The sequence below is a fragment of the Corylus avellana genome, chromosome 4 (genome assembly GCF_965113065.1).
Source record: "Corylus avellana chromosome 4, dhCorAvel1.hap1.2, whole genome shotgun sequence".
Lineage (NCBI taxonomy): Eukaryota > Viridiplantae > Streptophyta > Magnoliopsida > Fagales > Betulaceae > Corylus > Corylus avellana.
This window is the reverse complement of record NC_142493.1, coordinates 19,368,517-19,440,605: the sequence shown is the minus strand read 5'-3', so window position 1 is coordinate 19,440,605 and position 72,089 is coordinate 19,368,517. Positions and strand designations below refer to the sequence as shown.

At 34.6% G+C, this 72,089-nt stretch overlaps 3 protein-coding genes, 2 long non-coding RNA genes and 1 pseudogene across 5 annotated transcripts; 3 read left to right on the top strand and 3 right to left on the bottom strand.

Annotated features, from left to right (window-relative positions):
* Positions 1 to 17,824: 17,824 nt before the first annotated feature.
* LOC132177604 (CDK inhibitor P21 binding protein) lies at positions 17,825 to 21,789 on the bottom strand. The gene is made up of 9 exons (XM_059589993.2): positions 21,513 to 21,789; positions 20,548 to 20,716; positions 20,319 to 20,392; positions 19,951 to 20,175; positions 19,266 to 19,475; positions 19,093 to 19,158; positions 18,867 to 18,956; positions 18,672 to 18,728; positions 17,825 to 18,069 (listed from the first exon to the last, which is right to left on the bottom strand). Exons 2-9 carry the CDS (start codon positions 20,705 to 20,707, stop codon positions 17,971 to 17,973), a joined length of 981 nt encoding a protein of 326 aa, XP_059445976.1. The 5' UTR covers positions 20,708 to 20,716; positions 21,513 to 21,789; the 3' UTR covers positions 17,825 to 17,970.
* Positions 21,790 to 23,709: 1,920 nt separating this feature from the next.
* Positions 23,710 to 25,393, bottom strand: LOC132179713 (uncharacterized). Its single transcript, XR_009439953.2, has 2 exons — positions 25,116 to 25,393; positions 23,710 to 24,243 (listed from the first exon to the last, which is right to left on the bottom strand). It is a non-coding gene; the product is annotated as an uncharacterized LOC132179713 (long non-coding RNA).
* A 3,494-nt stretch (positions 25,394 to 28,887) lies between these two features.
* On the top strand, positions 28,888 to 34,597 carry LOC132176883 (uncharacterized). The gene is made up of 3 exons (XR_009439678.1): positions 28,888 to 29,084; positions 33,554 to 33,629; positions 34,386 to 34,597. It is a non-coding gene; the product is annotated as an uncharacterized LOC132176883 (long non-coding RNA).
* Positions 34,598 to 40,607: 6,010 nt separating this feature from the next.
* Positions 40,608 to 41,650, top strand: LOC132178175 (uncharacterized; annotated as a pseudogene).
* Positions 41,651 to 47,583: 5,933 nt separating this feature from the next.
* Positions 47,584 to 58,935, top strand: LOC132179568 (transmembrane protein (Protein of unknown function DUF2359, transmembrane)). The gene is made up of 10 exons (XM_059592309.1): positions 47,584 to 48,150; positions 48,277 to 48,411; positions 53,625 to 53,813; positions 56,903 to 57,040; positions 57,177 to 57,295; positions 57,387 to 57,519; positions 57,609 to 57,738; positions 57,839 to 57,918; positions 58,068 to 58,202; positions 58,352 to 58,935. Exons 1-10 carry the CDS (start codon positions 47,674 to 47,676, stop codon positions 58,580 to 58,582), a joined length of 1,767 nt encoding a protein of 588 aa, XP_059448292.1. The 5' UTR covers positions 47,584 to 47,673; the 3' UTR covers positions 58,583 to 58,935.
* An 80-nt stretch (positions 58,936 to 59,015) lies between these two features.
* Positions 59,016 to 60,292, bottom strand: NDHL (inorganic carbon transport protein-like protein). Its single transcript, XM_059592310.2, has 5 exons — positions 60,106 to 60,292; positions 59,900 to 59,989; positions 59,674 to 59,781; positions 59,492 to 59,586; positions 59,016 to 59,297 (listed from the first exon to the last, which is right to left on the bottom strand). Exons 1-5 carry the CDS (start codon positions 60,223 to 60,225, stop codon positions 59,150 to 59,152), a joined length of 561 nt encoding a protein of 186 aa, XP_059448293.1. The 5' UTR covers positions 60,226 to 60,292; the 3' UTR covers positions 59,016 to 59,149.
* Positions 60,293 to 72,089: the final 11,797 nt, after the last annotated feature.

Genomic DNA, 72,089 nt, shown 5'->3' with positions numbered 1-72,089 from the left:
AAATACAATTTACTATGAGATGAGTTAGACCCACGAATTTCTTCATGGTATCAAAGTCAAAGGTCTTGGGATTGAAACTTGATTCCGTCAAATCACCCCTATTTAAATTAAATATTCTACGTGTTGAGCATCACCTATTAAAAGGGAGTTTGAGCCCACACGTGAGGGAGAGTGTTAAAGTGTTGATTAAGTGATTAAATTTACCTCATTACAGATCATGGCTCTTTCGAAGTAGCCGATTTATCGTTTCCTATGTTTTGTTACTAGTTGCTTCACATCAACTGGTATCAGAGTCAGGTTGACTGTCTTCCACGACAATCACCAATCCATGACGACCCAACAACAACGTGATGATTGGATCCTTGAGATTATAAACCAGGTACGCACTACCTTGGACCAGATGGACGAGGCATACAACCAATTTGCCCTTAAAACTCAATCTCCAATCAAGAATCTATCATCCCCATCGCCAGCCAAAACCCAAAGAAAAACATTCGTAGAACCACCCCTAAAACCCAACCCCAGCCGGAAATTACTACCATTCAAAAGCCAAAAGAAAACAAAATTCAACCCCATAAACGTTCACAACATAGAAAATCACCACTACAGTGCCACCGCTACCCAAAACCCACAAAAAAATTCCGCCCAAGATCCATAGCCACTAATAACTGCCGATTTTTATCCCATCTAAAAAACAATCCACTAGTTATGTTTGCAACACCATCAAAACCCTCGTCCCAACCTATCAAAATTTTCCTTCCAACTATAACAACAAGTATTCATGTGAGTTTGTACTCACTTGTGTCAAAAGGCTCCTTCATAATAACTTCTTGAGGCTCCACAACCTCGAATACTAAGAAAATATCTATCATTAGTTCTAAAGCCGAGCTAAAACTAGCCCTAGACCTAAACAAGTTCAAAACAGACTTTCTGCAATACCATCTAATGTTCAGACGGAGAAGCTCAAACATTCAGCATCGACATTAAATGTTAGGCTAGAGAGGTGCGAACATTTGGCCAATACATCGAACATTCGGTCAAATGCTTGGAGTTGGGCAGAAAACTCATTTCTAACCAAAAAGCCATTAAACCACCTCTAAGCAATTTCTAAGGCGTTAACATGATTCCTAACAGAATTCTAACCCAAAATAACATCTCTATCCAGAAGAAACTATGTCTAATACCATCAAAATGTTGACACATGCTTAAACCAAAATTAAAGCCAACAACACCAATATAAACTCAAACCTACCAACTAAGCTATGAAAATACTTAAACAACATAACAACAAAGTATGTAACAAGCTACACTTGGAAGATTACCTCCTTGAAGCAAATCCTCTAAGAAATATCTTATTTTCCTTCAAGAACTCTCACACACTCAAACAAAGGTTTGATAGGCCAACAAGGGTGGAATGAGGCATAAGGGTAGAGTGGGGAGGGGTATTTATAAGGTTGGAAAACCCGAAGGCGCTACTGTGACAATCCTGCAGGTCAGCAAACGTTCGGTGTAATATGGATGAACATTTAGTGTACTATCACACAGCAGGTTGAACGTTTGGTTATTATCTAGTGGTTCAAAACTTGGTCAACGAATGTTTAGTGGTCCTCCAACAAACGTTTGGTTAGAAGCAGCAAACATTCGTAGTTGACTTTTTCAACAGTTTGACGGACTGCACAGTGTTCAGCAAAACATTGATAACTTTTGTTAAGGGTCTCGGAATTGCGCGTGTAACCCCATTCCGGAAAGCTTTTTCCTAGACAAACGCCATGATATACATTCCAATATTTTTGAGCATCTTCTTGGGATTCGAAAATTTAATATTTTTCTCTTAAGACAGTGTTTACAATGCTTTCATGTCATTTAGGAATTATTCCTTTACATTCACACCATAATTGATCCCATACTCATTATCCTAATCATTTTATTTGGTGACCATGTATTTACAAAATGGGTTGAGGATAAGGATGAGGTGATTCTTCAGTTCTCCAGGCATTGAACATTCGGTACCTCTAATGAACGTTCGGTGCAACAATAAAATCTTTAAGAAATTCAAGGTCTTACACTTTACCAAGTGAGAACCAACCCTAATATCCTTAAATCATAATTAGAGTATACTTAACCCTAATTTATTTTTGGGTATTACAACTTTAGTGGTAGCTGTGAGCGACCTCTAACGGCAGCGAAGAACGAACTGTGTGCGAGAATGAAAAGTTCAAAAATCAAAAAATAGTTTATAGTTTTAAAAAAAAAAAAGAGAAACCATTTTACCAGGATTAAAGAAGTTTTTTTGGGTCAATCGAAAATGTTTTTGGTTTGACCAGGATTTATGGTCATACCAAACACCGAAAAATGAGAAAAACTTTTTACATGTAATATTTTACATCAAAACAAACAAAACTTAAGTTTCATGAGTCAAATTGACTTTGTTTTGTGGGTCTTTTGTTTTATGTTTTATGTTTTATGTTTTTTTTTTTTCAATGAATGACTTAGTACTTGCTAATCGTGGCATTGCATTGGAATGCTAACATGGACGTTGATGTGTCGAATGAGACACGCATAACATATGACAAATTATTAACTTTGAACTAGTGACAAATAGATTTATTTTAAATTTGGACATAAGCTAAGGACTGCATTCTTGAAATTGGAAACCTAAAGACTAATTCCAAATTAGATAAAACTCTAAGGACTAAATATAATTTTAAACTGTAAGAGATATCTCTTCTTCTATAGTAAGGACTTACTTATTCAATCAACATCATAAATAATACTTTCCAATACCCCTAACCCATAACGACGGGTTGAGTATGTGAGATCATCAAATACTTCAAAATTTTGCCACGGCCAAAGAAAAAGCCGCACGCCTGCGTCTTTGCCTTGACCAAACTCGCTCCTTTCCTTCCATTCGCCGGCTTTTCTTTTATATATATAAGAAATGGATTTCGTGTGTTAGCATTCAATGTATCAGCTTGAAATCAGCTTCATCCCTCAAATATATATATATTGAAAAGTTTATTATGCTATATATTAAGTTAGCATCCTTAATAATCAACTTAGAGTCTGTTTGTGATTGCGTTTGAGAAATAGAATTTTTAAATCAAAAAACGCTTTTAGGCAAAAGCTTCATTTTTTAACTTTTGCCAAAAATGTGTTTTGATCATTTTTAATCTTTTTAGACCATTAAAAGCGTTTTTTATTTTTTTACCAAACGAGTACTTTTTTCTTCAAACAAACTTTTTAAGTGTTAAAAGCATTTTTAGATCCCTCAAACAGATCCTTGATAATTCAAGGTCTTAATTCAATATTTGGTCGGCAATTTCTTCTACGTTTTTTATTTTTCCAATTTTTTTTATTTTCCATTTTACCCCCTCTTCCAACTTTGTGCATACTTTCAAAATATAGTGCCAACTATGAATAAGCATGATGTACGTAAATACTAAATAATTGCCCTACAACCTATTGTTGTATTACAGTCACTTTTATAAGAAAAACAAGTGGAGAATCTTCTCCCGCGTGAAAACTACTCACCTTATCAATCTCCAAATTGCTATTTATGGGTATCAAGGCTACCCTATTGAATTAAGACCTTCTCCTATTAAAAGGGTACACCTCCACCTATGAAATAGGGTCTCCTTTAATTTCCCTAAACTTTCGATCTAGTCTCTTTAAAGGGATTCTACTTATTTAAATATCCGAGATTCCCTCCACCCCTCTTCCGTGGGTGTTACCTCAATAACTTCTTCTCTGTTTTGCAAGAGGTTGTGTCATTCGGTCCAATAGTTTAAAAATCTATATCAAAACATTTTCAAATTAATTGTCCCGTTTTCGCATTGTTGTGATTGAAGATGATAAAAATGACCTTGTTGTATAAATAACTTTCCTTTGTTTTGCAGGAATTTTCTTCTATTTCAAATAAAATTTGGGAAAATTTAACTTTTTTTTCACTTAACCTCTAGATAACACGATTTGGGATTTGCTTTGAATATGAGTTTAACCAAGTAATAAATAGCTGCTAAATTATAAAGCTCGTGATGCCCTACATTACGCTCTTAGAGTATGTTTGAGATTACGTTTGAGAAATAAAGCTTTTAAGTCAAAAATCATTTTTTTGAAAAAATTACATTTTGACCATTTTTAGGTTTTTTGAACACTTTCATTTTTTTTTTTATCAAATGGGTATTTTTTTTTTTCTTTAAACAAAATTTTTAAATGTTAAATACACTTTTAAGCTCTTTAAACGAACACTCAAACATGTTCATATTGTGTAGTAGAACAAACCTAAGAATACAATATATATATATATATATATATATATATATATATATCCTTGTTGTGGAGGTAATAAATAAGTGCAGTACTGTACTAGTGTTCTCCTAGCGTCCTGAAGGTTGGGTTTCTTGAATTCGAAGGCAAGGTGGCAATGTGTAATATTACAGGACAAGCCAAAGAAATAAAAAAGAAAATAGAAACAGGATAAATAAATAATAATAATAAAAATAAAATAAAAACAATTATTAGGAGAACGTGTCGAGAAGTTTCTGATTGAAGATAGCCGTCTCTGAAAGAAGACAAACTATGTACGGCCTAAAATGGGTTCAAAAGAATAATGATTAAATCAACTGAATATATGGATTTAAAGTTGATGATGATATCAAATTGCATGCTATATAATAATATATATTATTAATAAAAATGAGTTCCCCATCTAGATTCGTGATAGTCGTCGTAGATATATATAATTACAATCACGATAATAGATCATGATTAATCAAATCAATCATACTTAATTAATTCAAAACAGTTCCACGAAGACTTGCGCCGCCTGTAATTAAATGATTATAATTATGGACAAACCCAATAATACCATTTAACTTCTTTCCTGTTCGCATATCTACAAACAATCCCCTATATATATATAAAATAAAAAGATTCGGCATAATTTTAAAACAAAGTAACATGGTTTCAAGAGCAACAAGCATGTTAGGTTGGTTGGTAGCATTGCAGCATTTTATTTATTGATTTTCATATAATTTTGCTCGGGATTTTTTTTTTTAATATTTTTAAGTCCGAAGTCCATGGTATACTAAAATTATTCCCCCACTCCACGCTTTCAAAAAGGAAGGAAGAAAGAAAGAATTATTCCCACAAACTTGAGCTTTAACTTTATTTAATTAGTAATAAATGAAATGATCAAAGTTGCTATGTTGGTTTAAAGAATCCATCATGCAATTTTTTTTTTTTTTTTTTTTTTTTGACATGTCTGTACAGGAGGGGGAGAAAAATTCGAACTAGTGACCTCCGCTTCATTAGGTGTAGTCCCTCTTAGGGACATCCATCATGCAATTTGATAGCTGATTTTAGTAAAAATTTCTTAAATTTTCCATATTACGTTATACATGAAACTTTACTTTCGTTGTTTTAGAAACTATTGGGTTAAGAGCAAGCGACATTATTTTAAGTAGAAGCCACCTTTCAGGTGAAATATTGGCTGGAAAGCAATTATGGCTTATGAGAAAGCTGAAATACTAGTATTTCTAGTTCATTTCTTTGATGTTTAGAGTAACCTATGCTACGGTTTCTTTGGTGTTCTCCTAATTCTACGTGGATAACGTTTTCTAAAAAATCAGAAAAAGAAAAATTACTCCATTGGTTCTCATATATATATATATATATATATATATATATATTAGAAAATAATATCCAGTGTGCATGCATAATAAGATAATTACGTACCTTTCAGAAGAGTAATTGTAATCAGATTTGATTTGATTACCATACTTATCTTTTAACCTTGCTTGCAGTTTTCTATTGTAAACGTCATCAAGAAATAAGAGTAAGATGTAGTCTTTGGACTATTTCCTAGACCTAGGTATCTAACACGGTGAACCACAGCCGCCTATGAATCCTTTATCTTCCACTTTTGTATTTCATTATGAGTCGTGTTTTCACCTAGAAGCATAAAAAGGGTAGGAAATCCTCTCTCCAGTTAATTAAAGGGCATCCTAAAATATTGGTGGGTCTTAAAGAACAACATTATAGAATCTCTAGCTAAAACCTAATAGAACCTATACATGTCAAACCTCCAACCTGAAAGGTTGAAAGCTTAAAACCACTTAATATATGTTGTACTACACATAAAAAGAATCTAGCTACAGCTGCCCAAATGAAATGAATTAGCTCTATAGCTAGGTAATGCCTGAAGCACTGAAAGTAGTAGTGGACCTGAGAATTCCAAAGTAATGAATGCACGATCAATTTTGTGTCTGTGGGAGATGGATGCAATAGCCCAAAAGGGGTGGTGGGTAGAACCCTTGATGGCAAACATGGACAAAAACAAAGATGATGACATGTTAAGGAAAGACGAGCTGAATTCATCCCAAAAGGGCCACAGTAGTACACAGACATTCATATAATATTACAAGGTAAAATGGCAGGGTGTGTGTCTGTGACAGCCACAGGCATGCTGCATCTTTCTATCACACCCTTTTCCTCTTGCCATTGAGTAGTTCTTGGTTGGTAATGTGGATCAAATTGGTGTCAAATCAAATGTCTTGTAAAGGATAAAAGAGGAGAAAATAATCCCATTCTTCCATATCCGGCCCCCTAGCTAGGAGATGGAGTTTCTGGATATTATTAATGTGAGAGGTTGGTACACCACCACCAAACGTACGAACGTCGGCCGTTCATATATTCTTGGTTTTTGGCTCGATCTCTGTGGACCAAACCAAACCAACTATCTTCAATGTTCTTTTAAGGATCTTATTGCATGTGAGGTGGATCTTCTCCACACCTGTCCATTGCCATTGATTATAAAGTATGCATGCTTTTGTGACATAATATATTCGGTACTATAGGAAATGGGAATATTAATTAATGGAAAAAACAAAGGATCCTGATCACCAAATTTGTTCTTCATTTTAGCTAAAAGTTTACCTTTTTTTCTATTTTATCTACGTAGCTACTTTTTCAAAGAACTTATATCCTACTCTCTATTAATTTTAGCTATTTACTTTTATTATTTTGTTTAAATATTCTTTTTCTAAGATTTTTTTATTATTATTAGGGAAAATTACAGTTTACCCCCTCAAAGTTGACAGCGTTTTTCAATTCGAACACCAAAGTTTCAATTTTTGCAATCCACCCCCCAAAGTTCCAAATTTTTGCAATTTGACCAATTTTATCCAAAACTTCCCATATTGCCCCTAATTTTTATTTTTATTTTTTTATAAAAAAATTTAAAAAAAAATTCGGGGTGGCTACGGGTCATCTGGTCATTTTTACACCCCCAAATTTGTTTTCGTTTTCATAAAAAACAATAAAAATAAAAATAAAAATCAAGGGCAATATGGGAATTTTGGGATGATATTGGTCGAATTGAAAAAAAAATTGGAACTTTGTGGGGTTGGATTGCAAAAATTGAAAATTTGATGTTCGAGTTGAAAAACGATGTCAACTTTGGGAGGGTAAACTGTAATTTTCCCTTATTATTATTTATTGAGAAGAGAGAATATTATTGAGCATTGTAAGAGTATTTCTAGCAGCTTCAACAAATTTTACTCACCAAAATAATTAAAAATACATTTTTCTCTATTTTAACTATTCAATTTTTTAAAGCACACTTAGCAACCTCATTATTTTAACTATCAACTTTCACTATTCTATTTAAATATTATTTTTCAAATACTTCTTTATATTTCTTGTTTACTTTTTCAAAGAATATGGAAGGAGAGAAAATTTATATTAGTTCTTATTGATTGTGTGAGTGAATAGTACTCACTAAAGATAGTGACTACTGTTCACTCACCATTTATTTTGGGTTAAAATTGTGAGGCTGAAAATTGAGGATTTTAGTCACATTTGCTAAATTGCCTTACCAAATAACAAAAAAATGGTTTTGGTGAGGCCGCAAGCAATGCTCTAACACTTCACCCAAAAAAATTGTCAAGTTGCTGACCTAGATGCAACTTCTTTTACTTTAATTTTAGCATCCCGACAAGCTAAAATAACATTTGACTAGTCCGATGAGAATGCTCTTAGTACATCTAGCTTTTTGTTTACAGAACAAACATGGTTAGCTTCAAATTTATCTTCAAGCTGTCTTTATTTAAAAGGAACAAGATGTAACACTCATACTCCTTTAATTTTTTGTTCACTATCCTCCTAGCATACAGAAAATAGTTTCAATCCCATTTTCACATTGGAGCTACATAGTGCATTTATTGTACTAAAAATAATTTTGCAGCAAAAACTCAATGTAGAAAGAACTAAAGAAAAGTATAGAAATGAGAACTGTATATTTCTATGTTGATCAACTTATATAAACAAGGCTTATTTATAGTACAATGAGGCAAGAAAGAATAGGAAATACAGAGAGAATGAAATGAGACAATTATTAATAATAAATATTACATAATAATATCAAACTATACAAGGAAAATAAATCAATTTATGATATAGTGTATGAATGACAAGGGATCTCACTAGTATAAGATTCTAATATTAGGCTAAATGGGAAAGTATCATAATAGATTCTGACATCCCCTTTCAAACTCAAGGTAACAAAAAAAAAAAAACTTTGAGATGGATGTGATTTGATGAATACATCAGCTAGCTGGTCAGTAGACGCAATAGGACAGAGGTAGAGAATTCTCTGCAATAGATGATGCACAAAATTACAGTCAATCTCAATGTGTTTAGAAAATCTGAATTGCACTTTGATTGTCAATTTGTCACAAATAAGGAATCTAGACGGCTAAAGAACACCTACCACCTGTAAAAGCCAACGTAACCAGAGAAGCTTGAAAGTGTTGACAACCAGACTATGGTACTCAACTTCAGTACTAGAGTGAGCAACATTAGATTGTTTCTTGTTGTGCTAATTAAGAAATGAAAGAATCACCCACTAGGAAAGAGTAGTCGTGTTGAAGCAACAGTTAGTCGGATCACTTGCCCAATCAAGTCGATAAATACACACGTAAGTTCGAAGATGAATTAAAGGAGAAAATGCAAACCATGAAATAGTGTTCCCTTCACGTAATGGAGGATACGACGAACAAGCAATGAATAGAGCAAAGTGCAGTCATAAACTAACTAACGAGATAAATTGCATAGGAAAATATCTTCAATTGTAATAGTAAGATAGGTGATACTATCAACTAACTATCTATAAAATTTAGCACCCTAAAATAACTCATTATTAGTGGCTCGAAGTTTTCCATTCATCTTAAGGGAACTATAAACAATTTTACTATCAATAAGTCTGTACCAAGCATATTTGGCCTTTTTCGAAGAGAGCTTACTTACTTCGCATGCTTAATCTCCCTTTTACACTTTCACTATAGCAATTCGCTCTACTGTTACTGTAGTGACACAAATAATCAACTAGGCTAAGATATGTTGGTTAGAGGGATTAATTGGATCTTTGGGTCACTAGGGATAGCTGGAGGATCATTTTGGGAAATTCGACTCTCTGGCCAAACACTTGTGTGGGGACACTCGCCTGTCAATAGTACACGAGCGCACATGTAAGGACCAGCCCAAGCGCATGTTGACCTTTGGTTAACCACTGGATATTACCCGAGTGTACGACTGCAACCCAAAAACCACTTGGTAAATAGTACGCGAACGCTCGGCACTATAGTACCGAGCGCTTGCTGCTCTGCAAGCATGCTCCTACAAAGCCCTCAACTTTTTCCCCCTATATATAACACCCCACACTCGACCCCTGAACCCTATTTAGCCTCTGTGCCCTCTAGAATTGCTACTTGAATGTTGTTGTAAGCCTTGAGTGATTACCTTAGTGTTCTTGAAGAATGCGGAGCTTCTTGAGGTTCTTGCTCTGTCAAGGTAATCATCTCTCTCTAAGTGTTTTTCCTTAGATATTGTGCTAGCTTTATAATAGTTTAGTTGTTGGTTTGAGCTTCTAGTTAGGTTGTTGTCTTTGATCTTGACTTAAGATTGGTTTAGCATTTCTTTCTTGTTGAACCTATTTTTTTATGCATGGAGATGTTGTTTCGGGTTAGGAAGTGTTAGAGACCATTTTGTAGCCTTAGGACTAGTTTAGGGAGGCTTAGGAGAACATTGGACCAAATGAGGTTCCACTTGAACCTCTTTGGCCGAACGCTCGACCTAGGGTCCGAGCACTCGCCTAGAAACGCTTCAGGGGAACGCCATCTTGGCCCGACGTTCTATAGCTCCTATTTCATGTTCTAGGTTCGTTTTAGCTTGGACTTAGGACTAATAGTAGGCTTTCCACATATTTGGAGAATCTAGACTCCTTGGAGGACTTTTCGGAGGATTTGTACGACCCCAGTGAGTACGAACTCACATAATGCTCGCTATTCCTTTTTCTGCATTGCACGACTATTTTGTATACCAAACATGCATGTTTATAACTCTCATGAAATATATTTTGCTGCATCATGAATTCTATCATTTGTGAAAATGTGCTACAAACAAGATAATGACGATGAAACTTGTAAAGACATGCATGTACAATACGGACAAGACTAATTGCATCATATGATATAATACACTGATACGTGCGGGATAACGGCCATGGGCTTACTATGCATGTTAACTCTATGGTCAAATGTGTGTAGATGTGATATATATGGGCCTTGGATCCAATTGTTATTTTGTGACCGACACAGCTTTAATGGACGGGTCACTACAGGACGTACATCATTAGTAGCATGTGCCACCCGAGGTCAAACTCGGTTAGGTTGCTAGTGTTATGGACGGTAGCCTACAATAGTCGGGGCACCAGCATTGTATTACAAATCCTTCAGGACAGCGCCTACCTTGCTGAGAATGGGTAATATCTCTAGTAGACCATACAGTTAAACTATTACTGATTCTCATGATTATAGCATGTACTATATCTATATTGCATTAATGGATAACTGTCATACCTAAAATGTTGCATAATTTACCAAATGAAGTTCATCACTAAATAGCATGGGTATTATGTACATTATTACTCACTAAGTCTTTGGACTTACCCATTTTATTTTCCTCCCTCCATTATGTATAATTGTATAGTTTAGCTAGCATAGAAGAAGATGGCTTGGGACAAAATAATGGTGGTGGCCCAGGACCTAATCTAAGTCATTTTTTAGGACATTGACCCGGTTTGGCTTAAGTCCATGTGGGACGATGGAGGAACCATTCGAGCAGAGATGATTGAGATTCTCATTGTGTTGGCTTTACTTGAGATTAGACATTGATTTGTTATCTTATTTTTCAGACAATTATTCTATGGTTTGTAACCTATTTTGATTATCAGTCTTTGACCAGTACATTTGGGAGATCTATCTATGTTATGGTGTTTATCTTCACTCTAGTGGTTATAATTGTGGTATTTAGTTATTGTTTTCTTATTTCTTGTAGTTAAACTCTTTCGCTATATTTTCTCGTTTATGAGAGGTTAAGATCACTGAGTTTTGTCCCGTAAGGGATAAGGCTAGGAGACGAATCATAGGATCAATTACCAGTTAATTGATTTTCTTAGGACATTACAGTTTGCGACTAATTCTCTGAATTTCTCTCCCCTCTCAATTTTCTTCCCATTTTTCTTTTCTGCACCGCTAAACCTATTTCATTTTTCATGGCCTCAAGCTTAATTAATTTTTAGATAGTTATTCTTCAGCATTTTATTTCATGCCGTACATTTTCATCCACTAGACATTCAAATTCTTTCAAAAGTCGAAACTTAAAAAATGTTATGTTAACATATGCTCCAAGAGTTTTTTTTTTCTTTTCAGTTTCAAAAACACAAAATATTTTTATGAAGATTCCCACACCATCTTGCAGGAATATTTTGAAAAAACTTAACATTTACGTGCATAGAAGCTAACATAATTACTTTTTTAAAATTAAATAAATTTGAGTGGACGCAACCACCACCCCTAGCCTATTGTGGTAGCCGCGTGTCACCACAAATCAAATAGGCGGTGGCCGCACAGCCACCCCTCTCCTTCACTTAGTGAAGCCACTCAATCAATCACTCTCTCTTTTCTTTTCTTTTCTTTCTTTTCCTTTTTTTAAGGAATTTATATTTGTTTGTGTTTTCTTAAAAAAAAAACATATATGTACGTACCATATATTTTCAAATGTGGGCTTCATTAAAAATCACTTCTTTCATCTATGCCACGTCAAAACACCATTTTCAAATCATAAATGAAAAAAACTTTCCAAAATGCACTAATTTTCAAACTAAAATCGAAATTATTGAAACTGATAAGATTGAAAAGTCAGACTAACTCACTTTTAAAATTAGTTAACTCGGAATGTCTATAATAATTTTAGGTTGGGGTTGAAGCAGGGACAAATTTAGGAAGAGGTTGAGTGGAGCAAAAATTTAAAAAATTAAATAAAAAATAATTAATGGTGGTTTTGAAATTTTATGGGTATTTAAGATTTTTTCTGCTGTGGCCTCCTAAAACAAATTCCCACCTCTCCAACGTTCATCAAATATCTCTCTTTATCCTAATCTAATCCAACCACCAAGGCCTCGAGGACCCTAATTATAATCATCTCACACAAAAATGAATACTAATTAGTAACATGCATGCACGTGCAATTTGATCAGACAACAAAAGGCACCTGTTTTGTTTGTAAAGCTCCGGGTGGGGCAGCAGATAGAAAAAGGAACTTGAGACTTCATCATTTTCCTGAGAAACAAACAGATGCTGCAGTTCTACTCAATCTCTCCTAACAAGTTTAGGGGAAAAATTCATGCCTCATTTCATGATGGAACTTTTATTGATTTACTCAAGAGTGACCTTTTTCTTTTGGATAAAACCACACTGTAGTTCATTATTAATGGAAATGATGAGGGTTGTTTCCATTTGAAGAAGTTAGTAATGGAATGTGATCAATTAACTTTAATATTTTTTTCTTTTCCTTTTTTTTTTTCCTGAAGATATTCTACGAACTTTAATCATTGCCCTCAAGTCTTGAAGGGCTTGTACCAACCAAAGCATACTGAAAAGCAAAAAGAAAGAAAGAAAAATGGTCAGCTAACTAATATTCTTTGAAGTTTCCTTCTATTTTTTTTCCTTTTCTTTCGGCATTTTTTCCCATTGAACATGGTAAGGACTTTGGAAAATTTGCTCAAAGTATTATTACTTTATTGTTGGTTCATTTTGACAAAAACATATGTTTAACTTTTGTAAATATATGAACTAATTTATTATTTTTTAAAAAAAAAAAAAAAAAAAAAAAAAAAAAAAAAAAAAAACTTGGGTTGACGCGTGTGGGCACCTTAAGTAGAGGAGAGATAGTCACATAGCCACCCGATCTAGTTGGAGTGACCACATGGCTGAGAAAATATTTTCAAACGTGAAACTTATTAAAATATACTTCTAAAAAGTATATTTACATTTATATTATATCAAAATACTTAAAAAATTAATTAATTAAATAGCTTTGTCATAACCCTTGATATTTTATACTTTATAGGTAAATATGGTACTAAAATGAGTGAGATACATAATTAGGGGAAGTTGTTAGATATCTCCCACCTAAATTCTGCAATCCTTTGTTGCAGACGCCTGGTTCATAAACTTTAATTGTGATTAATTGAGCATCAATTAGTATATCACATAGTCTCGGGAACCTAGCTACCAAGTCCTTTTATACCTTTTAAACTCTTGTGGGCCTGAGAAGAGGCAGTGGGTCTATGGGTGCCTCTATTCACGGGTACGATTTTGTCTTAGATAATGATATTTAGTAGATTGTTATATAACTGTCAGATACTGAAATAACGCAGCAGTAAAAATTAGCTATTATTTACAAATACTGATTAAATACTTAATTTTCTACTGACTGATCATCCAATTATATGGCAATCATAGAGCAGTCTACTAAGTAGCGTCACTCTCTCGCACTCTGTTATTCCACATGCCCCCATAACACATTGTTGTACCTTTCATGTGATGCATTGCTATCTTGAGTCTTGAGGGAACATATTTGGGGCCACTGGGCATGTGTGTTATGTCCCCCCCCCTGGGCCCTGCAGGCTTCTTCTTGCTTCCAAATGACCATATTTTCTTGTAGGGCTAATAAATTTAGGCAGCTACTCAAAGGACCAAAAAATTGGAAACCCATTGCTCGCTTGAATTGCCCTTAGGAAAGAGACACAAAAAGACACCCCCCCTCCCCCCCCATGTCTGTGCATGTGATTAGGGACCCCCTCCTTCCCTGCTTCGGCCAAAGTGTGAAGATATGGGTCGTCTTTAAACTGTCACTTTTGAAAAGATTGCTCTTTAAAGTTGGATAAAAACATGTGATTCACGACAACATGGTAAAATTATTTTCTTTCTTCAATTCCCATCGACAGGGGTTGGCTTTCCAGACAGATTGTGATATCTACAGTTCTCACATGTAATTAGGGGTTCAATACGAGGGTCCATGCTATTTATTTTGATTGCTTCTCAACAACCAAAAAGAACATCATTTTTATTTTTTATTTTTTTGTCGTACCAAACAGAATATAACTAGAAGCTAGGAATGGTATGGGCCTCCTTTTTTCTTCAAGAAAAGTTCATGTCCAATTTATAATGTACATCTTCCTTAATTATTAATGGCATCAATGTGTTCCTAAACTATCAAGAATTTGCAATGCGACCATTTTGTCATGCAAAAAGACAAAAATGCCTCTAAAAAGGCCTTTATAATGAATGATAATGGCAATGAAAATTTGATTTGTAATTTAATTTGTTTTCTTCAATTTGAAGTTGTAATTTGTAAGGCCCTGATATGGTGTTTATAATTGCTGCAATTGTAAGTTACTTAGTTTTAGCCTTAGGTTTTCCCATGAATCATGGCCCTGTTATAATTGTCCTTAATTTTACTTGATTTAGTGAATGTTACCTTGTTAAGTGAATCTTAACTTATTTATAATTGGCTTTTGGAAGCTTACCTGACTCAGTGATGAATTTTAACTGTTTTAGAAAAAATTACATAATAACCTTAACGAGCCTTAAACGAGCCGAGGTGCTCGTTTAAGACTCGTATGACTTCTTAACCAGGCTCGAGCTCGAGCCGAGTTGAGCCAATCGAGGGCTCGCCTCGGCTCGAAACTGCCATTTCATGATCCTGAACTCGATCTTGAACCTGTCAAAATTGTCATCGAGTCGAGCTTGAGCCAGGGGTTTCAAGCTCGGCTCAATTAGTTGTCTTCTTAAATGAGCCAGTCCGAGTTTGTCAAAGCTCGGCTCATTTATAGGCCTACTTTATACATTCGGAAAAAATAAAATAAAAACACCCACAGTGGCCTTGGCTGTGGATCACCATTTTTTTTTTCATTAATTATGTTTCTTTATTTTTATTTTTTGTATTTTTTAAAACTTTGTATAAGGGTATTATTGTTATTTTTGGTACAAAAGAGGGTACATTGCACATTTTTGATCATTTATGGGATATTGATGCAATATTTAATTTGGGGAGGCATTACAAATTGAGTGTTAATTTGAGGGAATGTGTATACTTTTCCCTTCTTTTTTTTTTCTTCCTTTTTTTCCGTCCACACCTTATTTCCCTTTTTTGGGTGCAAAATTTGTAATTATCATTTTATCATTAAAAAAACATTTTTTAGGAGTACAAAAAATGGAAATGGAAAATAAACAAGGATTAGGATTCTTTAAAGTTCTTAAGGTATTCTAATTCTACTATATAGAATTTCCTCAATAATGATTAGGATTTAATACCTTACAAATTTTAAACAATCTGTATCCTATATATATATATATATATATATATATATATATATATATAACAAGGTGATAATTGAATGAACTTGTATAAAAAGGGCCTGTTATATATATATAACAGGCCCTTTTATACAAGTTCATTCAATTACACCTTGTCGATGTATGTGCCCAAATTCTCATGCTTGTCTACTGGACAAGGAGTGAGCCCAAATTAAATTCCCAAAGTCTTGTAACAACTAAGTAGGCCCAAATTTTCAACTAACAAATTTACTAATTTAGACACATTTAGGCTTTAAAAATAATAATAATAATAATAATAATAATAATACATGATACAATTTACATACATAATGCAACAAATTTGTGCATTGTTTTCATAATTTCCTAATTTTCCTGCACTGTCTCTTCTTCATATGGTCATATACACTGGAATTTGTAATCTTTTCTTTAAAAGGTTTGCTGTTCTTTCTCTTTCCCTTCTTCTTTTTCGAATGTTAAGCTCATAATTTTCTTTTAGGATTAACTCCTAATTTCTTTGTATACCAAATTTTTTCATATAACTACAAGCAAATCTTGTAGCTTTACTTGATATTTTTTTGCTTGTGAAAACTCGAGGTTAATTGGGAAACCTAAGAATTTTGAATATTTTTTAGCTCTTATGAATTTCGTTTGGAATTTTAATTTGAGGATCAAGATGGAATTTTAATTTGAGGATCAAGAACATCTCAAGAAGATTGAGTCATTTTCAATCATTCGTGTTGATATTGACTTTGATGCTAATATCTAAAATGGCAAAGTACACATACTTCCCTCAAACTACTACTCAATTGACAATGTCCTCCAAAATTTTCAATTGTGATAATGTTTTCTCAAACTATCAAAACATTGTCAATGTTTCCTCCAAAGCTAACAAAAAGATAAAGATACCCTTATAGATTTCTCAACAATACAAAAATACCCCTATAAATTTGAAAAAAATAAACAAATAATTATTTTATTTTATTTTTTAAAACGATTTAAAAAAAAAAATTATTTAAAAAACGTTTTTTCTTTTAAACAAACATTTTTTATATTTTTAAAACAGAAATTTTTATTTTTTATTTTTAAAAAAAAAAAGACGAAAATTTTCAATTTTAATAAAAATAAAAAATAAAAAATCAATCATTTTTAAATTTTTTTTCTTATAAAAAGGAATTTTTTTAATTTATTTTTTAAATTTGGCCACCTTGAGATTATATATGTACATTAGGTTTAGATTTTTTTTCTATAACTTTTAGCATTTTTTGTTTTTATTTTACTCAGATAGTTTCATCATTAGGGGAAACATTAACAAATTTTGATAGTTTGAAAGAAATATTATCAATTAAGTGATAATTTGAAGGAGGTATGTGAATTTTCCCCCATCTAAAAATAATGAATAATTATTAATTATTAGATTGTAGACGGGATCTTCAATTCTTTAATCCCACTTTCAGGGAAAAAAAAAATACAATAATAATAGTAATAATGATAATAATGATAATAATAATTTCTCAAAACCAGAGTGATATCTTATAATATCTTATTGACCTATAAGACTCTTCACACCATGAATGTGAGAATGAAGGGGGAAGGCAGGATATATGACTCTAAATACTATATATGAGTATGGAGTATGGCGTATGACAAGGTAGGATGAGGTTTTTTGGAAGCAACGATTAGAAAGATTGGAAAACATGTTTATGTTTCAAATTGAGAGTAGAACCGAATTTCTCAAAATGGGAAAACAAGATTTTCGAAAAATAAAAATAAAAGACAATAATTACCATCATTATTATCTCACAACTACTACAGCAAATGATGTTGCTAGAACACTATCACTATTGTCACCTCTACGACCACCTGTTGCTACTCTTGCAACCGGGGGAAACAATCAAAAGACAAACCAGGAGGAAACAATTCAACATCAAAAGCAAAAGGTAAATAACATAAGAACTATAAGTTTTCAAAAATCTCTCATAAATCAAGGCTACTTGCTGAATTACAAAATTGAGTGAAATCCTTAAAACATATAAAATCCTCATGGCACAAGGGAAATGCAAAAAGAAATTATTATTTTTTTAAAAAAAATGAGACCTCATACATCTGGCATGTACATGTATTTGGAAGACAAGCTCACGAGTGAATTGATGAAAGCCTTTGCAGGAATGATGGAAAAAGGAAAAAGATGGCTCTTAAACTAAAAGAAATTGGAACATTTTTTTGCTTGGCCTCAGGATTCATTTATTAAAGACTTCAACTCTTGTCGGAATGTAGCAATTTTGTCTGCTTCAACAGCCATGACTAATCCCATAAACCGATAATTTCTTAGCTGCAAAATATTAATTAAAACCAAAGAAATAGAACTTTGTGTTATCAAGAATGAATCCACATGGCAACACAACAATTCACTTCAGCAGCATCAACCAAAAACAAGAGTGATACTTTTTATTTAGTAAACTCTTATACAACTGCCATACAATTGAGATGACATGACAGTAAAAATCAATCCTTAATTTTTTTTTTTTAGAAGTACTAATCCAATAGCTGATTTTCACTGCCACATCATCAAGTTGTATGATAGTAAACATAACAATCTACTAAATAATATTCCTCAGACAAAACAATATACAATTTAAAGAGGACATTGTCTTGATATAGTAGTATGGTTCACATATTTCTGGTCCCACCCCTCTATTCTGTTAAAAAAAATCTTGGTCCATCAGCATTGTGCCACTATGATCAAGAAGAGTTGAAAACATTTGTTGCCCACTTTGCAACAAAGTGTAGTAGGCTTGAACTCATACTACTGTGCAAGTTTTGTTTTGTTTTTTCTTTTTGGTGGGTTTGGGGGGAGGGGGGGCAGTATAAGTTTTAGTTAATTTAGGGAAGTCAAACCACAACAAATTAGCATAAGGCCGAAAAAATACTAACCTCATGAGTTGAGGGCTGCTGAGCGTGCAAAGGAAAGCTGAAGGACCACAAGCTAATCTGAGAAGCATTTGGGAAAAATCCAGTCACAAGTGACATACATGAACCATGATATATGTAGACTTGCCAAACAAAAACAAAGGTACATATATAAGTGATTTTTTTTTTGGTGGGGGGGCATAATTTAGGTATCAGTACCTTGTGAAAAATTTCATCTTCTGGCTTTGTATATATTATTGCCTCATCACTGTCATTGCTCAGCTTCTTTCTCGGATCTGCGTTTTTGTGCTGTAGTTTGCATCCAGAAACAAATAAACATAGATATGGTAAGAGAGAGATAAGAAATTGCTGAAACCAACTGCAATTCATTTAAAAAACAATAGCAACCAATAATGGGCACGAAGAAGATGCTATGACAGTGTACCTTGTAAATTTTACTGACTAGAATATAAAAATTGAAGCGGAAGGAATTCCTGAGGTCTTCTGTGGGCTTCAAAAGAAAAACAAGAAGATAACAATTAATAAAGGAAGCTGCTTCAGAAGGTAAAGAAACAGACATTTATCACGCTCATCCATCCCTTACTGTTATCATCTAACCTCATCTTCTACGGCCCATGAGATTTCATCAAAGAGGGCATCATAAAGAGGTGGCAAAAGCTGGGGTGGAAGATTCACCACACGCTGAGACACCAGGAGACCCACATTCTGTGCTTGCTCTCCCAAAACTGATCTCAAGTCATCTACTACATCCTCCTCCTGGCATGCTTTAAGGAGGAACTCCTTGAACTCCACGATGCATTTATGGTCCTGTTAAGTACAAAATCCGTGATTTCTGGTTAGACAAATGATCTGATAGTTAGCTTATCTAAAAATGTTGAAATCACCAGCCAGTTGGCCATCAAATTACAAATCATTCTAGCAAGATAATCAGGGCTGAAGCAAAAGGACATAAGACCTGCCTCAAGTTTGGGACTCGAGATGTTTTATAAATTTATTGTCCTTTTACAAACCATGCTAATTTATGTGCAAATAATTAAAAATTAACACTTTGCCATTGTGTTATTCAAGTGACCTTCCCTGCTCCACCCCTAATAAAACTTTTCTGGGGCATATAATCAGGTCAGAATCATTTTTGCAAAAACATAATATTAAACCGACATACAGCCAAAAAGAAATAACAATGTCAGGAGACTAAATAGTAGGTCATATGCCAAACCAGTTAAAACAGTAAGAAATACATTGCAGCAAATACTGTTGGGATTTAGAAGTATTTGTTACTTGCCTTGTATCTTTGCAAGTTTAGAGCAGTCACGACAGAGAAAACTCCATCATCTTCGTCACCCTCTACCTTAACAACAGTCCCCACTGTTGTCTGCCCCAGTATCAAGTCAACGAAACCACTCAAATCCCATTGCTTATTATCAAGGTAGGTTTGCAGCAAGGTCTTCACTCCATGAAAGTCGTTGGGTTTGGGATCAAAGAATGCAAAATCTGCTTGAACTACTCCCTTCACAGGTACAGATGGAATTCCCATAAATATACATACTAGATCAACATGAAAAACATTGATCAAAACTAAGGAAATTTCACGTATTGTAAAACAAATGTAATATATCAATAATGAATACCATAAGAAAAAAAAATGCTTACTTCAAACTCTTCATCACTAGAAGACTCATACTGTTCATTCTTCTCTTCCAAAGTATGCTTAAAAACTTTATTTCCTAAGGAGCAGGACAAAAGGTGGTCAGTATGTTTCCTAAAACCAAGAGACTTCAAGCAGAGAGCAAATGACAATAACAAATTTAAAGTCTAGCATTTGACACTCGGCCATGCAAGAAGAGGCTAATAAGATTACTTAGCATGCAATTGCAAATACCTGCAGATTTTGAGGAAGATTCTCTGTGTAGTTTGGAGTCTTGCATTTGACGCTTGGCCATGTAAGAAGAGACTAATTGAGCAACTGAACGAGAAAAAGCAGAGAAGGTCAGAGGCCGAGGTTTCAACAATTGGCGGTGCCTTGTTGGCCTTCGGGGCATCTTGTGAATCTGTGTGAAAAAAAAAAAAAATCAAGTTCATTTAATTTAAGTTTAGGCTTGATGCTCGAATCAGAATTTGCTAAATTATGACCTTGAGAAAGTACGGTAAATATCAGACAGCATTTCATATCACCGTCAAGACAGACATATTAAGGTCAAAGCATTTCATACCAACTGGGCTGTAATACCACATCCTAGCACCAAAACTATCCGCCGCCACTGTTTTCTCATGAATCCTTATGAGATTATAAAAAGAATCCCCACCCCCCCCTTGGACAACCCGCTTGATTAAAACGTGACTAAAAATTTTTCTTTTGAAAACCAATAACACACAACAAAGCGGATTGTCACAGTGGTATCCGAGGGGTGTAAACGAGCCGAGCTTGGGCGAGCTTGGCTTGTCCGGGCTCGGCTCGTTTACTTTGAGGCCAGGAGCTCGAGCTAGAGCTTGAGCTCGAACAGGGTTCCAGTCGAGCTCGAGCTCAAGCTCGATTAATTTTGGGATGTATATGTACATGCATTTGGCAAAAATGATTCAATCCAAGAATTCAATATTATGTGAAAGACCAACACCCATCTGTTTAATAAGACGAAGATACTTTTTCTGCTCTAATTTCATCAAACACAAACCATAATTCAGTAAAAAACAGAAACCCCAATACCTATCTATCCAAAAATATTTACACATTTTTCTGGGCAACCAAACAAACACATCAAACGGCAAAACCCCAAACCACCCACCACCCAAGAAGAAACGGAGAAAAAAAAAACCAAAAAGAAAAGAAAAACCCACAAATCTTATCACCTCCTCCGCCTCCGATACGTGGCGTACTGCGAGAGTGAACGACCTCCGAGAGCGGCGTGGACAGCGGGGTTGGCAGCGGCAAGTTCCTGGAAACCGGGCACGAGCCGTTCAGCTTCAGCCAGGCGTCGAGGGGTGTGGTTGCTGCGGTGGTGGTGGTGGTTGCTGTTGGGGGACACTGGGGGAGTGGTAGGAGCGGCAACAGAGATAGGAGGCGAGGAGGATGGTGGAGACTGTGTGAGGAGAGTCGAGAGAATGGAGAGATCAGAGATGATAGATTTAGGTTAAATTTGGGTTCTCTAATTTGCAACCGTTGGATTTGGAAAAATAATTAAATTTTAAATATTAACAATTTGATTCCTTTTACCAAAAACTTATCCAATGTGCCTGTCATTGCTTAGATCGATATGCTTGTTCAATATGATCAATGGATTATATATACGTTTCCAATATTTAATATTATTTGTCAGATCAAACAAGACAAGCTTACGGTGTCTCTGTTATACTATATACATACTTCTTTGTAAATGCTTGATAGTTGTCATCGATTAATATCATCCAACGGCTATTAAATCATCAAAACATTTTGGACGGCGAGAATTAACCGACAAAGCGCACGCATTACGGAATTAATCATAGAATATATTCACCTAGAATTAATCCTATGTGTGCGTCTGATAGTGAGACTGGTTCTATGCAAGCATAGTAGATGATCTAGACCGTTTATTAGGATCTTCACTTTTTTATTTAATTTAGAACGTTAGATTAATGAGCTTATTATGTCATGTGGAGCACCATATAATTCTTTCAAATTGGTTTACACTTGCATACCATAGATCAAATTCAACGGCTAAGATTAAATTCAATTAAATTGGATGGCTACGATTAAATTTAATAAAAAATTCAAAATTTAGGAATTAGGAATAAAAATTGTGTTATGTAGTATTATTTAGGGTTAGTTTGTTATTTCAATTTCAATAATTACGATTTTAAAAATTGTGTTTTTTTCAATCGCATTTTTTTTCTTCTTATTTTAGATTAAGTATTTTTTAAATCACAACGTAAAACGCTTTATGTCACACACTCACGCACACTAATCACTATTATCATATTACATATAGTATTATTTAGTTAATATGTTAAAATGTTAATGCTTAACACGGGTCAAATATATAATGTCAGTATTAATATATTGTATCTTATATGTAAACATTTATATACTTATATTATATGTTCTCATTATCACGATTCATGATATATGATTTAAATTCAAATTGTTAAGTTTTTACTTACTGTAAATTGTGATTATAATGTATAAATTATAAGAAACACATTAGTTAATTATTAATCATTTAATCTAATAGTAATACTCAAAGTCTAAGTAAGAAATTCATAATGATCTAATGGTCATACACTTATACTTAAATTTTATGATCATATTATCTCACAATTAATATTAATATTATCTTAGATCTAAGATCATGTGATACATCATATATGTTTTATAAGAATAAAGTATATAATTATAATGTATTGATTAAATAACACAATAACTTATGCAGATATACCATATGATTTTATAATGATTAATGATTATGTGATATACCGTATACGATTCCAATTTTCAAAGTATAAACTATCTAATTATAATATTTGTATTAAATGACACAATAACTTGTACGGTTGTACTATATGATTATATCATATGATAAAATGATTAATGATAATATCATATATTTCTTATTATTTACTATATATATATATATATATATATATATATATATACACACACACATATGCATAAATAACAAAAAAACAAAGGTATATAATATATTTGTTATTATTGAGTAAATGAGTAATGTTGACTATATATTATTATTTGTTACTTAATAAAAAATATATGAGCTGAGCTTAATAAGCGAGGCGAGCCTTATACGAGCTTAGCCAAGTCGAGCCGAGCTTGCTTCGTTTAATATTCGAGTTAGGATTTGTGTTCATGAAACGCTTCATTTAATATTCGAGTCGAGCATGAGCCGAGCTTATGCGAGCCAAGCTCGAACTTGCTTGCGAAACGCTTCGCTCACTTAACAGCCTTAGTGGTATGGCGATACCGCAGTATGTCATTAACCCATGCATTAACCTGATTAATAATATCATAAAGTCTCCTAGAGTTACATGCATCATCAATGATTCATCAGAGTTCATATATTTGCACTGGAATATAAATAACATAACACATTAGAGTTGACAATGCATCTATGTGAATAATGCTTTACATACAAAAGAATGGCTATACAAAAGTGTTACATGCGACACGAGCCATATATAAAATACCAATGTCTAAACATATACATGAATGCTTATACAAAATGGGACCAACAACTAGCCCAACAAAATAAACATCTGATGCCTTTAGGCCTAAAACATCGTAGCCCAAATACATGGCCTGGCCACAGGATCCTCACCTACCATTTTTGTACCTGCATCCACAACATCGTCTGCACCACGGGAATCACCACCACCTGTGATACAGGCAGAATTATGAGCCCGCCGTCTTCATAAAATAAAGACGCTCAGCAGTATGGAAACTCACTAGTTTTCCAAAAGAACCATCATTGGAAAACATCATAAATCATCATCATCATATAACTCATATGATATGCATGCTCATGCTCATCATTGTCATTCTTGTTTCTCTGTGTACCATTTGTACTTGTCCTTACTATGCTTGCCCCTATTGTGCCATTTACAGAGTGAGGTTAATCCTTGTTTTGCTTGCTCCTACTTGTGTCATCTACAAAACAAGGACCGTTCTTATTTTGCTTGCCGCTACTTGTACCATTCTATAACTCTATCATACTTTTATGTTTATCAACATGTTTACCATTAAAACTTATTATCTTTGTTAAACAATTATACTCATCTACTTATCCACTTACTACTTATCACATTAAATACTTATTTACTACATTATCTCTGTAACATTTATATATCCATTCTCATTGTCGTTTACCACAATTTATAATACTTATAAACACTTACAATAATCACTATGATTTCTAATATGACATATTAGAACCTAGACCCATATGTATCAATTTCCATAGAACCCATGGAAACTTAGGATTAATTAACACTTTAAATGTAATTAACCCATTCAAATAGCATTCCTAGTGTTCACAGACCTAAAGCCCCAAATTAATTCAAACCATATAAAATTAGGGTTTATGTTCATACTCTACCAATAGGTAAAATTGGAGTTTCAACCCATTAATTTAACAATCAAGAGCTTGGAATCATATATAGTAATCAACTACACATAAAAGCCCCACATTAATTTTAGGAATTAGGCTTCCTACTAAAATTTCCTAAAATTCGGACCTAATCAAAAATTTCCCAAATTATTATAATTTCAAGCTTGATATCCAATGGATAGAACAAAACCTTAAAGAGAAACTAGAGATTTCAACAACATAACAAAATTCCCAAAATCCCTTTCAAGAATCCTAATTTTGGACCTAAAGAAATCCCTAATGATTCATGTAATTTTCGTTTTCTATAATTAATGGGTAAGATGAAATCACAAAAAAAAGCTTTAGCCTTTACCATTCAAGCTTCCATGACTGGAATCGCCTCCAAGATTTCTTCTTCTTCTTCTCAAGGCCAGCAGCTCTCTTTCTCACTCAAACCTGTTCTTTCTCTCTCTTCCGTGATCTCTCTCTCAATCTTCAAAGCTCTCTCTCTCAAGGCCGTGTGTGTGTGTGTGTGAGGAGAAGAAATAGTGAGACAAAGGGGGAGAAGAAAGGGGGTGTGCAGCATGTGTAAGAACCGCCAAAGGGCTTAGCCCTTTATTCTTTTATTTTCTTTTCTTAAGTTGGAAGAGACCAAAATGTGCTAGAAGAGAAGCACTTCATGTGAGCCAAGTGAGGATGAAGGGGATGTGCAGAAATCCCAATAATGGCCTTCTCACAACCTCACTTAAGTGAATTAAGGAAGAAATGGGCCACAACATAGAAATTCATATTTGGGCCAAACATGAGTAACTTAATACTCTTTTCTTTTGGGCGGTTTTGCTTAAAGACCCACAATATAAAATGACCATATTATAATACTTAACCATACTAACTCATAATATTCTATTTCATTATAAATAGCTTAATAATATTTGCCACATAAGTGTCTTCATGCACCCATTGCCTTGGAGAGTGGACACAATGTGCTTGTGCAAAGGGAGCCACTAGCCCTTCCAAATTTTAGTTTGCCTCCCTTTCCCAACACACTAGACAAGCCCCTCCTTTAGGATATCTTGAGCAGCCCAAATGCTTTTCCAAACATACAGTGGCCGTTGACCCAAAGAAGCATCCAAAATCGACCCAATTGGAAAATACTTCACTTATAGGATCCTTGCTGACAAGGACTCTCTGGACTTTGCAAGATTGTGGTCCTTCATAAACTTATTAGAATACATGATAGGAATGATAGAGGAAAACATTGGCAATATACATGATGATGAGATGAAAGTGGTACATGAAAACAAAGCTTTGTCCATTTGTGAGCTATAAACAATACCTTATTATTTATGTCTTATACTAATTTCAAAAAATGTACAATTAATGTCTTTGAGTTTAACATTTCAGGTATATAAGAATTCAATCTAGATGAAAAATGAATATCTTCTTTTTTAAGAAAAAAGAAAATGATAGTTTGTGGTAGTTTCTATGGAAAAATAGTAATTAATAAGCAATGAGATAGATCACCTACAAAAAAAGCAATGCAAAAAGTTCAATAGGTGTGAATATGTTTAGATATCACTACAAGAAATTTGGTCATTAGCAACCAAATTATTAGCGGCGACCCAAATGTTGCCGCTAATGAGGGGTCATTAGCGGCGACTATAAAGTCGCCGCTAATAGCAAACGCTAAATCCTAAAATAGTTGATATTTAGCAGCAACACCAATAGCGGCGACCATTATTGTCGCTATTTACTACTCATCAGCGGCGACATCAGATGGTTGCCGCTATTAGGCACTCAATAGCGGCGACACACGTTGCCGCTATTTAAACACAATCAGCGGCAACAAACTATTGCCACTACTATGAGCGCAACAATGGCAACTTTTTAAAGTTGCCGCTATTAAGAGGTCAATAGCGGCAACATTTAAAGTTGCCGCTAATGATCCTAATGAAAAAACAAATAAAAAAATAGGACTTATTAGTGGCGACATAAAGTTGCCGCTATTAAGTGCCTAATAGCGGCAACTTTAGTAGTTGCCGCTAATGGTCCTGACAATTTTTTTTTTTTTTTTTTTTTTTTAATTTTAAAAAAAGGCCTATTAGCGACGACATAAAGTTGCCGCTATTAAGTTCCTAACAGTGGCAACGTTATAAAGTTGCCACTATTGAGGCATCAATAGCGGCAACTTTAAAAATTGCCACTAATGGTCCTGACGAAAAAACAAAATAAAAAATAGGCCTTATTAGTGGCAACATAAAGTCGCCACTATTAAGTGCCTAATAGTGGCAACTTTTGCCTAATAGCGGGAACTTGAAAAAGTTGCCGCTATTGAAGGGTTAATAGCAGCAACTTTAAGAGTTGCCGCTAATGGTCCTGACTAAAAAAAAATAAAAAAATATGCCTATTAGCGACGACATATACTTGCCGCTATTGAGTGCCTAACAACAGCGACTTTTAAATGTTGCCGCTAATGATCAACCGATCGATCATTAGTCCTATTGATCTTAATAATCTCAATCAATCGATCCAAGTGCAATATTAGTGTGATTGATCGTGATACAATCAAATGATTGATCCAATTTGACAAAATTGATTGTTCGATTGAACATCTGATTGCTCTTAGTGTATTCGTCTGATCGATCATGATAAGATTAACCGATCGATTATTAGTCCGATTGATCGTGATAATCTCAATCGATCGATCCAAGTGCAATATTAGTGTGATTGATCGTCATACAATCAAATGATTGATCCAATTTGACACTATTTAATTATGATACATCATATCATAATTATTTTTTCAATCATGACCATCAAAACATTGCTTCTAATGTATTATATTTTGATTCTTAATTTCTTTATATATGAAGTGACCTTAATTTATTAACACACACACATATATATATATATATATATATATATGCTTCAAGATGTTTTCAAGTGTATATATATTTCATTTATTAATACGGTTAATTAATTAACAATTAAATAGATTGTTTTAATTTGTCAATATTCATTAAAAAAAAATCAATTTTCTTCATTATAGGAAAAAGGGACTATAATTAATCTCTCACAAATACAAGAGAAGACTAAACCAAACTTTTCAAGTCAAGGTGAATCTAGAAGAAAATTACGAAGACCCCGCCATAGATTACAATCTTTTCATGATATATATATATATATATATATATATATATATATATTGAGGAAAGTGGTAGAACGACCCCGTTATAGGGAAAACTTTTTCCGGGATCCATTAATTATATTTCGTGCTAGATATTTCATACGAAAATTGTGTTTCCCTCGCTATAGCTTGCTGATCTTTTTACCTAAGGTCACGCCCATCTCTCTCTCTCTCTCATCCTTGACGTATCTCCAATAAATAATTCCATTAATTTGTTTTCTATTTTCTATTTTCTATTTTATGATAATGTTTATAAAAGTTAAAAATAAATAAAATAAAAGCAATTTATTAAAATATTAAAGGGAAAGATCGAAAATTCTAACCGTCCAGTAAGTGAACAATTTGGGCCTGCTGTCACCATAAAGCTCTGGACTGACCTGACTAGTATAATAATCAAAATTCAGAAAATTTTATACTAATCACCTTCTTCACTATTAAATATTAATCTTTATTTTCTAAAAAAAAAAAATTATAATATATATATATATATATATAAAAGAATTTCCATAATAGATTAGACAAAAATAAAAATATTTTATGTATTTTCCTTTTTCTCAAAGTAATTAAATATTATTGAGAAAAAGTTAAAAATAGTGTTGGATTGTGTGTGTGGCAGGATAGGAAATGGAAGAAGTACCTGCCATCCAGCTTCTATGCTGTTGAGATCCGAGCCGTCAAATGATCCCGAAAGAATCCAAATCTGGAAGAGACTGAACTTGTTGACCACTTGGATCGACGGCTCCCACACGTTTATGGTTGCCTTTGCCCCATACCCTTCTTGGGATGCTCCGGTGTAGGCTATAAGAATACATACATACAAAATGAACAAAATCTGAAATTTACTTCATGTTATTGAGGAAAGTGGTAGAACGACCCCGTTTTAGGGAAAATTTTTGCTGGGATCCATTAATTATATTTCGCGCTAGATATTTCGCACGAAAATTGTGTTTCCCTCGCTATAGCTCGCTGATCTTTTTACCTAAGGTCACGCCCATCTCTCTCTCTCTCATCCTTGACGCATCTCAGCGGGCTTCCTCTCTTTCTCTCGCCTCCAGCGGCCGTCTGTGGACTCTCTCTCTCTCTTTTCTCATTGCAAGCGGCAAGCCGTCATGTCTGTCTCTCGTCTCCCATCGTGTCCGGTAGCCACCAAAAGAAGTAAGCGTTTTTTGTTCGTGGTTCAAAGTTGTGTTGTGTGCTGCTTGTAATTTTAGCCTTTTTTGGAATATGTTTGGATTGTGAACCTCTCAACTTATGGGATTTGGGTTCAAGTTTTGTGGGGCCGATGTTGGTTTGGCATTTGGGATTCAAGGGTTTGCTTTGCTTGTGGCATTTCTTTCAATTTCCTTAATTGGGTTTTAGTAGGATTTTACTTTAGTCTTTGTCTTGTTTTGCTTTTTTGTTCAGTTTAGCGTAATTCTTTGGTTCCCGAGAATATGCATGTTTTTATGAATAGAATGTGGATTTGGTTCCAATTAGGATATAAGATTGTGTGTTTTTAGTAATACTTAACTTGTTCAGAGAGATTATCCTTATACAGAGAAAGGGAATCAATCATGTGGAAGATTTTCTTCTTTTAATTAAGAGAATAGAAAAAAGTTTCTTCTTTGTCTCAGAGGATATTTGTGCTTGGGAGTTTGTGTTTGTTTGTATATTCATGTTGCTAATATTTATTTTATTTTTGTCATATCTCATAAAAAAAAGTATGGAGGTTGTCTTTGTTACATAGTACGAGACTTTGAACCTAATCTGCCATTTCCCCTGTTTCCTCCGTATCTCTATCTGTATATGAACTTTTTTCTTTCGTCATTTTTTGGGGTACTGGGTGTTTAATCAAAGGTTTCTGTTTTGTTTCTTCTATACCCCTTTGATGGTTAAAACCTGAGCTGTAACTGCAGTAGGTGACCTCCTCCTCTTTTTATTTTTCGTAGGAGACTTTAGAAACTGTAACTGTAACCAAAGCCCCCAAAGAAAAGAAAAAATCAAAATGTGAGCTAATCATGTATGCATTAATCACTTATCTTGCAGAGCATAGAACACTGGTTTTTGCTTTTTTTCTACAAACCACTATGAAAAGTGAAAATTTTGAGAATGCGGGATCTACTTCACTAGAGACCAAATGCAGCATAAATGTGTAGCATAAAAATCTTGGGAGAAAAATCTAATAGAAAACATACATTGGATGAATTAATCCCAAAGTAGATTGAGGAGGATATCCAATGCCCAATAATCCTGGCAAAACACCTCCAACAAGTGGGGTAGATGGGATATCCAATTTAGTGGCGTAGATGGATATCCAATTTAGCTGCTTTTGATGTAGCCTCTTCTTCTGCAAAAAAGCCACATTTGGAACATTTTAGTTATTACCATCTTCAAACTCACCGCTAATGTGTAAAAAGAACCTCACTATTTGGAACATTTTACTATCGGATGTAATTTGACTAAAAGGAAAGATACTCATGGTAATAACTAATCAAATGCACAAAAGAATTATTTCCTCTGAAACCACAACTTCATCAAAAGAAGAGGCTGATTTTATGTTCACTTCCTCCTGGTATTTATTTATTTAATTATTTACTCGTTCTCTGTCCTTACTCTCTACACAATATAACTTGCATACAATTCATTCCCATCAAAAGTTGGTATGATTTTAAAGCCTGGAGAGCTTAAGGGTGTGCGTGTTTAACTTGTACTGTTCTGAGTAATCTCCTATCATTTATTGACTTAAGAAGTGTTGGCCCTTCAATTTGAGTTGTGCTTGCTACCAGTTGCTTTGTCGTATTGTTGAAATTTAGTTGTTTTGATTAATCTCTCTTTAGGACATAATTAAAGGTTTGTATTTTTTATAGAGACTGCTGGTTTTGTAGCCCAGTGTTACATAGCTATTATGTTTTGGGAGATTTTAATAGGTTAATATTTTACATATTGTGGATTGATTACTTACCTTGATGGAAATGAATTATTTTTTCAAAAATATTTCATTCAGGTTTCAAATAGTAGGTGATTCAGATAGTAGGTCACTCTTAATTTTAATATTATTTACATGCTTTTGAACCTATAGTTTTGTTGAGTTTCCATGTGTTGCAGCTCATGCCCTTATTGTTGGATTGTGATGCTTATGCGTGTGTCCAAAAGTTAAATTACTACCCTTGGTCTTTTCCATCATTAAACTCTTCTCTTTACACTGAGAACATAATTGAGTTTTTGAGGTATATATAGATGCTATATCAGTGTATGCTTTCATACAACATTTCTTCATCTTCTTCATATACCTTGGTTCGTGTCTCTCTTTCTCTCTCCATCCTGAAATTTTAGCAATAGGCGATTGTTCTTGCCTTTGTTACAATATTCCCTAAGTGTCTCTCATGGATTCTATTTGATTTTGTTAATTCGTGTAGTGCCATGTTCACTTATTGGTTTTGGCAATTTGTTTTCTCTTTTGTTTCAGTTTAATGATTATTTCTATTTGCATCATTGGTGAGAAAAAAAAAAAAAGCATGTTTACAACCTTTCCGAATCAAGTTTGCAATGTAGAATGTTATTTTATCAATCTTGACTCATTCAATCTCTCACTTAGAATACACGAGGTAGTGCTTCAATGTGTTTCTGTGTGTGTTTTGTAATAAAAAATGGAGAATGAGATTCACACCAAGTACCAAAAATAATTTCAGGTGTGCATACATGTACACCTTTCTTTGTGTTGATGTGCGATAAGAAAATATTTAGAGGGTGGGATTCTCCTCAACTATAAAATATAGTTTGAGGTAGTAACAAGATGATCTCCATGGTGGTAGCATCTATCTTGCTGGAATTTTGAGTTGGTTAATCTATGTTTAGTATGAAGAGGTCTTAATTTGTGTGCAGTGATGTTGATATCTACATAGCCAAACCTTCTGCTAGCCCACTTTGAGGACATTAATTTTTTTTTTCTTTAGATATCAATCATTTCCTCCTCTTAACAATAGAGTATACATGATACTTAGCTTTGAAAAAATATGACCTTATAATATGTCCAATTCGACCTTATAATATTTTCATTACCAAAATATTTGTATAGTGAAACTTGCAGCATCAAACATTGCATTACAGATTATATTATCATTCCATACCGTGAATCAGGCACATGTTTGGAGTTGTTATCTTTCTTTGTTGTCATTCTTGAGTGTTTCATTTTAGCTAAGTAAATACTGTATCATGGTAGAAAGCTTGTGCTAATTGTAGTCTCTAATAGTTTGGTTGTATCGAGTTAGTTGCATGCTTTGATGGTGCATACTCTTGGTAGTGTTTATGGACAGGTTATTATTACTGTTGAAAAGAAAATATAAAAATAGATGTCTTATTATGGTAATAATTCATACATGCATGCTTTTAAAGTTTTGCTATCATGGCAACATGGTTTACTCTAAACTTAATACATTTTCAAGGTCCATGATGTATTATAATGAAGAAACATTTGATGGATTACTATTTTATGTACCTGTAGGTTGGTTGAGATAAACACCATGAACATGAATGTGTGTTATATATTTTTCAATACCCTTGATTTGAAGTAACAACTTATGTGTGATATCTAAATTAAACCTCTTTTGTTTTCTTTAGGTACATCATATTTACTCAATTTTATAGTCTTACTTTTCATAAAAGTTTATGTATACTTGTTCAATAATCTAGACATTAAATCTATTTATAGGATAATATATGTATATTATTAAAATTATAATGGTAACAATTATAGTGATACATAATATAGGGAATGAAGCACGTGCATTGCACGTGCCATCCCAATATATATATATATATATATATATATATATATATATGTTGTTTTTTTTTCCCAGTAGTGAGCCAGCTCAATCTACAGCAAACAGCAAGAATCAAAAGAAAATGGCAACACCAACCATATATTATGCATCGTAAAGTTTTATCCTAATCTCTTCAATTGGGAGCTTCTATTTATTTGTTTGTGTTGTTTGTTTAGTCAGGTAATAGGTTGTTGAAATTTGTGATTTCAGATGGACTATTGCTTTATAAAGTAATTATGAATGTTTTAGAAACTTCACATAAGCACTGGACGGCCCACTTCATAAAGCAATATGTTTAGTGAGAACAAAATATCTTAATATTTGTATATACACTGAAATGTAATAGTTACAAAGTTTATGTTAAAATACTGCAGTTTATGACATGGGAAGCACTGCAGTTTTCAACTATAATTCCCTATGTTATGGCGGTTAAATTAGTTATTTAGTTGCAAGGTTTTGTTTCTGACACTATTGCACTTCAATGCCACGATAAGGATTGCCTATCTTCTCATGCAAAGTTGTAGTTAAAAAATTTCATATTACAACTGATCCCCTATCTTATGCAATTCTAATTTGAAATTGGCTATAAGTTGGCGACAATCTTTTCTTCTGATCACTATTTGTAGTAATTTGATCTGAAAAACAAAGAATTATAAAGAATTTGGGTCATATGATGTCAATTATTTTTGTAGTTTCCATAGAATTACTTGAGAAGTTTAACAGAAGATTTTACAAGCTCCCAAGTATCAAGACATTGATATTTTGTGTTGTCAAATGTTGAATTCATTTCTTAAATGGTAATCAACTATTTTTCTGTATTTTAAGGAGGAGGCATTCACAAATTTCTCAAGTGATTCGTGAATACCGGAAAACTGCTTATCGAATGCCAATGGCAGTTTTGGTATGTTTACTTATTCCTTGCCAGTTCATGTTTTACAAATTCCTAGGTATTATACAACGGGAATTTGTGTTAGCCCTCCTGATAGCTTGTTGTCTTTATATTGACTGTGATTTGGTTATCGACTTATCGTCCCAATAAAACTAATTATTTGGTAGTGGACCATTCATCTTGACTTGGAGGGCATGTTTAATGATGCATGCTAATGGTTAGCGTCTTATATGGATGTCTCTCAAGTCTCATGCCTCACACTCCCATGCATTTTTTTAGATAGGTCCTTGCATTTAGAAACTGAATAGATTTTTTTATTGCTTAACATATATTGGACCACTCGGATTTGTCCAATTTGCTTGCTTTGTAGGTCATCACAGCATAGAGTGCTTGTCTCCTTTCCTTCTATTATCCATATTGCAGCCAAGTGTAATTAACAGTACTAAGGGTGAAAATAATTCCTAATCATTTAATCATGAAACATGTTTTTCATTGGTACTAGTTGTTGAGTGAGCAATTATAAAAGGAATCTTTTTTACTGCAAGAAAATTTCTCAATGGTTAATATGTTGTTGTTGGATATGTGGGTGGAAGTTGCACTCTTCTACTCCATGAGGAGGTATATAGCTGTTTGAACAAGACCCTTTTTAAGTAATGTATTTTTCTTGTATTCTTGCTTTCGAATAATGTTATTCTGGAGTTTTTTCTTTCCTGGTTCAAACGTGTAGTGTTTGCATATGAATTCTCTCTCTCTCTCTCTCTCTTCTAGGCATCACGAAAGCATTACTGCACTTACAAGCACATACGCGGGAAAGAGAATATTGATGAAGAATGGTGCACTTCCGACCCATATGGCTTTTTTGTTATTTTGTTTTTATAAATAAGATTCCTTTCATTTTTCATAACTGAAAATGGTTTTGGAAATTTCCAGCAAGTTGCTTTTGAGTAATCGAGAAATAGGATGCCCAAAATTTAAGTGAGTTATATCTATTGTCCTAGGTTATCTTTGTTTACACTATGATGTATTGCACGTGCCATCCCAATATATATATATATATATATATATATATATATAGATGCTTTTTTTTTTTCAATATGGTCGCTGCTATTGAGTTTCTATTTTTTAATTCATTAGCGGCAACTATAGGTTGCCGCTAATGATAGAGGAATAGCGGCAACTTCATGTGGCTGCTATTGACTTTTTTTATTTTTATTTTTTAATTTTCGTATATCATTAATGACATACAATTAGCGGCAACTTGGTGGTCGCTACTAATGATATACCAATAGCGGCGACCGTGGAACCATTTTGAACCCTTTTTTCCAGCAAAAAAAAATTTATTAGCGGCAACTTAGAATGGCTGCTAACGAGTTGTCATTAGCGGCAACTTTAAAAGTCGCCGGTATTTAGCTTTACCGTCGGATTACTACCAACCACCAAATAGTGGCCGCGTGTTGTCGGTATTTGTAAATAGCGGCAACTTTTTCATCATTAGCGGCGACTTTGGGTCACCGCTAGTGAGCATAATTTTTGTAGTGTATAAACGTGAACAAACAATATAGAATTTTTATTCAATAGTTGTGAGTATGTTCGATAGGCGTAGAGGATGGTTAAATTTTCATTTAAGAATTTATTTGACTTGTTGAGATGCCAACGTTCGTAACAAGCAATATAGCAAGATGTCATTGCCTAAGTAGACTGTTGAAAATTATTTAATGAAAATTAAAGTTTCCCTCCAATTTGAAAATTTCAACTTTCTCTTTATTTTTGTCTTACACTTTGTCCCACATTGAAAGCTACAATATTTTATTTTGTGCTTTATAAGGGATTGCATTTCTTTTATTATAGAATGACTTTTTGGTAGACACATGCTAATGGTGTCACCTGGGACGAAGCTAGCACGTACGCATCATCACACACTCACATGGGCTTATTATTTACGTGCACATGACATTTCAGTAATAATAAACTTCTTCTGTAATTTTATAAACTACTTATTGTTTAGAGTAGTATTCAAGATTTTCAATATACACACTACATAGTACAAATTACTGTTCAATAATTTAGTCATTTAAATATACGTTTATTTTGCATTCTTTAATTTTGTAGTTCACACATCTTTATTTTAGGCAAAAATACACTTTACTCTCCAAAGTTTCACCCTATTTTTAATCTGGTCTTCAATGTTTAAAAAATTGCAATGTATCCTAACAAAGTATCAAAAATTCAATGTAGCCACTTCGTTAGACATTTTCGTTAGACAAAGTATCAGAAATTTAAATATACGCACATGCGTTTTTTAGTTTAACTTTTCAAAATTGTCCTAAATTTAGGATAATTCAAAAAATGCCCTAAAAAAAAAAAATAAAAATAAAAAATTGGGGTGGTTGTAGCCACCCTCTTTGGCCATGGGTGTCGCTTGGCCACCCCCATCTAGTAAAATTGAGGGTGGTGAGCAACCCCCACGACCCATAGGGGTGGTTCAGCCACCCCCAAGTGGCTAGAAGGGGTGGCCGAAACTACCGCCAATGGGCTAAAGATGGGGGTGGGCCGCCGAACCATCCCCATAGGCCATATGTGTGATGCCCCGAATATTAAAAACCCGAAATTCATTTTTTTTTTTTTTTTTGTAAGTATTAATCACTTATACAATACAACTGCTCTTACAACTTTGTTTAAACATTTTTAGTGAAAAACCACCAAAATATTCAAGTTTTAGTTTCGTACTCAACGTTCGGTCATGGACCACACGAACATTCGACCTACAATCCTAGAACGATTAGGTAATAGTACACTGAACGTTCGAAGCATAGCACCAAACGTTCGAAGCCAGTTTAAAAAGTAATTTTAACCTATTATCCATCATCTCAACTTTGTCTACACCTCCTCTTCTATAAAAGGGACACCCCTCGCCCTCTAGACTTCACATTTTACCCCACACCCCAGCAACCTTAACCCTAGAGTGAGAAAGAGTTTCTAGAGAGAGAATGAGGAGATTTTTTTAAGTTGTTTGCCATCTTCAAGGTAAACATCTATGCACTAAGCTTGTTTTTATGTTGTTTATACGATTTTCATGTTGTTTACAAATTTTAAAGTGCCACGATGAGTTTATGTAATTATTTTCCTTAAAAAGTAAAAAGGTTTTTCAAATGTTTTAAACCACCTCTTGTTTTCTTAGATTATCATGTTGTTGTGATTTATTATGTCTTTATGGTACCTATTAGGAGCTTATGATGATATTTGCTACATGTCGATTTAGAAATAAGAACCTTGCATACATTCTAACATTATGGCTTGTTCGTTCGCTACACTCTGACCGAATATTCAACCATGAGCCCGAACGTTTGGACAATGTCCAAAATGGATAATTAGGGTTTTGTGACCTTTTCCCGACTAGGATTTTATGTGTTTAAGATAGATTCTCTAGTGTTGCTTGTAATGTTAAAATATGTTTTGAAATAGTAGGAATTCAAGATGTCCGAGGATTTGAGCGAACAGACGAGGTAAATAAGCACTTACAACTGCATTCAATAAAAATGTGCAATATGTTAGTTGTCTGAACACGCGTATGTTATGAGCCTATTTACTTTTTATGGAATTGGGTATATGTTTAATTCAATAGATAACGATATGCATAGTATGACATGATACATAAGTATGTGCAATATAATGGTCATGGGCTTACTTGTGATGCCCCAAAAACTTTAAAACCCGAAACAAGACCATTAAGAAAAAACAAGTGTATCTCTAGTATTCATTTTTTTTTTTTTTTTTGTATCAAAACAATCATTATTTACAATTTTTTAAAAGACCATTTCTTTTATTTTAAGTGAACAATCATTATTTTTTTTTGCCTTTGACCGAACGTTCGATAGGAGACCACCAACCATTCGAGCATGGCCTTAGTGTGAATGTTCGACAGGGGACCACCTTGGACGTTCATTGACCAAATTTGAAACCATTAGGCATTAATCAAATGTTCGACCTGCAGCCCTAGAACTATTGTATGATAGTACATCGAATGTTCGACTATAGTACTGAACGTTCAATGACAATTTGAAAAGCAATTTTAACTCATTCTCCACCTTATCTAACATGCACACTCCCACTCCCCTATAAATAACCCACATCCTCTGACCTTCGACCCCATCCCTTTACTTCCACACCCCTCGTAATCCTAAAACTAGAAGAAAGAGGTATTTTAGATAGAGAAGGAGGAGATTTGGAAGTAGGAGACCCTCTTCAAGATAAGCTCTCTTGCCCTTTGTTAGTTTTTATGGTATTCTAGTGTTTTTCATGTTCTTTACAAGTCTTAGGAATCCTATGATGAGTTGTGTTATTATTCTCTTTAAAAAGTGAAAAAGTTTTCAAATGTTTAAAAAACACCTCTTGTTTTCCCAAGTTTTCATAATATCATGGTTTACTATGCTTGCATGAACTCATTAAGAGCCTAACATGAGATTTGTTACGCAGTAATTAGAGGATAGGAGCCTTGCATGTATTATGGCATTTGATCGAACATTCCCTGCATACTGACCGAACATTCAACCCTAAGTTCGAATATTCAGCCAGAAGCTTCAAATGTTTGACGAGTGTACGAAATGAGTAAAATTAGAGTTTATAACCTTTTAGCTAGATTACTTATCGATTATGACCTTATGTGTTTATAATACGTTCTCTGGTACTGCATGTAACGATAAAATATGTTTCGTTATAGCAGGGGTTCCAATGTCTGAGGAATCGAGCGAGCGTAGGAGGTAAGTAAATACTTACTGACTACTTTTCTTAAAAACGTGCGATATATGAGTTGACTGAGCACGCGTATGTTATGAGCATATTTATTTTTACACAACTTGGTAACCGCCTTAATAATTAATTAATAAGATGCATTGTATGACATGGTACACTGGCATAGGTGGTATAATGGTTATTAGCTTATTATATGCACTTGATTCTATAGTTAAATGTATATTTGTTTATACGAACCTTGGATCCAATGGTTGCTTCGTGACTGGCGCAATCATGTTTAATTAGCGGGTTACTACATGATGTACATTATTAGTAGCGTGGGTCACAAGAGGTTGTCGAGTTGATAGTTATAGACGGTAGCATACAATGGTCGGAGCATCGACATTGTGTTACAAGTCCATTGGGACAGCGCCAACCCTACTAAGAATAGGTAATATCTCGGATAGACCATACGTGATAGTTATGACTTATTAAAGCATTAATTTTATGCATTAAAAATAGGCTATTGTCCCTGGAATTACATCCAATCTTCTCACAAACCAAAACCTTATTTTTAGTATAGTGACAAAGGTGACACCTCTTTTGTTTAAAATAAATATATGTTTACTTATGCACTTAAATAAGAGCTCATTTTATACTCAACTGTGAGATCTATTTACTAAGTCTTAGAGCATGTTTGGGTCTACGCTTGCAGACCCAAAACGTGCGTCTGAAGCATCAAAAGCTTGTTTAAGCCAAAATACGGTCATTTGGTAAAATGGTTGTGAAAGAGCTTTTGAAGTTTCAAACGTTAAAACTCACGTTTGAGCATAAGTTGAATAATGAAGCTTCTGCTGAAACGGACGATTAGAAGAAAGGCGCGCCGCACTTTTGTGATTAATGAAATATATGCATAGACAAATATACCCTTACAAATTTCACAAAATGACAACAAAATCCATATATAAGCATCTCTTCCCACCCTTTGATAAATCCTTCTCGTTGCCTCCAACTACTCTAGAGAGAGAGATCCAGGCAGGTGAGCTATAGCTCCATTTAATTTTGCTTTTGCTCATCCCTTTTTTTCCAATAAAACACATATTTTTACATTTATTACAGAATACATATAGGAAAAATATAGATTAACATCGAATAGTATAGAGAATAGATCAAAGGGAAGAAGATAAAGGAGAGATAACTCACCTGCCTAGATCACTGCAGTGGTGGAGCCACGATGGTCTTCGGCGGTGCCGTGATATTTTTCCTACCATGGCACCTCATCTTCTCCTCACCTTCTCATATTTTTCACTAGTACTAGTCCTGGTGGGTGTTTGGTTGTTCATTTATTTGAAGGCTTGAGTTTTGAGATGGGAAGAGAAAAGGGGAGAGCACAGAGAGGAGATGAGAAGGTAAGAGATCGAGGATGAGAAGGTGAGGGGTGAGTGTCTGAGGAGTGAGGGTCTAAGGAAATCTTCTGGAAATTAGTGAGTCTTGAGGAAATCTTTTGAAAACTAGTGGGTGGTGGAAATCTTCTAGAGAATGAAATTTTTTAAGAAAAAAAAAAAAAAGCCTACGAGTCTTGCGTGTGAGTTAAAGGAAAAAAACAGAGTGTGGGTCTCGAGGAAATCTTTTGGAAATTAGTGGGTGGTGGAAATCTTCTAAAGAATGACATTTTTTAAGGAAAAAAAAAAAACCTTGCAAGGAGTCTTGCGCGTGAGTTGAAGGAAAAAAAGAGTGAGGATCTCGAGGAAATCTTCTGGAAATTAGTGGGTCTCGAGGAAATCTTTTGGAAATTAGTGGGTGGTGGAAATCTTCTAGAGAATGAAATTTTTTAAGCAAAAAAAAAAAAAAAAAAAAAATGCCTGCAAGGAGTCTTGCGCGTGAGTTGAAGAAAAAAAAAAAAAAAAAGTCAAGAAATAGTTGTAGACAGAAAAAGTATATATGTACACCCACATTGGTTCAAGTGCAGCATGCTAATTTATATATATATATATATATATATATATATATATATATATAAAGCTTATGATGGGGGAGAAACAATTAGTTTATGTGAACTATTTAATGCTATTCATGTTGCAGAAACTTGATTCCATTATTTTTTGTTGTTGCCCTTTTATTGATGAATATGCATATTATTCATGTAAATATAAATTTTTGCATTCTATCCGTTGGTCACTTGAAACAAATTTTTAATTATTAATAGTGTTTAACATACTTTTTTATTTATAATTTTATCAGCTTATTTATTGTATGACAAACATGAGTAAAAAAGGTCAAAGCAACGTTGCTGTTACTGCAGATATAAAGAAAGTAGTTTGGACTGAAAAACTGCTAGAAGATTATCTTGACATATGTATTACTGAGATTTATGCTGGTAACCGCCTAGGAACACATTTCAATAGGACAGGATGAAAAAATGTGATAGATAAATTTAATGAAAAAAACTGGAAAACAATATTGTTATAAACAACTAAAGAACAAGTTGGATAGTTTGAAAAAAGAGTGGAACATTTGGAAGAGATTGATAGGCAAGGAAACTGGCCTTGGATGGGATCCGGTGAAAAAGACAATTGATGCACCCAATGATTGGTGGGAAAAAAAATTGCAGGTACAATATTTGTACTTATTTGTTTTTGTTTAAATGATTTAAAAAATGTTTTATTATTGATTTTTACAAATACCTAAATACAGGAAGTTCCAAAAGCAACCAAGTTTCGCACGACAGGTTTGGCTTATGCTATGAAGGTGAAAATATTGTTTAGAGATATAACTGCCACCAGGGAGGGATCTTGGGTACCATCCATAGGGTTGGTTCCTAATGATATTAGTGGCATTGATGCTGCAACTGTAATACTTGATGAAGATGACAATGTTGTAGAAGGTCTAGATGTTTTGGATGATAAACCAAATCTCAATACACATGGCATTAATGATATTCCTGCATATTTAGATACGCAGGATAAAAAAAATAAGAAGTTTGGTCTTGCGGTTCAATGTAAGAAAAGAAAGAAATGAGTTCCAATCGTTAGTCAACATTTGAGTCGTATTTGTGATGTAATAGAAAGTAAGAATACAGTGACATCTAAGGGCTACAATAAGCCTGGATGTAATATTGAAGAGGTTATGGATGTTGTTCGGGGGATTGCCGAAAGAGAAAATGACATTGACTTAAGTTTGCAACAGAGGTATTTCTTAAGAGATCACATAAAGAGATGTTTGTGACTATTAAAGAGCTATGGTTGCAGATTGACTTTATCAAGCAAATGAGAAATAGAGAAATTAATCGTCGTAGCATGGAATAATGTTGTTATTTTTTAATGTGGTTTTGTTATGAACTATTTGAAAAGTTACAAGGATTTATTTGAATGTTATTCTTTTTTTTTTTTTTTTTATGGGTGCTTATATATTTATTTTGTGTTTATTTCTTTATTTTTTTTCCTTACGGACATGGACAATAGGGATTATAGCACTCAAGATGATACAAGTGATAGTGATTATGGTGAAGAGGAAAATGAAAATGAAAATGAAAATGATGTTTTTATTCTAGCAGCTACAACAGTAGAATTTGTTGAGAACTATTATATGCCATATATTACAAAGGAACCTTGTAGGACCTCTTCTCAAATAGGTTATAAGTGGGTTATGGAGATTTTACAAGGTAATCCTGATAGGTGCAAACAAAATTCCATAATGGAAATACATGTATTCATTTACTTGTGTGAAGAGTTGAAGAAAAGATATCATTTAAGATGTACTAAGAAATTAACTGTTGAAGAGTTAGTGGCTATGTTTTTGAATACTTTAAGCCATGGGTTTGGGAATAAAATAGTGCAAGAAATGTTTCAACATTCAGGAGAAACAATTAGTAGACATTTTACTAGTGTTTTAATGGCCGTTTCAAGAATGGCGATTGACATTATTAATCCTATTGATAGGGAGTTTAGGGATGTTCGAAGCAAAATTCGTGATGATGAGTGGCATTAGTCATACTTTAAAGATTGTATTGGAGCCATTGATGGAACCCATGTGCCAGTTAAAATTTCTCAATCGAAACAAATACCATATATTGGTCGAAAAGGGATTCCTACACAGAATGTTATGGCTATTTGTGATTTTCGTATGTGTTTCACCTTTGTTTAGATTGGATGGGAAGGTACTGCACATGATACACGTATTTTTTTAGAAGCTATTCGAAAGGAAGAATTACGATTTCCACACCCACCTAGAGGTTTGTATTTAATAAAAATAATAATTATGAATTATACATGAAAAAAATATATTTTTTCAAAAGCTTTTTATGACCGTTATTCGTATATTTTTTGTAGGAAAATATTACTTGGTAGACGTAGGATATCCTCACATGAAGGGATACATAGGGCCATACAAATGGGAGCGGTATCATCTACCAGACTTTCGTCGCGGAAGCCAACCGAGGGGTATACATGAAATTTTTAATCATGCACATTCGTCACTTAGATGCACTATTGAAAGAACATTTGGAGTATGAAAAAATAAGTGGAAGTTATTACATTGCATGTCGAATTTTCCTTATGATAAACAAGTGAAAATCGTGGTGGCGTCTATGACTCTTCATAGCTTCATTAGGAAGCATGCAATAAAGGATGCTGAGTTCCAACCATATGATGATGATGAAGATTTACTTCCTACTGACAATATAGGCGATCACGAAGCACAAGATGAGTCAAGCATACAACAATCAGAGACGTCCAATGAAAATTCTATGAACATTGAGCGTGATCATATTGCTAATCTACTTATGACCCGCTAATGTTTTTATTTATTTATTTATTTTTTTAATGTTGTTTTGTTATAAACTATTTAAAATGTTGTAAGGATCTCCTTGAATGTTGTTCTTTTTTATGTGTTAAATACTTTGAAGTGTTGTGGTGTTAAAAAGTGTGTTAAATACTTTGAAATGTTAAATACTTTAAATAATTTTAAAAAAAGAAAGAAAGAAAATAATTGACATCACTTTTTATTACTTATAAGTATAAAAGAAAGAAAATGTTGACGTTTTGTTACATAAACCATTACAAAATAATTTTTACTTGTGAAAGCTAACATTAAACAGTTTTATATAAAAATGTTGGTATAAAATGGAAAAAAAAAAAAAAAATCATTGCCAACCTTAGGCCTTTATTGAAAAACATATAATGATTTCACGTAAAATGACATATATTTGGTGGGACAAGTAATGATTTTTTTTTTTTTTTTCAGCATATATTAAAAAAAAAAAAAAATTCATTACATGTCCTTTATTGTCATTTTTGCAACTAAAATCACTTTTTTAGTTTTGTTACCAAACATCAGTAACATAAAAAAAGCAGTTAAAACACGTAGTTACCAAACATGTAAATAGCTTTTCAGTAATAGCACTTTTACCAAAAGCTCACAGGCAAAAGCTCTATATCCAAAAGCTTTATTTTCCACCGTAATCCCAAACAAGCTCTTAGACTTACGCTGTGTTTGCTGCTTATTAAGTTATTTGTTTTAAGAGGACTTTTAAAGAAAGGAAGCTTAAAGACAATTATGTTTATACCAAATTTGAGTAGATTAACTTTATTTCAATTAAGTAGCTCCTAGTCTATGATTGGTGATAGTATAAGTATATGCATGCCTGGTGACTTAATTTAGATAACTCAGATCTATCATTTTCACATTTTGTTATATTTACTTTGAGTGTGCTTGATGATGATACTTTCAGACATTTATCAGTTAACTGAACTTGAGGGATTGCTAATAGCTCTAATAAAATGGTTAATGCCAGTTTTGGGGGCGTTATATTACTATATGAGCTTGATTCTATGGTTAAAGGATATTTGTGTTTTTATGGGCCTTTGATCCAATGGTAGTTCGTGACCGGTGCATTCATGTTTGATTGACGAGTCATTACATGACATACGTCATTAAGGGTGTTAAGAGAGCAAGCCGCCCGTGAGCGAGTTCGGGCTCGGCTCGCATAAGCTCGGCTCGAATATTAAATGAAGCGTTTTGTGAACATGAATTCTAGCTCGAATATTAAACGAAGCAAGCTCGGCTCGACTCGGCTAAGCTCGCGAGTAAGCTCGTATATATATATATATATATATATATATATATAAACTAAGTAACAAATAATATTTTCTGATTGGTTGATCCCCTCCTATAAATCTCATTATTCATTAAAATCTTAAAATTGCATTTCCTAATTGACTCATTGCCTCCCATAAATCTCATTATTCATTAAAATCTTAAAATTGCATTTATTTTGGTCTTAATTTACACTCCGGACTTACATGAGATTTTATTTATGATTGGTTGATTCCCTTCCATAAATCTCATTATTTATTAAAATCTTAAAATTACATTTATGTTTAAGTGTTAAAAAATGAAAAATTTCAGACCCTTCGATTTTGCCAACTGTTCCACAATAACTGCTCACGCTTGCAATAATCAGCCTCTCAATAGCTGACACGCCGCCTCGAAAATGCTACAACGTTTCAATCTCCAAGCCTTGCCAGCTTGCACCAATCCATTTCTTTCATTTCCTCATCTCTCCACTTTTTCTCATACGGTCATACCAAAACCCTCGCCGCATCTACTGCTTCTTGCTTGGTCTCAATCAAATTCAAGTACATGATAGAGAGAGATCGAGATGCAGAGATTGAGAGAGAGACCGAGATGCTGAGATTGCAAGAGAGATCGAGATGCAGAGATTGTGATGGTTGAAAGAAGAAGACGATGAAGCCAAAGAGGAGGGGATTCCGACCATGGGTTGTTGTGAGCTAAAATCTTAGCCTTTCCTATGTATTTTCTTTATGCCCATTGTTTATAATAGAAAAATCACATTGGTTGGGAAAGATTTCACCTACGTTTGATTTAGGTTGAGATTTTGTGATGTGTTCTTGATGTGGGTTTCAGCCAGAATAGTCGAGCCCGAGCTCGAGCTCGAACAGGGATTCAACCCTATCGAGCTGAGCTCGAACAACAATCTCAGGCTCGAGTCGAGGTTGAGCCCGAGCCTGAACCTGATCCCAAAATAAATGAGCCAAGCTCAGACAGCTTAAGCTCGCCCAAGCTCGTCTCGTTTACACTCTTATACATTATTAGTGGCGTGGCCCACCCGATGTCGGACTCAATCGAGCTGCTAGTGTTATGGATAGTAGCATACAATATTCGAGGCACCGATTATATTACAAGTCACTCGAGACAACGCCAACCCTACTGATGATGTGTAATATCTCGGATAGACCATATAAGATAGCTACTGCTTATATAATGCATTATTGTCTTGCATTCAAAATACTGGTGATTGCTGTTGAAATTAGGCCATACCTCTCCAAAACCAAAACTATATTTTGATGGTATAGTAAGAGAGACAACACCTATTATATTTATGAAAACTCATGTTCATTATTCCAGTATATAAACTACAACTCATAAGCTCATTTCATACTCAACTGTGAGATTTACTTACTAAGTCATAGACTTACGCTGTATATTGCTGTTTAGGAGGTTGGTGATTTTGAGTGTAAGCCAATCCTCTAGGATGAAGATGCCAAGCAAATGATTAGCGGTATCAGGTTTGCTTGGTAGTTCTTTTTATGATTGGAGACTATAAGCCTATGATTGATAATAACACTTGTATACCCTATGATTATAATAATCTAAGATATTATACTGTTACCTTTTGCTTATATTTACTCTAATTTGTTAACGAGCAATCATCTCAGTCAATTAATAATTAGCTACACTAGAGGAATTGCCAGTAATCTTACAAGAAAAGGTTGAATTAATCGACCTAATTTTGGGGCCTGACCACCCCAAAATTTTGTTTTTGTTTTTTTTTTTTTAAATATAGGGTCAATTAAATCTTTTCAATAATTGATGTAGGAGAAAACAAAAATTATTAACATATGGGTTACATTGCAAATTTTTGATAACTTTGTTGGAACATATTGTCAATTTTAAAACATTGGAGGCCGAATTAAAAATGAAGTGAAACTTGAGAGGTAAAGTGTATTTCCTTTATTTTATAACATAGATAATCCACAATTATTGTCCAATAATAAGTTATACTTTAGTTTGCGGAGGGGCTTAAATGAAGGCTTATAAACAATGTTAGTTATTTTACGGTTATAAACAAATCCCTTTGTTGGTAATTTGTCGATGGATTCGTACTTTTATGCTAATGTTATCTAAATACTAAATTTACCAAAAAAACACTTTTTAACAAATTTTACTAAGGCCCCGTTTGGTTTGTGAAATAGATCTTTAGAATAGTCATACTTTTGTTTGGTAGAGCCTTAGGGGTCTATTCCTAATAATAATTACTTCCGTGGGAATGATTAATCCCTTACATAGATGAATATCTATTCATCTAAACAATGAGAGAAATAACTATTCCTTAAAAAATAGAGTGCAATTTACAAAAACACCCATATTGTTTTTTATTTGATTTTAAACTTAACAAAATAATAATAAAAAAAAACAAAAATAAAAAAGATGAAAAATTTGGGTGGTCGCCCACTCACAGAAGAGGCTAAGGGTGGTCGCGCCATCCTCGGGGCTCCTCTGAGGTGGTCGTAGCCACCCCCGAGGGTGTCGAGGGTGGTTGTGGGCACCCCCACGGGGCGTTTGGGTGGCGCGGCCACCCCCGGCCATTTCTGTGGGTGGCTGACCACTCATGGGGGAGGTCGGCCACCCACCTTATTTTATTTTATTTTTATTTTTTTTTTGTTTTTAACGTGAGTTGAAAAAACAAGAAATAAATAGCATGTAATTTTTAGTAATTTTGATTAAATTCTAGTTTTTGCATATGTATATTTTTACTAAATTAATGAACATGAATAACTATTATTTTTCACTTTTTATCCCCAGTTATAACTATTACATTTCCTAATAAAATATGCATTCCGTAAATCAAATGAGCCTAAAAATTAAGTGAAATTATAAAAATTAGTTTTAAAACCGTTATTTTTTAAAGTAACACTTAACGAACTCTTAGTTTATTTTCATTATTCAATTATTTTGACCGCCGGAGAATGATTAGTACCTCCGATCATATAATTTCAAAAAAAAAAAAAAAAAAAAAAAAAAGTACCTCCGATCATATTTTACAGAACGCGAGTCACATGGCACTCCTGTAATTCCGTACTGAAAAAGGGGTTAAATTAAGGGAGGTCAACTCCTTAAATAGCCTTTTGTAGACCGAAGCTCGTTTGCCTGTCCTCACTTACTTCCCTCGTTGTACATTTCGTTCTCTCTCCCCCGTGAAAGCGAGAGAAAAAACGTGAAGAAAAGATTTCAAAGTCCAAAAGCAGCCATGGAAGAAAATTACGTAGCTTTCGAATCGAGCGCCAACGGAGACCACGAAGCCACCGCCAACGCTCACAGCAACAACAATGACCATGGGTGGCAAAAGGTCACGTACCCGAAGCGCCAGAGGAAGATCAAGCCCTCCAATCCCCTAACGAATCCAGGTAAGGCCGTCCCCAACGGATCTCTAAATGGTGCCGAAAACGTCTTCCACTCGCTGGAGCAGCAGTCCGAGGAGCGCCGCCGGCGAATTCTCGAAGCTCAGCGGGCCGCCGCCAATGCCGACGCTCCGGTCAGATCAAAGCACCGGAGCGACGACGAGGACGCTGACGAAAGCGATGGCGAGGGCGTGGTGGATAACGGGAAGGCCGAGGAAGTCAAGAAAATCAAAACGAAGAAGCCGAAGAAGCCCAAGGTTACCGTCCCCGATGCGGCCGCGAAGATCGACGCGGACAATCTATCGGCTTTTCTCGCCGATATATCGGTGAGTTTTTCGATTCACTGTTTCCTTTTCGTATTCAATTCTATTTCTTTTTATTTCGTGTTTGATCTGGTCTGTAAAGGGATTGGATGTGATTGTGTTTGTTTGTTTGTTTGTTACCGGGGATAGGCATCGTTTGAATCGCAGCAGATACAGCTGATGCGGTTCGCGGATTATTTCGGGCGCGCATTTTCGGCGGTGAGCGCGGCGCAGTTTCCGTGGGTGAAGATTCTGCGGGAGTCCACGGTGGCAAAATTAGCCGATGTGAGTAATGCATGTACATTGTTCTTTATGACTACAATTCCAGATGAGATCAGTGCAGTTGAAATTTGTATACGATCTATTTCAATAAACAGTTTGGTTACCTGTTTGTGGCATTACATAGATTATGGTCGATAAGGATTTAAAACTCTTTTGTAAGATGATATGGGTGGACTGGGGACTCTTTGCTTGCCTCTTAAGCGTTACATTTCTGATTGATTCTCAATTGTTATTTTTGTAAAGGCAAATGTTGCGGAAAGCTACATAGAATGCTTTCATCTTTACGGAGCTGTTAGATGCTTCTTTGGGGGTGCTGTAACCAAGGGTTAATATAATATGGTAATGTTAGATTTAAATTATTAACGATTTTATTATGGAGCTGATATTGTCAGTTATTTGGAAGATGGTATGATGGATGAACTAGTGACGGTATAAATATTTGGAGGTGCCAATTTGTAGCTAATTGGTGTCGTATAGGGTAAACAGGAGACAAGAGTGAGATGGAGGAGCACTCACTGCTACATTGCTCAGCTACTAACGATTGTGGCCTTACCTTTCTCATTGTTTGGAATGATGTCGATAGTAACAAATTGTTTGGGTTGGGTTATTTTGAGTTGGAACAGGAAAGTAGTTTGGAAGATTAAGACTGGTATAGTGTAGAAGATACTGTCATTGCCATTTGACATGGTGCATTTGGAGAGAAAGGAACACAAGAATGTTTGAAGGTGTGGATCTGCCTTCGTATAACCTCCCATCGTAGCTCCTTTATTCATTGTTCTCTTGACACGTGAAGTTTGGTTTGTTTGTTTTTTTTGTTTGTGTTTTTTTTTTTTTTTTTTTAATCTTTGTGGATTCTTAGATTGCATTAATTTGTGGGGCTCGTTGTTTTCTTTTAAGCTAGGAGCTTCTCATGCCAAATGTATTTGGCTTGAGGCTCGTCAAGCTCTATTGTGCTTTTCTTGTGAAAATAATTTATTTATTTTTATTTTAAAAATTCATGTGATGAAGATATTTAGTCATAAGTCAAATAAGCTAATAAGCTAATCCAGTAAAGGTAAACCAACACTGAGAAGTAGACAAAGATCATCTACATGCTTTTAATTGCTCATGTGGGATAGGAGGGTGGTGGAGAAAATTGAAGAGTGTGTGGGTGAGTTCTCAGTTGCTGTTTCTTTCAGAAATGTCGAAGAACAATTATATTGGGCTTTTGCGGGTGTTTTTGGCCTTAATGCAGAGAGGTTTGACAGCTCAATCTTTCACTATAAAGCTCATAGCGAAGGTCTTTCATCTGCAAGGCTGGAGAGGAATTTGATGGTACATTTAGCCTAGTTGTGAAGCCCATTACCAGTTGAACGATCCTTGCGTGATAGAAGGCTTTTATGGGATGAATTGGTCGGTTTGCTAAGTTGGTGGGACTTACCCTAATGCATTGGGGGGATTTTAATGTCACTTGCTTTCCTAGTGAGAGATTGGGTGGACCCGATTTTGTCCAACTATGGTGGAGTTTTCAGATTTCATTTTTGAGTAAGGGCTCATGGACATTCCTCTTGTGGGTGGTTCATTTACGTGGTCTAGCAATAGGAACCCTCCCTCATGGTCTAGAATTGACAAATTCCTTGTTTCTTTGGATTGAGAAGTTCAAATATCTGATTTGATTTAGAAAAGGCTGCCTAGATTGTGCCCAGACCATTTCCCTTTTCTTCTTAATTGCGAAGCCTTCCTGAAGCTAGAAGGTATTTCAAGTTCCAGAGTGTGGTTAAAAGCAGAGGATTTTGTAGATAAAGTAAACCAATGGTGGTGGACCTTTTATCATTTTCAGGGTTCTTCGAGTTTTATTTTGGCTTGCAAACTTAGGGATTTGAAAGTTGATTTAGAAGTTTGGAATGAGCTGTTTGGCAACGTAGAAAGAGAAAAAGCTTCTTTTGGATGATTTTTATGGGTTTTTGAGGGTTTGGAAGAAAAGAGACGCTTAAGTGAGGAGGAGATAACAAGGAAGGCTATGATGATTAATGATTTGAAGAGAGTAACTCTTTCGGAAGACGTGAATTGGAGGCCAAAATTGAGGGTGGTGTTGTTAAAGAGAGGGGGACAAGTACTCAAAGCTCTTTTATCGAGTGGCCAATTTGAATAGAAGGAATACTTCCATTGAGCAACTGGTGGTTATGGGTACAGTTCTTTTAGATTAGCCTGAGATCAAAGAATACATTGTGCAGTTCTATGATAGCTTGTATACTATGTGGTTCAATTGGCGGCCTAGGTTGGATGGTGTTACTTTTGATCACATTGGGGTGGCATTTCATTATTTTCACTCTAAAGGTATGTTTGAAAAATTCCTCAATGCCACATTAATTTCTCTTGTACTGAAGAAATTAGGGGTTGTTGACATTAAAGATTTTCGACTTATTAGCTTAGTGGGTGTAGTTTACAAAATTGTCACCTAAGTTCTAGCTAAGAGGTTGAAAATGGTAGCGGAGAAGATCATTCTCAAACCCCAGAATGCTTTCATCAAGGGTAGGCAGATTCTAGACTTTGTTCTCATCGCCAACAATTGTTTTGATAGTAGGATTAGATTTGGGGAACCAGGCATGTTGTGCAAGCTGGATGTTGGAAAGGCTTATGACCATGTCAATGGGACTTTCTATTGTATTTGCTGAGGAGATGTGGTTTTGGGGAAAAATGGTGTAATTGGATAACATATTGTATTTCGTCAATGCACTTTTCTGTATTGGTGAATGGCACTCCGACATGTTTTTTTAGTGGTTCCTGTGGCTTGAGATAGGGAGACCCATTGTCTCCCTTTCAGTTCGTTATTGTTATGGAGGTGTTAAGTAAACAATTTTTGCTATAGTGAATGAGGGTCTTTTATTAGGCTTTTCCATGGAGTCTAGGATTGGTGGTGCCAACAAATTTTCTCACTTTTTGTTTGCAGACGATACCTTGATTTTTTGCTGCGTAAATCCAGTTCATCTTTGCAACTTGTGTTGTTTGTTTCTATGTTTTGAAGCAGTTTCAGATTTGAGGATTAGTTTGGCTAAGTCAGAGTTGGTGGGTTGGCAATGTCATTAATTTTGAAGGTCTGGCTAGCATTTTGGGTTGCAGGGTATCTTCTTTGCTTATGAAATACCTAGGTCTTCCCTTGGAAGTTTTGTTTAAGGACAAATCTATTTGGGATGATATTATTGAGAAGATAGAGCGTTGCTTGGTCGGATGAAAGTGAAATAGGGTGTACTTGTCAAAGGGGGAGAGATGTACATTGAATAAAGCACTTTATCTAATTTGCCTACTTCATCTCTCTTTGTTCCCTACCGGTTGGTGTTGTCAATCACATTAGAGAAGTTGCAGCGGGATTTTTTGTGGGGTGGTATTGGTGAAGAATTCAAATTCTACTTGGTTAGCTGGCCTAGGGTGTGTACTTCGATCTTTGAAGGTTGGTTGAGGGTTTGAAAGTTACTTGTGTTCAACGGAGCTCTTTTGGGGAAATAGTTTTGGCATTTCCCATGAGAGTACTCTTTTTCTAGGAGGAGTATTTTGGCAGAATAAGGTTCTCTTGAGAGTGGCATTTTTTCCTTGGTTGGCAACATTAGGAAAGATCCTTACCATGGATATCCAAGAAAGTAGCATGTCATTGTAGTTGATTGATGTTGCTTGTGTAAGAAGAGTGAGGAGTAAGTGAATCATCTTCTACTCCATTGTGAGATTGCCAGTGCTCTTTGGAATACTATCTTCAGTAGTGTATGGCTAACTTGGTTTATGTCTAGTTGGGTGGTAGACCCCTTTGCTTGCTGGAGAGCATAAGGTGGTAGGCCTCAGTTTGATGCAATATGGAAGATGATATCGTCTTTCCTCTTGTGTCTTTGGAAGGAAAGAAACAATCAGCGCTTTGAGAACCATGAGAAGACATTGGTGGATTTAAAGGCTTTATTCATTAAGACACTTTACCATTGGGTTGCTGTCTTTGACTTTAATATTTTGAGTTTTCATATTTTTCTCTTATCTTCTTATTTTATTTTATTTTTCTTCTTTCTAGTTAAGTGTCTCGCTTGTATACATCTTGCGTATTTGGGTTGCTCTTTTCCCTTTTTCAATGAATTTTTGATTGCTTATAAAAAAATTGTGTTACTTCAATCTTGCTCATTTTCGAGTTTAGATTTCTGCCTCTACCCAAATTTTGTTTTGGGAAAATGTTATATTAAATCAATTTATCAATTAACTCTACACATGTGATTGTTGTGCTATTGATAAAAGTTAATGAAGTTGCATTGGCATAAAAAAAGAGACCTATTAAAAAATACAACTTTGATAATATTTAACAAAGTTATATGATTGTTGGTGGACTACTGGCAATACGCAGAGTAATGATGTGTGGTAGATGGTACGTACGAGCCTTTTATGATGTTTATGGTGGGAAATGAATGACAGATGTTTTGAGGATTGTGAGAGGATTTTGAAGGAGGTTAAGTCATTTTTTTTTAAAAAAAAAACTTTGTATTTTTGGACAGCTGTTTATGTTTCTTGTTTAACAATTAGTTATAGTGATTTCCTTTTTCTTTTTGCTCCTACTTAGGTGCTCCTTATATATTTCTTGTGCACTTAAGAGTACCATTACACTTTTAATGATATTTGCTAATTACTTAAAAAAAATATTTAACAATTTATACTGTGACTAGGAATGAAGTAACATTGAAGGCAACTAAAATCAATGTTGTAGGGGATGGGATTTGTGGTATTGAAAAACATAATAAGAATTCTAACTATATGCTATACTCTATTCACTAAATTTTTTTTACCCTTTTTTTTTCTTAGCACAAGTATTTTGTTTAGATAGATGAGATTTGTATAGTGATTGTTCAATCTTGATCACGTATAGAAGCCAATATCAAGCTTTTTTCATTTTTTTCCCCTCTCAATATCAATTATGAAATGCCTTTTACACTTGTGATTAGGAATGGATTTTTTCCCCTTAATTACTCCAAAATGTTGATATTTTGTTCCAAGCTCCATGCCTATTATTGTAATTCATCTGCAAAATTGTTTTGTTTGTTTTTTCTTCTTTTTTATTTTCTAATTTGGAATCATTATTCTATGCACAAAATTCACGTCTTCTAACATAATCTCAGTAAAATAATAGAAGTAGCATTCGTATCTATGCATTTGGTACATTTATCTGAATTTACTATAATATATGCGGACCTAATCAGTGAGTATACTTTCAACAGATTCCTCTTTCACATATTTCTGAGCCTGTTTATAAGACATCAATTGACTGGATCAACAAACGTTCACTTGAGGCACTTGGTTCCTTTGTAGTATGGTCTTTAGACAGCATTCTTGCTGACTTAGTAAGCCAACAAGCTGGTGCCAAAGGCTCAAAAAAAGGTGTGCCTCAAGCTTCTTCCAAATCACAGGTAACTTGCTGTTAACTATTTTTTTTAAAAAATTATTGTCTCCTTCCCCTTTGAAGCAGGAGTTTCATTTTTCTATGGTTTTGATTTCTTTGTTCACATTAGAGAACTTATCTGTATATATACCCTTCATTGGAAATGAGTTGTGCCTACAATGGATGCACTTTCTGTACATATTTTAGAAGGTGAAGCTTGGACATAGACAGGGTGTGGACATGACAAAATACATAGTTAATGATACCGGAAATCCTAGAAAAAGGGATATAGATAGCAATAAGTCATTGAGTTTTAGTAACTTCAATAACTCAGTCTTATTATATTTTGTAAGTAAGCAAGGAATGTAAGTATCCATTAAGAAGGAATATTCGTCAAAAAAATAATAAATCTATTAAGAAGGAAGGCAAAAAAAAAAAGGAGAAAAACCACAAAAACAATTTTAAATTGTGATATAAATGTTACCATTCAAGCATGTGAGAACTGCATAGTCCATAAAAAAAGTTGGAGCATAGTAGGGATAAGTGACTTGTACAGTGGTGTACTTTGCCTTAGTTTTTGTCAATTCAGTTTTTGTCAATTCTTTTCTAGCATCTTACGTTCTACCATTCCTTTATTGAGAACGTATCTATGCTCTATGGAATTGCAATATATTTGTTTACACCTTGCACTGAAGCTAATTGAATTATTGCAATCCATTTATAATTTCAAGCACCATGTCTATGTCTTATCATATGGACTTCCCTTTGCTTTGAGCAAAATTTCATCAATTGATCTTTTTATTGGATATCTTTTCATACTTTTAGTTTTATGTTTCATATGATCGTTAATAATGGTCAGGATTTGTATACTGGACTGAATGTTCAGTAATACTGATTTTATGATGTCCTTCTGTACATATCTAGGCTTAATTAAGGAAGTGAGAAAAGTTTGACTACAGAACACAGATACATTACATTTTATGAAATATATGTTTTTTAAGGTAGGCACCACACCTATGTTTTGGCTGTTGGCCAATTCAACGGCCGAATTGACTAGTGTCGGTAGTTGGAAATCACCCCTGTACTTACCGTTAGAGAGGTTACCAAGCCTTACCGAAACCGATGATGGTTTGTTTGTGTTCGGCCACCAAACAGAATACAAATCTTATAAATTGGACTGTGGACCTAAAACAGTCTGATCAACCAACACAATTCTAGCACCAAAAACATTGATTAGTTTGTGCACTCAACCTCTCAAAACATCGAAAAATTGACCGAATCCATAGATTAGAGACTTCCAAGAGCTTGACAGAATTAAATTGGATCTAATTTACAAAGGAGTACCTGAGATGACAATGAGGCCTGATATTTAAAAGAAGATACCCAATGGAACAGTGATGGTTGCCATTGCAATCTTCATGCCCAAAATGCACAGCACCACCCACTCAGGCGCTACAAAGAGAGGCACAAAGAGATTCATGAAGAACGAGATTGATTGCTTTTGTGTGTGTGAGAGAGAGATGATGTCGATGTACCGTCCTTAACAACATTTTGTAGGCAGTGACGACAGTCAGTAGTAGAGAGGAGCGAGGCAGAGACATTCGCACTTCACAGAAAGAGGGAAAGGCAGCTCAGCACTTAAGCAAATGAAATGAGGGAACCCTAAAATAAGGCAATATACATACCCTATTAAGGGTTGCTCAAGTTAGCTATTAGTCAGTTCTCTAACACCTACATCTGAGACTAAAAAAAAAACACCTACATCTGACAGCCAACCTGACGACCATTGGAAGCCAATTTTTCTTATCGACTGCCAATTGCCTAACACCGGAAATTGATCATTTTCAGTTGTATCCGTTGGATGGGTTGGAAGGTCGAGTATTTTGCAGCCCTAATGTTTTCTTTCTGGAAATTATGATTAATGCATTTGTACGAGATTGAACCTGGGACTGATGTCAGAAAAAGCTCTAATACCAAAATTGAGGTAGGACAGAGGGCTCTGAGATGAAATCTGACATAGGAAAAAATTAGATGCTTGTCTACTTTTAATTAGGGTAAAGCTTGAGAAAAATTATCATTTTTTAGTTCTAAAGATGGGATATAAAGTAGAGGTTTTGTTGTTCAAAGTGGACTAAGATTGAATTTTGAGTGCATTAAAAGGGCTGCAGAAAGGAAGCAGAGTTGCAGGATTTTCTGTGGTGGCAGGCTTATTGTAGGGTTTTGGGATAGCCGGGGCTAGGGTTTGTGGTGGAGAAGGCTGGAAATATTAGGGAATTTAAGGTTTGTAATGGGGTAAGGAAAGGAATTTGGTTTGGAGGCAAAATAAGGAAAGGAACTCAAGTTTCTGAGATGCTGTTTTGGCTCTGAACTGTATCAGTGAATAGCATTTTGGTATTTTGGGATTGGGTGGTATCTAGTTGATGGAGGGTTTGGGGTTTTTAAATGATGGATTTTCTGGATAGATGGGAACATGAATCAGGTCTGTGTTTGCTGGAACGAAATTGAAATTGCTGGAAGATTAAAGGAAACTAAGAATAAGAAGAGGAAGATGGATCTAGGCATCACACTTAGTTTTCCTAGCATCACACCTAAAGGTTTGCTCAACATCACCTCTTGCATTTCATCACACAAGCCTCGATAGCATATTTTTGAAAATCCAATAAAACTGTTTATCAATAACTCAGAATGCTTTACATCCATATTCATTGGAAAACTAAAACAACCCTAAGGAGACTTGGATTCATGGGCTTTGAATAACATTCTCAAGTCAATAAACCCACAAATGATACCTAATAATATTTGGAAACTCAATAGAAGACCCAATAGACCAAAACTTCAGCACCTAAAATTTAAAAATTATAAAAATATTCTTGATCCCTAAAACTAAACTAAACTAAAATAAACTCAACACTTGATTTCACCCTAGTTCACTTGCATGCCTTTTAATCCCGTGAACTTGGTCCAGTCAAATTTTACATTTGCGAAATTAGGTTCTGCAATTTCTTTTTCCTGCACAACTTCGTGGCAAACTTCCTGTGATCTTATAGCTCCACAAAATTCAAGATTTTTTACATTGTCCTGTGTTAGTGTCTAATTAACACAATATTGAAATGGCAGGTTGCGATGTTCATAGTGGTAGCAATGGTTTTGCGAAGGAAACCTGATGTATTAGTTAATCTATTGCCAACCCTGAGAGAGAATGCCAAGTATCAAGGACATGATAAGCTTCCAATTATTATATGGATGGCAGTGCAGGTGAGCGAATAACAACATAGCGTTACTACAACTAAAGATCTTTCTGCAGGACCAAGATTACAGCTAGTTCTTTCTTTTCTTTCTTCCTTCACTTAGTTATGCTTCTCATGCCAAATATCAAAACTTTGTTGTGTAGTCCTGTCAAGGAGACTTGGCTGTAGGGTTGTATGCTTGGGCATGCAACCTCTTGCCTGTGGTCAGTGGCAAAAGTTGTAATACACAGTCCAGGGATCTGGTTTTGCAGCTGGTGGAGAGGTATGAAATCAGGAATTTTGCAATGTCTGTATTTATTTGTTTATTCTTTATTCTTTATTTTTTTCTTCAATCTTTGTTTATTTGATTGCAGAATTTTGTCTACCCCAAAAGCTCGTCAAGTTCTTGTAAATAGTGCTGTTAGGAAGGGGGAGCGCTTGATACCACCTTCTGCGTTTGAGATACTCATACGAGTTACCTTCCCTGCATCTTCAGCTAGAATGAAGGTGGTTACTCTTGGGACATTTACAGTATCTGAAGTTAGATGTATTATGATTACTTGCTGTATCGTCTCTTGAATTTGTGTTTCATGCAGGCTACTGAAAGGTTTGAGGCTGTTTATCCCACCCTAAAAGAGGTGGCTCTTGCTGGCTCCCCAGGAAGCAAAGCAATGAAACAAGTTTCGCAGCAGATACTAAGTTTTGCTGTCAAAGCGGCAGCAGAAAGTATGCAGACTTGAAATGACTGCCTTTCATTAGTTTGTTTGATTTAATATTAGGGAAAATGGACTTTATGGATAGGCTTATAGTTAGCTGTTTGTCACAGGCACTCCTGAGTTATCCACGGAAGCAACTGATATTTTCATTTGGTGCTTGACCCAAAACACTAATTGTTTCAAGCAATGGGTGAGCTACTCTATTTAATATCATGAACTCTTCGTATATTATTGCTTCACCATTTGAAATTTGCGGATTACTAATCTAGTCTTTGCTTCACCATTTGAAATTTGCGGATTACTAATCTAGTCTTCTTATTGTTACATTGCATGTCATAGGATGAGGTTTATGAGGACAATATAGAAGCAAGTGTTTCTATTTTGAAAAAACTTTCTGAGGAATGGAAGGAGCATTCTGCTAAACTCTCCTCTCTTGAACCTCTGAGGGAAACTCTCAAGAATTTTAGGAACAAGGTAGTCTTTGATTATCGTTGATGCTGTTTTGAATGTTTTACGATAATATTAGATGATTCATTATCGTATTAGATGATTCTCCTAATTGATTATATAGAAGATAATTAAACTCATTTTATACTCTTTTTGATTGTCAACTTTGCATATAGAATGAGAAAGCATTGGCTAGTGAGGCAGGTGCTACTCTCCATGCACCGCTCTTCAAGGACGCAGACAAATATTGTAAGGGAATACTGGGAAGGGTATCACGTGGCGGTTGGTGCATGCGCATGGCCTTTGCTTCATTATCATTGCCTTTACTGTTGGTGCTTCTGTCAAACATGGAGTCTTTGGAGTGGAAGAAACTCTCTGTGGTTTTCAGCTCGCAACAGCCTTTCTGAGCAGGATTCTATACATATTGACAACCAGTGGTGCAAACCATCAATTTGTTTCGACAATACACAGCACGGCCAAAGTAATCCAATTTTACCAACAATAAAGCGGCAGAGGAGGGTAAGGGTAATACTGCTTGATGGCCTGATAAAGGTCTGGGCCATCTAGGGTGGTTTTGGTTTTCCTCTTTCTTTTTAAAGTTATTTACCTCTAATTAACTTTTATAGTACCATGAATTTTTTTAAAGAGTCGGAGACATGTATTTTGAGGTCATTATTTTTCAATTTGAAAAGAAATTTTGATGACACATTGTCATATGCCTTGTACTAATGTTAGTTTTATCTGAAATCTTCATAATTTAGCTGCATTTGTTGTGGTAATGTGATTGCTTACAACTTTAAAACAGAGTTGTTATGTTGTGTAAAGTAGATTTTCTTCATATAAACGCTCACAACAGACCTGTTAAACGGAGGCCTACATGAGTTTCATTCATTACAACTACAGAATGTTTCAAGAATTCCACTTCTCGGTTTGTTATATATGATATGCAAGCAATCTACTATGTTTCTTCAATTTCATGCATAATCTTCAGGTTCGGCATATGGGTACTTCAAATATCCATTTTTGATTTTTGAAGGATCCTGTGGTGTGGACCAAGGGTATTTCATGGATGGATCCCGTGGGAATTTCCTGAAGTTCAAAAAGGGTGCCCAAACGAGTATGCTGCACACGGAGAAAAAAGAAAGAAAAAGGAAATAAATTCATGAACAAAAAAAGAAAGAGAAATACTACTCTTCTTGACGTGACACTAAAAATTACCATTAAATTTTGAATAGATATTGAATTCAATGGTGATTTTCAATGTCAATGAATGCAGAAAATGGCTCAGAAAGCTGGTGAAAAGAAGAGAATCTCACCCTGGAAAGAATATGAAGACAAACATAAACTGAAAATACATCTCCAAGAGATTTCTTCTGTACCATCTTATCCTAAGCCAGTTGAGGATGATGGGCTGCAATTCCACCAAAATATAATAAATATTATGGATTTCATAGTCAAATACAAAAAGATTAAGGTAAAGAAAGTAGCATTTTCTTACTGGCATGATAATCAAGTACCCAAAGGCCACGATTCCCAATTGTATCAAAACCGAAGCCAAATCTTCCTCGTTGTTCACTCCAGTCACAGCTAAAGCTGGCTGCTCAACCTGTCAAGATGATACCCACAAATACAATAGTTTATCTAAACACAACATTTATTGGAAACAAATAAATCATTGTTATTATTTTGATAGTTTAACAAATAAAATTGATCGAGAGTCTTACGGTGGCTAAAAGTGCTGCAGCTTGAATTGCCAAAGTGGCTTTCTTTAGAAAGAACTCATGGAAGGGCTTCTGGGATATGCACGCTAGTGTCTGATATTGAACATAAGTGGCTGTGATAGTCATGCATATATACAGAAATCACTGAAAAAAATCAACATTTAGGAAGAAAAAAAAGAGTGATTGCAAAGAAGAAAAGAAAAGTGTACCTTCTTGGGCTTGGCGTTGTGGGATGGTTTGTGCTTATTAGTAGCAGTAATGAGGGGAGAGGGAAGTTTGCAGTGAGACGGGGAGAGAGGAGGCAGAGCTTTGGTGATTTGGAAGCTCATTTTAGAGCCCTACGTTGTGTGTGTGTGTGTGTGTGTGTGTTTCTGTGTTTTCTTCTTATCTTTTTTAGTTCAATTTCTTGGCGTAGGATGCATGAATTTTCTCCAGGAAAGAGAAAATAAATATTGGAAAATGGGATGGCTGTCTCAAAATATTAAGAAAATCCCACGTGGCAACTGAGGTTCAACTAGGGCCTCTCATTTTGTGGTTGATTGTAACTTAAACATCTGGGTTCTGATCATCTACTTTATATAGTTATCGGTTCGTTATCTGTGATAGGACCAGGCTGACCATACGATTGTTTACTATGAGTTGATGCAGTGGGTGTAAATCCTATTCTACCGTTTCATTTTTTAATTTTTTAATTTGGCAAAGATGAAAATATATATTTAAAGAAGAAACATATAGAAATATGTCGAAAGATACCAAAAAAAATAAGAAGACGAAAAAAAAAAAAAAAAAAAAACGAAGGTGAGAGAGCCCTATCAGCAGAACAAATCATGCAGTAAGTGCAATGAAAGGCTTGACCCAAAAGGCCAAGTGATAGGATTGTGGTCGGAAACCAATGGTTAAAGGCAAGAGGTAACAATGATGCAATTCAGGTATATGTCTTGAGCTTACCGGGTGCTGCTCATGCTTGAAAAGGCGGGCGGTTATTAACCGTCCGTTATTCGCTAACCTCTAATTATTTTTAAAAGTGGTTAAAAAAAATTGTTAACCATCTACACCGTTACGATTAGTAGTTTTAGATTTCAAAAAAGCCATTAACGGTTAACCGCTAACCGCTTATATATATATATATATATATATATATATATATGAAACATCGTTTTTGTGTTTAAATATATATAAAAATATATAAAAACTTAGAAACAATGTCGTATGTAGTAGGGTATTATTGTATTACCATAGAAACAACGTTGTTTTGTTTTGTTTTTTTTTTTTTTTTTTAATTTTCTTTTACAAAGCAGTTAGCCGCTTAGGCGGTTAGTGAATTTTACTAACTGCCTAGAGGGTTACGGTTAGTGGTTTTAGCCAATAACCACTAACTGTAATCGCATTTTCACCCCTAAACTGCTCCTCGGAGCCATAGTGAAGAGGGGCTTAGTGGGAGAGCCTCACAATTAACACCCGTTTTTTAAAAAGTCTCATGATGTTTAAAGTGTGTTAAAATGGTTCATCAAACTACTCAGGTGTGCCAAAAAGGCTTTTATTTATTTATTATATTTTTATAATACCCTTAATTCTCTTAAAAATTAATAAAATAAAATAAAAAAACTAAACCAAACTATTTAAAAAAAAAAAAAAAAAAAAACCCATGCGATGGATAAATACAAAAAAAGATTTTTTTTTGAAATAAATAAAAAATTAGTCACTGTAGTTTGCCTAAATTACAAATTTTTCGTACAGTATAAAAAATAAAAAAAAATGCAAAATCGACATGTGGTTGGTCTAAATTACAAATCGACCCAGAAGTTCCTAGGATATTAGGGGTGTCAACCCAGTCCAGTTTCCCGGTTTTTGGCCAAAACCGGGAACCGGAACCCGGATACCCCGGTTCTAGGTTTTGAGAGACCCGAACCGGAATCGGAATCGGAACCCTGGTTACCGGCTGGTTTCGGTTTTACTCGGTCTGGTAACCGATTTTTTAAGAAAATTGTTTTTTGGGCTTATTTTAGGTATAGGCTTAAAATAAGCCTTTTTTTTTTTTTTTTTTTTTCATAAGTTAGCTCATTTTTAAAAAAATATATTAGTGTTTTTGTCTAAATTAAAGGAGCTTTGTTGTGATTGTTTCAAATAATTATTACAACAATAAATATAAACTACCAACAATAAATACTTTATATATATTCAAATAGCATATTTCATTATAAGCCTAAGAAATTATAAGAATCAAACTTTATGCAAAGAAAGGCATCAAATAAGTGACCCAATTGACCAAATTTTCAGATGCTTAAGACCCCAGCATCAGAAAATAAACAACTACTACAATCAACCCAATAAACCCAAGATCAGAATTCCATCAAATCTTGTTTAGATGTTAATATTATACACTCAAGTAACAATATATATATAAATATTACAACAATAAATATATATGTATATAAATATTCAAACAATATATTTCTTTGTTTTCCATTTTTCTTACTCTCCAAATTGACTTAGCATAATAATATATATATTAATGTATAAATATAATAATATATAAATATTATTAAATAAAATGGAAACCCAGTTCCTGGTTTCCCGGTAAAAACCAGATACTGGAACCGGGGTACCCGGTTTTTGGATTTTTCAAACCGGAACCGGGTCCCAGGTTTCCCGGTTCCAATTCCGGTTTTCCAGTAATTTTTGACACTCCTATAGGATATGCCAAAATAAAGTTTAGTTCCTAGAGTCAAATTCTGTTAAAACATTTGAATAATTTTGTAAGATGTCACATCAACGCCAAAAAAATTGCAACATGTGTCATTCTTAAGAAAAAAAATATATAAATATATTAAACTAAAAAATTAATTTTCTTCTTTTGAAAAAAAAAATTAATTTTTTAGTTTTTTATTTTATTAATTTTTTATTTGAGTTTTTTAAAGAATAATGGTAATATAGGAATATAATTTAAAAAAAAAAAAAAAAAAAAAAACAGGCTTTTTTGACACACTTTGGTATTTTGATGGACCACTTTAACATACTTTAAACATCATAAGGCTTTTTAAAAAAGTTAGTTGAGGGGGCTTTTTATATTTTTTTCAAAAGAAACCTTTTATTTTAGGGTAAATATATTATAAGTCGCTGAGTGTAATACCCCGACTTTTTAAATCGTTTTAAAAAGAGTTTTAACTTCATACTCAAAAGTTATTAGCCTTCTAAGCAAGCCCAAATAGTAAACCCTAGACTTTCTTTAATGGGCCCAAGCTCTTATGGCCTTTAGCAAGCAAAACCCCAAAACCACCTTCACTAAACGAGCGCTCGTCTGAACCTCACGCCACCCTCGTGAAATCGTACTCTGAACTCTTTTGGCCTTTTGTGAAAAGTACATGAGCCCGACTTGGGACCACACGAGCACTCGTTGACCATTTTTAGACGCTGGTTTTTACCCACACGTGCCACCTGCAACTCTGACCCTTCTAATCTATAGTACACGAGTGCTCGACATTGTAGTACACACGAGCGCTCGCCCATTTTTAGAAGTTTTCCCATTTTGCCCTTAGTCTCTTCCCCTATAAATACCTCCACCCCATTCGAGTTTTCTCACCTCAGAAGCCTAGATAAACTCTACCAAATTAGTTTTGTGAGTATCCTTAGAGAAGGAGGAGGAATTCTTGAAAAACTTGCTTGTTGAGGTAACTCCTACACCTTCTTTGTATGTTGTTGCAAGCTTCTTGATTTTCAATAGCTTAGTTATTAATATCTAGAGGTTCTAAGCTTTTCCAAGTGTTATGATCATTCTCTTTAAAGTTTCAAGTTTTAAAATGCTATAACAAGTCTTTGTGCATTTCTTCATGAAACAAGAATGATTTCGACAAGGTTTTCCAAACCACTTTTGTTTCCTTTTAAAGTTGCTTGATAATATGTTTTGCACTAGGATGTGCATATTTCTTAAAAAGAAAGAGAAGTATTTTCAAAGGTCTTTAAACACCTCCTTGATTCTTTGTGTTTTTCCTGTGATGCATGTGTTTATTTTGAGCCTAGATACCAACCCATAGCATTAGAGAGAGGCCTAGAAGCATTTTAGGGGCTTCTGGCCAAAACCCTAGCCCCTGGCCGAACGCTCGCCCTAGGGAACGAGCGCTCAACCAGAGGCCAACTCTTGTGCTCCTTGCCCCTTAAATGTCCAAAGGTTTTAAGCACCCTTTTTTAGTTAGATGGAACCTCGTACTGTTCTCTAGTATTGTTTATAATGATAAGTCGTGTTTCGTTATAACAGAAATTCGTGATGTCGGAGGACTTAAGCAAGCGTACGAGATAAGTAAACACTTTCGAACACTTTTCTTAAAAATGTGGGATATATCAGTTGACTGACCACTTGTATGATATGAGCATGTCTACTTTTTGTAATAACTTGGTAACTGCTTTAATAACTAGTTCATAAGATGCATCGTATGACATGGGCACCGGTACGTGCAAAATAATGGTCATGAGCTTACTATATAGAATTTATTCTATGGTCAGATGTATGTCTATGTGGGCTTTGGATCCAATAGTTTTCATGATCGGCGCAGCCATTCCCTAATGGTTGGTCACTACAGGACGGACATCATTAGTGGTGTGGGCCACCCGAGGTCGGACTCGGTCATGCCACTAGTGGTGGACGGTAGCGTACAATGGTCGGGGCACCGGCATTGTATTACAAGTCCCTCGGGATAGCGTCAACTCTGCTAAAAATAGGTAATATCTCAGGTAAACCATACATGAAAGTTATAACATAAAAAACATTAGTTTTTATGCATTTAAATACTCGGGCAATTGCTACCGGGAGTACACTACCATTTATTAAACTAAATGATATTTTCAAAGGTGTATTAATAGAGACAACACCTATTATAAATGTTAACAAAAAATACATGTTTATTTCTGCTTAATAATGAACTCATGTTATACCTAATTGTGAGGTTTACTTACTAAGTCGTTAGACTTATGTTGTTATTACCCTTTTAGGGAGCTTGTCACTAGGATCCAGGAGTGGCGCAATTGCCACTACAACTTTATCTTAAGATTCTTCATGCTACTATCAGGTTTGCCTTTTATTTTGATTAGTTGCTCCATGCTTTTATTTGAGGAATATACTTGTATTGTAATGTTTATAGTTTTTCTCAAATTTATTTCACATTCCTATAAATTAACTCTGATAATGCTTAGAGGGGTGGTTCCTCATTTAGCCATCAGTTGGTTGAACTGGGGTAATTGCCAGTAACTTTGCAAGGTTGGCCAATGTCAGTTTTGGGGGCGTTACACTGAGTCAATGCGCAAAAATTGTAAAATCCATCAGTTTTTTTTTTTTTTTTTCCTCCATTGATCAATCGAAAATACAATAAAATCTCCATCGTTAGATATTTTTCCAAAACGGGCGTCAGTCTCATTGAAGCGGATCATTTCATCTTATGCCATATCAGTTCAAATTTTTGATCCTACGTGTCCATAAGATCGAAACTCACCGTTTCGATCATCAAAATCACAGCGCTATCTCAAGAATCAAGCGGCTTCGTCTCCAAGAACGTTTAAGGTACGTAAGAACAATTCATGTTTCCTCTTTCACTTTTCCTCTCTATTTGGTTTCTTGGAAATAGCTGGAAAATAAGTCAGTTGCGGGGTGTTTTTTTATTATTTTTATTTATTTGTTAATGTTTTTGATCATCCAAACAGAGCTTGGGTTTTGAATATTATTGGTCTTGAAGATTTCGTTGCTCTGTTTCTCTCGCTTTTAATTTATGGCTGTTTGGTCACTTTTTTAAAAAAATTCTTGGTTTTCCCTCTCTCTGTTTCCAAGTAATGAAATAGGGAATTGTAACATATATTATTGATCCAAAAGATTTTGTTACTATATTTCTTTTGTCTTTTCTTGCTGTTTGGTTGTTTCTGAAAGTTAATTGGTTGTTTCCATCAAACAGGTGTTACTGATTTCCAATCCTCACACAACAGATTGTAGAAACACAAGAAGAAGTTTTCAGCGATGAATTTTTCTGCCACCAATCATGTTGATCAATTTCCCAAGAATATGGACATGTAGAGTAGTTGCAAGAACGAGTCAATGTCTTCAAGTTGCATGAATGGTGGTGAAGAGAATCCAAGGCTTGTTTTCAAGATGTAATTGCCCCCAACCCACAACAAAGCAAAAAAGCCTTGCAAAGTCATCAAGGAGAGAGCGGATGGGAAGCTAGTCCTAACATCTTCAAGCGCCATGAATAGTGTTGAAAACAAACCATCACTTGTTTTGAGGATCAAATTGCCTCAAACAACCCACAATAAAGAAAAACTGTCTTGCAATGCGAATGTACCCATGACTTCCAGCGACATTGGCATGAAAAATTGGTGCCTAAATAATTGTTATAAGAACCCCATTTCTCGTTGTCCTACAAAATCAGCATCAAAGGTTGCCACTAAGCACAAATCAGACAAGAAGTAGATTCTGACATCTTCCAGTAACAGTAGTTCATCAAACAAATTCAAACAGATTAGTTCTAGCTTGTTTACACACGTGTATATAAGTGAGTTTAGTTTGTTAGCTTGTTTACACATGTGTATATAAGTTAGTTTAGTTTGTTATATCAGTTACTCAGTTATACTCTGTTTCAAGAGTTATTAAACAGAGTATATATATTCTTGTACAATGTGTGGCATGATTACAACTTCAATGAGAATCAGTCAAGCTTTTCTCTTCATCTTCTTCTTTTTTCTTTCTCTCTCATTCTAGAATTTGTTGTGGTATCAGAGACTAACACGATTCTATGAAGCTCTCATCAATGGCTGCCCAAATTCCAGAAGCTATTCCAATCTCCTCTTCTCATTCATCCTCTCTCCTTACTGATAACAGTTCTAGCCATTATTGCATACATAATGGAGACAATCTAGGATTCCCTCTAGTTCCTCAGCCCAATCCCTGGTGAGAACTACAATACCTGGAGCAGATCCATGTCGATGGCACTTTCTGCCAAGAACAAACTTATGTTCATTGATAGTTTTCTTGCCAAGCCTTTCATTCTGAATGGACCTGAATTCAGAGCTTGGACAAGATGTAATGACACCATTTCTTCATGGATTGTTAATACAGTTTCAAAGGAGATTAATACCAGCATTATCTACATCAATAACTCTCGAGACATGTGGTTTAGCTTGAAGGAACGATTCTCTCAAAGAAATGGACCAAAGACCTTTCATTTCCAGAAATCTATTTCTAATTTTTCACAAGATAACCTCTCTGTAAGCTCATATTTTACTAAACTCAAGTCTCTTTGTGATGAGTTTGATAATTACAAATCGTTTACTCCATGTACCTGCAATCCCACATGTTCTTGTGGAAGTTTGAAGTATGTCAATACCTTTTTTGATCAACAATATGTTTTTCAATTTCTGATGGGACTCAATGAGTCTTTCTCACAAATTCGAGGTCAAATTCTTCTCATGGAGCCTTTGCCTCCAATTAACAAAGTCTTTTCTCTTGTCATCCAAGAAGAAAGCCAAAGGGAAATCTTCATACGGTTTATGATTCCTAACTCCTTTGCAATGATGACCAAATCTGCTCCTCCACAGTAGAATAGGTTCATTAAATAGTTCAATAGAAATGATAGATTGATGTGTACTCAATGTGGTGTTGCTGGTCACACAGTTGATAAGTGCTACAAACTGCATGGTTTTCCTACTAGATTTAAGTTCACAAAGAGGCCCTCATTTTCAAGTTCAAGTGTTAACCTTGCTACTCAGAACTATTGAGAGAATTTACCTCAGCTACCAATTACTGCAAAACAGTGTCAAAAGCTACTGGAATTCTTGCAGACCAATCCTCATAAAGCTGCTTCCGCCAATCAAGTAGGTTATTTACCTACAACTCAAGATCACATCTTCTCTAAGATGTCAGGTAATATCTTTGCCCTCAATGCTAAACATTCAGTTTTTCATTCAAACCTCAATTTGTCTAAATTCAAACCAAATCCGACAGATACTCCGTGGATTATTGATACAAGAGCTACTGATCATATGGTTCATTGTGTTTCCTTGTTTACAACAATTACATCTACTATATCCACATCTGTCAAACTACCTAATGCTGACTTAGTTTCTGTCACACACATAGGCATGGTTAAAATTTCAAAACACTGCATTTTAACCAATGTTTTATGTGTACCATCTTTTTCATTCAATCTCATTTATGCAACCAAACTCATCAAACACCTTAATTGCTGCCTCATTTTCATTAACTCTCACTGTTTCATTCAGAATTTAACCAATTGGAAAATGATTGGAGTGGGTGAGGAAAAGGAAGGTTTGTTTCATTTGATACAACCTGCAAGCAAGCTTTCTACAAAACTTGGTGTTAATTCTGCTACTCTCAAAAATCCTTCAACAGACCTATGGCATTTTAGGGTATGTCATTTGTCTAATTCTAGAATCAACATGTTGCACAATCTAGTTCATTTCATTTCTGTTGATTCCAATGAAGTTTGTAATGTTTGCCTTTTAGCAAAACAGAAAAAGCTACATTTTCTTATTAGTAATAAAACTTCCAAGGCCCCTTTTAATCTCATTCATGTTGACATTTGGGGTCCTTTTTCTCAGCAATCTACAAATGGATCATATTATTTCCTTACCATTGTGGATGATTTCAATAGATATACTTGGGTTCATCTCATGTATCAAAAATCTCTAACTAGGTTTTTCATTCAATCTTTTTTTAAGCTTGTTGCAACACAATTTAATCTCAAGATTAAAACCTTGATATCTGATAATGGTGTAGAATTTCAAATGGAAGCATCTCCCAGGTCAAATCCTTCACAATAACTAGAAGCTTCGCGTTATCCACCTCTGCTAAACTATCTATAACCGCATAGTTGCACATTTGGAGAAAAAAAGGGAAATAATACAAGGATAAGTCTGACGACTTAGTAAGTATAAATGCACATGACGTACCTGTCATTAAATGGTGAACTTAGTTGTTTATAAAGCACATGCAACATTATGAGATGACAGCTTTATCATGGATGTGATATAGATATAATATATGCATATAATCATGAATAACAGTAATAATTCAACCGTATGGTCTATTCGAGATACAACCCCTTCTCAGCAGGGTTGGTGTTGTTCCGAGGGATCTGTAATACAACACCAATGCCCCGGATATTGTACGCTACCGTATATAACATTAGTGGCACGACCGAGTCTAACATCGAGTGTCTCACACTACTAATGATGTTCGTCCTATAGTGACCATCCATTAAGGAATGACTGCGCTTTGGTCACGAAACGATTAGATCCAAAGCCCACACATACACGTATTTGACCATAAAGTTAACCTGTATAGTAAGCCCATGACCGTTATCCCGCACGTACCGGTGTACCATGTCATACGATGCAATTTATCTTATCAGTTTTTTACATGCATAGTTTTACAAGCCTCATTGTTATCTTATTAATCAACATATGTTTTCGCAAAAGAGAGTTCACAGTAGTTCCAAAATGTATTTCATGAGTTGCAAAATATGCATGTTTGATATATAAAAAATTGGCGTGCAATGCGGGAAAAGTAACAATAAGCATCCATGTGAATTTGTATTTTCCTGAGTCGTAAGTGACATCCTGTAGATTTTATAGATTTAAAATAGAGTTATAATGCATCTTTGTATATTTTAATGCTTTTATAAGTGATATTAATATTATTTATCTATTAAATAATTATATGTAAATACGTGGTTATATCTATTAAAAATATCTATGTAGTTGTTAGTTTTAATCCTCGAGATTATTTATTGGAGTGCATATAAATATCCACTAGGATTTTATGTGAGATTTTATTCAAATTAGATATCTGGTAGATCTCCTAGAATATAGGAGGAGATTTTTTTTTTCTTCTCTCTCCCCAACTCAATGTGGGTATTCTCCCAATAAGGACTTAATTTCATTTTTATTTTTTCTTTTAAAACCAGCGTAACCCCTAGAAAAAGGGATAAATCAGCATGTTCTCTCCTTTCTCTCTTGGACAATTGTGTTCCATGCATAATCAGTTGTTTTAACAGTTGACACCTAAGCAGCCACTTGTCCTCTCACCAGACTACACGTATACTATCTTCTCTCTTCTTAGTTACTTATAAAACCCAGAACTTTCTTCCTTCTCCTCACGCTTTGAAACATAACACAGAAAATAGTTGTCTCAAGTATCTTTCTAGTTTGGTAATGTTCTTCTCTCTTCAATATATCAGTAGTGTTTTATTTTTTTTCTTTTCTTTCTTTTCTTTTCTTTTCCTTTTCTTCTACACGCTTTTCTCTCTATCGAAATTCTCACCATCATTCTCTGTCTTTGTTTATGTTCTTTTTCTTCTTCCATGACAGCCTTAACACCGTAATATCTAATCAGCTTTTCAAGGTAGAAATCGTCTCTCTTGCCCATTAGACATTCTGTTTATTTATTTTCTTGGTTGAGTCTTTATGGGCTGGAATTGTGATTTTGGGTTTTTGGAATTAATTGGATTAATTGAATCTTTGGTAATTTTGAAGTTTTTCTGTTTAATGTGAGTTCGTGTTTTTGTTGGGTGTTTCCTTAGTGGGTTATCGCAGATTCTTGTTTAATTGGAAAGGTGTTTAATGTTTTGTTATCATTCTCTGTGTTGTTGGGGTTGTATTTGCTGGGTTTCTGCTGGGAGACAAAGCTCTAGTTTTGGGGGATTATTATTCAATTGATGAGTGTTCACTTGAGTGATTGAATCAGAGTTTCAGTTGTGGTGGTGTTTTGTTAGGTGATTCAGTTTTGTGCTCTTTTAGTGTGTTACCATCTGTTTAGCTGCTGGATAATAATGGAAGGGAATGGAATTGTGGTTTGTGTTTCTTGTTATTTTCTTTTCTAGGGAATGGAAGATTTAGGCAAAGTACAACATATAGTTGCGTTGGTGTCTGCTGAGCTAATTTATAACAAGTGTGGGAGTCGAAATGTTAATTTTATATTGTAAGCCTTTTTATGTTTTTATTGTACTCTATGCTAAAATTTTATTTTATTTTATTTTTTTAAAAAAAAGAGAGAGAAAGAAATGATAAAGACTATAACACCTTTAACAGACACGTAGTCTTTGACACGTAGTCTTTTACAATGTTACACCACATAATAACTTATCATAGGATCAATCTAATTTTAATTTTAATTTTAATTTTTCAAGATTTATACCCTATAAGATTCAACCTCAAGGGTACCTTTATTTAATTTTAGATTTAAAATTCCATAATGCTCCTAAGTTTATTCTTGCAATTGATTTAGGTAAAAGGACAACTTAACTCAACCCATCATCAAATGCTAGGTAAGGGGACACAACACCAAAAACCCCAACAAATTTTATTATAAATCTTTGAAAAAATGTTGGGGATTTTATAAAGAATTCACTTATATGATTTTCAATTGCACTTCATTTTCATATTTTAATGCTAAGTTTTATTCAATCATATGTCATTGTTTAAGAATTTTACACGTTATAGCTACCCTATTTCATGATTTTATGTATGACTGCAATTATGAATGAAGTTCATGGCATAGCATACAGTTACAGATGAGCTTACAGATCATTTGAAATGTTATATGTACATTCATGATTATAAATGTTTAACCCGAGACACGATTATAGTGACGATCGGTACTGCATACAGTAGCATGGCAATCACACCGAAGGACGGTTACGAGAAGATGTGTGCTACCGGCCAGGTGGCCTTCACCTAGGAAAGTTTCCAACTTGGTAGCTCTCTCCTGTGACGACAGGATGAACATATAGGTCATTCGGGACAAGCCAACGTGTGCTGCTCACGGTAAATTTGTAGTGTCGGGTCAAAGGGTAAAACAATTAATTTGAAAGGAAAGTAAAAGGAAGTGCTTACTCATTTTGCAACTATCATGCTTATTTTGTTAATTATGTTATTCTGCATAAATTGTTATTGTGCATGACAGAGATTTTGACATAGAAATATGCATAGCATGTTTTATAGCATCTTGGTGTTGTGGTTACTTACTGAGTTGTCGAACTTACCCCTTCTCTCTATACATCTTTTTCAGATTGCCCTACATATCTTAGTACTGAGGACAGGGGTACCGGTGGGCCTCTTGGTAGATAAAGTCTTGATCAATTGGGACTAGTAGGAGCAGTAGCAATAGAAGTGTATGGAACTCAATTCTATACACTAG

Excerpts from the sequence above, each read along its gene's own strand:
- LOC132177604 (XM_059589993.2), bottom strand. The coding sequence starts at position 20,707 with ATGCCCCGAAGGCCAACAAGGCACCGCCAATTGTTGAAACCTCGGCCT. Across the intron at positions 20,176-20,318 it reads CTAGTGATGAAGAGTTTGAA|GGAGTAGTTCAAGCAGATTT; the intron begins GTAAGCATTTTT and ends GTACCTGTGAAG. Across the intron at positions 19,159-19,265 it reads CATGGGCCGTAGAAGATGAG|CCCACAGAAGACCTCAGGAA; the intron begins GTTAGATGATAA and ends TTTCTTTTGAAG.
- LOC132179568 (XM_059592309.1), top strand. The coding sequence starts at position 47,674 with ATGGAAGAAAATTACGTAGCTTTCGAATCGAGCGCCAACGGAGACCAC. Across the intron at positions 48,151-48,276 it reads CTTTTCTCGCCGATATATCG|GCATCGTTTGAATCGCAGCA; the intron begins GTGAGTTTTTCG and ends TACCGGGGATAG. Across the intron at positions 48,412-53,624 it reads CGGTGGCAAAATTAGCCGAT|ATTCCTCTTTCACATATTTC; the intron begins GTGAGTAATGCA and ends TACTTTCAACAG.
- NDHL (XM_059592310.2), bottom strand. The coding sequence starts at position 60,225 with ATGAGCTTCCAAATCACCAAAGCTCTGCCTCCTCTCTCCCCGTCTCAC. Across the intron at positions 59,782-59,899 it reads CTGCAGCACTTTTAGCCACC|GTTGAGCAGCCAGCTTTAGC; the intron begins GTAAGACTCTCG and ends TCATCTTGACAG. Across the intron at positions 59,298-59,491 it reads GTCTTCATATTCTTTCCAGG|CATACTCGTTTGGGCACCCT; the intron begins GTGAGATTCTCT and ends CTCCGTGTGCAG.